The sequence below is a fragment of the Triticum aestivum genome, chromosome 4D (assembly GCF_018294505.1).
Source record: "Triticum aestivum cultivar Chinese Spring chromosome 4D, IWGSC CS RefSeq v2.1, whole genome shotgun sequence".
In the NCBI taxonomy this organism is placed as follows: Eukaryota; Viridiplantae; Streptophyta; class Magnoliopsida; order Poales; family Poaceae; genus Triticum; species Triticum aestivum.
In genome coordinates, this window is record NC_057805.1 from 334,229,443 (window position 1) to 334,301,531 (window position 72,089).

Consider the following 72,089-nt stretch of genomic DNA (forward strand, 5'->3'; position numbering starts at 1 on the left):
CTGATCGATCTATTCAAGAGTCCGTAGTAAAATAACACAAAGCTATTCTTTCCGTTCGATCTATCCTAGAGTTCGTACTAGAATAACACCTTAAGATACAAATCAACCAAAACCTTAATGTCACCTAGATACTCCAATGTCACCTCAAGTATCCGCGGGTATGATTATACGATATGCATCACACAATCTCAGATTCATCTATTCAACCAACACAAAGAACTTCAAAGAGTGCCCCAAAGTTTCTACCGGAGAGTCAAGACGAAAACATGTGCCAACCCCTATGCATAGATTCCCAAGGTCACGGAACCCGCAAGTTGATCACCAAAACATACATCAAGTGAGTCAATAGAATACCCCATTGTCACCACGGGTATCCCACGCAAGACATACATCAAGTGTTCTCAAATCCTTAAAGACTCAATCCGATAAGATAACTTCGAAGGGAAAACTCAATCCATTACATGAGAGTAGAGGGGGAGAAACATCATAAGATCCAACTATAATAGCAAAGCTCGCGATACATCAAGATCGTGCCGAATCAAGAGCACGAGAGAGAGAGAGAGAGAGAGGGATCAAACACATAGCTACTGGTACATACCCTCAGCCCCGAGGGTGAACTACTCCCTCCTCGTCATGGAGAGCGCCGGGATGATGAAGATGGCCACCGGTGAGGGATCCCCCCTCCGTCAGGGTGCCGGAACAAGGTCCCGATTGGTTTTTGGTGGCTACAGAGACTTGCGGCGGCGGAACTCCCGATCTAGGTTATGTTCTGGAGGTTTCTGTATTTATAGGAATTTTTGGCGTCGGTCTCACGTCAGGGGGGTCTCCGAGTCGTCCACGAGATAGGGCCCACGCCCAGGGGGTAGGGCGCGCCCTCCACCCTCGTGGACGGCTCGGGACTCTTCTGACCCAACTCTTTTACTCCGGGGCTTCTTTTGGTCCATAAAAAATCCACGAAAATTGGCAGGTCAATTGGACTCCGTTTGGTATTCCTTTTCTGTAAAACACAAAAACAAGGAAAAAACAGAAACTGGCACTGGGCTCTAGGTTAATAGGTTAGTCCCAAAAATCATATAAAATAGCATATAAATGCATATAAAACATCTTAGATGGATAATATAATAGCATGGAACAATCAAAAATTATAGATACGTTGGAGACGTATCATGTTAAACCTCCTGACTTTGCATGCCTCCTTGACGTCGGAGTGCTTGATGTATGCCTCCCCTTTCTTTGTCAAGATGTCCTTGAACCTCTCCGTCATCTTGGCCGCTGCCCCTTCTCGATTCACCTTCTCCTCCTCCCACTTCTGTCCCCGGAACCCTCTTCTAACCTTCTTGGATAGTTCTTTTGTTGGATCGGTTGGATCACTGGTTTCTTCCTCGGCGTCTGTGTCGACGGTCTTGGCAACAAAGAGATTCCACTTGGGTTGTCCATTCAACTTCAACCAACAACGTATGACGGTGAAGTTCTTCTTCTCCAACTTCAAGAACACATTGCACACACAGGAAGGCTACAAAATAAAACATTGCCAAATGATCAACACAACAATGCACATCCGGCCAAATGATCAACACAACAATGCATATCCGGCCAAATGATCAACACAACAATGCATATTCGGCCAATGTACAAGCTACAGCGATGTAGACTCGAAGAAAAGCAGTAGCGCCACGTAGACGTCCACACAGTAAGGCACGTGCTCGGCGACGGATGTCGGGGACTACCTACCGAGCTGCTTGGTGACATAGAAGTAGGACGCCTTGTACTGCTCCGGCCAGGACGACATCTGCACGGACAACGACGGCAGCGGCGCCCCGCATCGCAGGCTCCGCCCTGCACCACGGCCACCACCTGCTCGACCACCACCTCCGCCTCCGCCGACCTTCTGCTTCTTCGGCGCCGCCTTTGCCTTTGCTTTGAGGCAACGGTTTTGTTGTGTCTCTGAGTTGATCTTCCTTGCGAGCGTGATCGCCGGATACTCCACCACCGCCGTCTCCGGCTGCTTTTCGTGCGGGTCCATGCGCCGACGGTGAAAAATGGCAGGAATTGGGTGGAGAGCGGCGGGATGGGAGGAAAGAGTGTTTAGCAAGGGGGATTTTTGCTGCGAAAACAGTGCGGATATCTACAAAAGCACGGGCTCCGTCTCAGTTTTGGGTGGGCGGCAGGTGACGGAGTCCTACGTGTCTTGTGTCCGGTCTCCTGCCAAGCCCCTGGTTTGGTTCCGATTTGTGGAAAACCTTGGTCCGGACTGCTCCGTGAACCGATGGGAACGCCGTTGAATGGCTTGCGGAGTTCGGTTCGTGCGGTACGGACTGCTCCGTGAACCGATGGGGGACGCCATTGAATGGCTTGTGAAGTTCGGGACTGATGCGGACGGTTTGAGGATCCGTATTGGAGATGCCCTAATGTGTTTAGGGCTCCTTTGATTCAAAGGAATTGCATAGGATTTTTGGAGGATTTGAACCCTTAGGAATTTTTCTGTGATGCTCGTTTGATTCGTAGGATTGGCATCCTTAGAAATTTTTCCATAGGATCCATTTGTACTACATTTTGAAGGAAAATTTCCATCCACTTAAACCTCTTTATAGAATTCCTTTGTTTTTCCTGCGCTATCAAACATTATTTCAAATCCTGTAGGATACTATGAGACATGCCATCCTATTCCTGCATTTTTCATATTCCTTCATTTTGACAATCCTGCGAATCAAAGAGGCCCTTAACCGGATTGGTGAGGCCCATGATTGTCAACTTGGTAGTCCTATGAAAGTGTCCTTTCACTAAAGAAAGCCTGCTCTCGATCGAAGGAGTATATTGGTCTCATGGGCGGCCTTATTACTACTCTCTCGGCCCACACACACAAAGGAGTGCTTCCATGGAGTTGGACGCGCTGCCACTGGCACTTCCCTTGCCACTTGGCAGAGTGTTGAAGGGTGGCTTCTCGTGCTCACTCGGGGCTAGAGCCGCTTCACTGTTGTTTAACCTGAGGTACAGCTCATACCACGGGATGTCCGGACGTGACGGAGAAAAAGCTCCCCCTGTTTCATGCCTGCATCGGACAAAAAGCTTTCGTCCCCTTCCATACAACTCGACGCAATTTTGCGACTTGTTTTGACTGATTAGCAGCAAATTCTAGACAAGACCAGTGGAGACCGAGACCCTGCTTGGATTAGATGTATGTTTCGTGTGCTCCGGTATTTAGTTCACGCGGCAGCTAAATCTGAAGAAAATATGGGACAGGGATGAGCCACCCGGAAAAACCAACGGGAACCTGCCGTCCGGCTACTGATTACCGTGCGATGCAGGAAGTTTCTTGAAACCTTACTCCCTCCGTTTCAAAATAGATGACTCCACTTTATACTAACTTTGTACTATAGTTAATACAAAGTTAGTATAAAATGGAGTCATCTATTTTGGAACGGAGGGAGTATATATACAGTTCATTGGAGGATGCATCAGAGATGAACAACGCACGTACTCCTGACAAGATTTGCTCAAAAAAATAAAACGTAATCCTGACAAGATGGACAACAAAATTGAATTTTCTGCTGAACTTTACTGGCTTCTTGTCATTACATCCGTAAAAAAAAAAAAGCTTTTGCAGACTTGTTTTCTGCTTCTCCTGTTCTCTCTGCCATCGAGGGCAACCAAAACCCAACTACTCTCACTGCCTTCAAAGCAGCCCGATCTGGCCGGTAGTGAAGAGAGCGGGAAAAACACCGAGAGACTGAGAAAAACTACAAGGGAGAAGCAGCCGGCGGCGATCGCCGGCCTCTCACCTAAAACTGGACGACCCAACGGCCATCACCGCCCACCACGTCACGCATGGCTACGCGGCGCCGTTCGGTCGTCCTTGTACGTGCACGGTACACCATGCACAACCAGACCCGTATGTACAACAGGGACCAAGCTAACACAGCAGATTTCACTCGAGAGCTTCTTCCGGGATGATCTGAAGATGCGGCCGCCACACCGTCGCGCGGACGCTCCGGCTGCGCTTGCACCTGGCCTTGCCCTCCGACAGCACCTCCGCCAGGTAGCTGTCGCCGGCGCCGCGGTCTTTCGTCACCTTATTGGCGCCGGCGCCGGCACTGCTCGGCACGCTCGTCGGCTTCAACGTGGGCGATGACCGCACCTTCTTCTGTTGTGGCTGCGACGACGGCTTCCTCTTCTTCTCCGGCACCGACGAGGTCGGCACCAGGAAGTAGAAGCAGCCCCGCTCTAGCTCCGAATCGGGGTCGACAATGAGGATCCGCCGCGCGCCGCCCTGGGAGCACGGCCGGCTCACCACGTGGCTGGGATGCGCCGCCATGACCTCGCCGGCGGTGACCGGGCGGGAGTACTCCTCGATGTGGCCGTTGAGGTGGACGATGCGGATCAAGTCGAAAGACCCGCAGGGGAGGACGCAGGCCAGGCAGCACCGCAGGCTGTTGCCCATGCTTTCTTGGCTTCTTGCCGCCCGGCTAAACGTTGCTTGATTAGCAATGGAAAAACTCTCCCTGCTGGCTGGTCTTGTGCCTTACTTTGGCTCTTGGGCATGTCTGTGTGCCACTGCCTTTATATAGGGGAGAGGTTCTAGTTGTTGCACAAGTGGAAGTGTTCTATTGTGCAGGAAAAAAATGTAGTAACAAAGTAGCAAATTTATTTCCCTAAAAACAGTACTGTATTAATTCCTCTAAAAATAGTTGCATATCAATTCCCCTAAAGATTAGTACTACTCCCTCCTTTCCAAATTAGATGACGCGCTTTAGTACAACTTTATAGTACAAAAGTTATACTACTGTATTAGTTCTCTAAAACTAGTACTGTATTAATTCCTCTAAAAATAGTTGCATATTAATTCTCCTAAAAATTAGCACTACTCTCTGCGATCCAAATTAGTTGACGCGGCTTTCTCTAAGAATAGTACCATGTTAATTCCTCTAAAAATAGTTGCATATCAATTCCACACAAAAATGGTACTACTCCCTACGGTCCAAATTAATTGACGCGGCTTGAGTACAAGTAACATTTCTTTTCAAGAGTGCATAATTTGTGCCTCATAACAGCCTCTACTCCCTCGGTTCAAATTATGGAGTAGCGTGCTAGGTTTCGTTGGGACAAGCCTTTTCCGGACAATTGTGATGTTATGATGTAACTTTCGTGTTAACAAATCATAACCACAAATGAGTACTTTAAAATACAAATGATATCAACTTTATGTCACATTTTTTTCAAAAAGAGAACTTTATATCACATATATGGCGTTTGTATTAATATAGTAATTGTTGGTCAGATGCTTGTCCTAATGAACTCTTATACACTAGGTAATTTGGAATGGAGGGAGTAGTATAAACATAAACTCATAGATCCATTATCATAGGTGCGTGATTATTTTGAAACTCCTGCTATAGCTTAGGGGCGTATATATACCCTAGAATATTTCTACTAAGATATCAATACGGTTAATATATAGTTCCCTTTTCCAGAAATTATAAACATAAATACTTCAATGTATCACTTTGGTTGTAATCTTTTGCATGTGATATGCCTAAAAATAGTTAAGAGGGACATAATATAAAATTACCCTGCAAGATAAATACAATAATATTATTCTTACATGCTCAATCCATGCTTTTACACGTAGGACAAGGTTTGATGGGTGCAGCAAAATTATGCACTATATTGAGGAGTATACACTATATTACTTTGGGTATTGGACATACATTGTTGAAGGAAAACATAGCACCAACATATTTTGGACAACTTCAAGACTCTCCGAAGTTAGTACTCCCTCTATTTCTGTATACATGATCAATTTGTTTTTCATGTCAAACTTTGACTTCTAATTTTGATCAACAAAATATGGGTTATATGTCATAAAAATATATATCATCGGAAATTTCTTTGAAATGTGCATCCAATGACATACTTTTTGTGGCATATAACTCGCTTTTTGGTTGTAAAATTAACATAGTTTCAAATAGCCGGCTATAGGCCTGCTATAGCCTTTTCAGCAGGGTGCCGCTAAATGGTTTCATGTACAAAATAGCCCGCTATAGTCCGCTATAGCTGATTTGGATGTCCGCCGCTATTTAGCATAACCCGCTATTTAAAACACTGAAAAGTAACGGTTAAAGTTAGAAATAAAAATATGAAGTGACCTTGTGTATAGAAATGGAGGGAGTATTAGACTTAATTATGTGGCTGATACTACCTCCGTTTCAGTTTACAAGTCCTACGCGTATACCTAGGTTGCCAATTTTATCACCCTAATATAAACTATATAACATAAAAACTATACCTTTTGAAAGTAGAAACTCCGAAGTTTATGTTGGTATATTTTTTGTAATATATGACTTGTATTAGGTTGGTCAAATTGACGACCTAGGGATACGTGCACGCCCTGTAAACTGAGAGAGAGGTAGTATAATATTACATCTTGGTTGGTAAGAAACTATTAATGCCCTAATTTCTATGATCAGTATGGACTTTGCACTTCTTGCAAATAAGGAAGTAATACTGATGCCATTAACCTCGATGGGATGTAAGGAAACATATAAAAGCACTAACAAAATGCTTTTTATCTTCTGTTTTTGGCTTCATGGCATCCAGTAACTTTCTTTTTCTTCACCAAGATTGATTAAGTAATTGGTCTCAAAACTTAGCTGAATACAGTAAAACATGAACCAATAACTGTTTTGAGATACACATGCAAAAAAAGTAAAGTTATAACTAGACTAAAAATGCCTGTTTGCCTCTTTGGAGGTAATTAACTTGGAGTTTTTATTTCGAGGTAATTAACTTGGAGTTCCTTGAAGAACTTGTTTTGTTTCGTACATGCAAAATTGGCTAGTTATTATCGAGTGATCCGAGAGAAGTGGCATTTTGCATGCCCTTCCGAAATGATTAGCGGGTATGTGATCGAAGTGTACGTTGTTCATGAATCCGTACAAAGAGAGCTCTTGTGCCCATGGCCATGAATCGGAGTATGTGCGTGTACATAGAGATCTTATAATCTGTGTGAAAAGGAGAGCTTAGTAGCTTCAAACCCCAACCTTATCATCGGATTAATTTTTCTGGGTTCTGGGGACTACTTCTTTTTTACTCCCTTTAACTTGAACTCTACTCTCTCAAGGCATTCATTCTTTGAACTTGGATGCTAAAAGAACTGCATTCTTTTCAATAAATAATATTGTGGTGCATCCAAGTTGCCCTAAATTGTGGGGTTCACATTGCTTGTTTTTCGTTTATTTCCCAATATATTACTGCATCTCTCACTAATACACTTTCTTTGGCAAGCTTTTTTAAGTTCTCGATGAGTTTTGTAGTACGTACTACAGTACACTGCACGCAAAATTGGACGTGCTTTCAGTCCGGGAAGGCTTCTTGCTGGCAAGACCTTGTTTGCCAAAAGAAAAAGGAAAAAAGGACAAGACTGGACAGAGAGTACGTACAGGACAGTGTTGACTGGATGTTCATGCACGAAACGTACGTAGAAGACATTCACATTGTCTCCCTGTCTTTACTTAAACTCACAAGAAGAAGGTATTTGCACCTTGCCGGTTTATCACAAATATCGCAACAAAGATGATGGCTTCTTTTTTCTGAAAAAGAGGATAACTCGGACTCAACTACAAATCTGACGTCAGATTTTAGGCCATGACAAATCGAACAATTTTCATAGCAAATTATGTTCATTAAGGACGACAAATTTAGTTGGCGAGCATAACAAATCCGTCTAGGTTTGTATTTCTGTCAGAAATTTGTCATGCTTGCAAACTTAATTTGCATCATCATGCCAATATAAATTTTCATGAAAAACGTCAGATTTGCCATGCCTAAAAATCTGAAGCCAGATTTTTAGTGTTTCCGTAACTCTAGGTCTCTGCATCAAAAGATGTATACAGCCATATATTATTGAAGAAACAAAATCCTTCATTAGAAGATGACGGCTTCTTAGCACAAGGTAAGGCTAAGCAACCGAGACCTCATCACGAACAGCAGGAAAATCATAAACGCAACGCCTCCTCGAGGTGGCTAACCGCCGGCGCATTAGCGGAGGGCCTGAGAAGAAGGATCGCCGCCCTAAGATGTCGATCGGGCGGTCTGCAAGCCGGGGACATGCTCGTGACAGCCCTCCACCCTTTGGGGCTTTCTTTCTCCCCCGGTATGGAACGCAGCAACGCCAGTCCCATGTGTGCGATTAGAATACCTGATCGCCGGTGTCAAACTTGCGTGTACTTTGCCACTGTTGGCCGACTGGCAACTGCATTGCTTGCCACCAGGTGACGATGCCTTGTACAGTATATGCACCGCTAGTATTAGAAGTGCAATGATGTGAAAACTGTGCTAGACATGCATGTTGATCTTTTAAAAGTTGTGCAAGTTTGGTCCAGCTTTTGTGAATGGGGTGAACTTTATGTTAGTTTGTGTGGTGATGAAGTTCTACGTCTTGGTTTCGCTTTTCCCTAATCAGATCGGATTGTTCAATGATTAGGTGGTCCGAAGAGTGCGTGGGTCCGTGCATTGCCGGTTTATAGGTGTGATTGAAGGGAGCATACTTGATGAACAGGATGAACTAATTAAATTAAAATTATGGTAAGGGTCTCCACACTGCATGCTGCTCCTGCCTTCTTATTTCTGTTTCTTTTAGACAGTACATTAAATCCATTTATCATTTTATCTTTTTTCCTATTACTAAATGTTTATAATGTTGCAAATTAAAGATGCCCATATTCTTTTAGAGATGTATCTTTTGGTGAATGATCCTATTTTATGGATTAACTAAAAAAATACATATGACTAAAGATACTAAAACGAAATTGAACTATAAAGATCCTAATAAAACCAAATTTAAGACATACCAAGATAATTTGAAGTCTCCTGGCAAAAATAGATAATTTAAAGTCCGTTTCGCCACAATACAGTTACATAAGAAAAATGAGAGCATAGAAAACAAAATGGGAGGACCACCGACCAACACAAACTCGACATTGGCATATCACCGCCACCACAGTCGTCAAGTCGAACTGAAGCACCGGACAGTAAACCATCAAATCAAAACTCGTCATCCATGGGATCAAAACATCATGGACTCGTAGATATCAGTTACGACGATCACATCATTGCGAGGATGGGGCTATGGAGATTCTACTCCAATCTATGTTGTCTTCACATTCGAAACGTTGTCACTGAGTACACATAAAACCTAACAATAGAAGCAACTTAATCTGATTTCCAAGGGTTGAACCAGAAAGAAAGGTCACCATTGCTTCCCTGCCAAAAAAAGGGTCTCCTTGGCTGGGAGAACCTTGAACATGCTTTGTTGTTGCTGCACAATCCCTCGTTGCACTGGCAAGTGATGTCGGCAGCTAAAGAAAGAGCTTCACTGCATACGATAACCAGGCTCGGCCCTGAGCATGTGCATCAGGCGCAGCCAAACAGGGTCCCCAGACGAGGTTTATAAGTAGTGCATAGGCCCATCACCATAGGAGAAATAAACCTGAATGGCTAGACTAATTCAGCCACTAGGCTCTGTACAATGCAAGTGCTTACACAGGCACATGTGCTTAGAAGTGGGGCAAAAGCAAACGTTGGCTTCCGATGCCAGTCGATGTTTAGGGGAGATAACTGATCTCCTTCCCTCACGGGTTCTACATGTTTAAAGCAACTAAGCACCGATCTGAAGCACTCTCCGTTCGCGTGACAAAATTTCTTTGAGATGAAACAATACTCTCTTTTTTTAAGCACCCATCACTGTACAAGGCCTTAGAGGCTTACTAATACAACATGTAGGCGACCGAACTGCCAGCAGCTAGGCATTGTATTGCCTAGAAAAAAAGGCTAGGCAGCACATCAGAACGATCGGAAATTTGGAGCGACGCATCATCTACGGTCTCCAGGCGTCTTCTCTTCGCTCAAGCTCGTTCCCCTTCTTACTCAGTCACCTAACGATGGTGTGCCACCATGCTATTTCGATTTTTAGCCGTTTGGCTGGGATTAATGGAGATGAAGATCACAATTTTTTTATTCCTAACACCTTAATTTGCAATTGTCCACCTACATATTTCTTGGTTTATTAATTTCTCTCCATGCTCAATTTGATTTCATCCACGAAGCAAACAACGAAGCCGCGGGTCATTTTTTTTTCAACTTCGTGGTATAGTTCACGTAATGTTTGTTTTCCATGTTTGTGTGCTAAGATGTCAATAAACAGATATGTGTTGTTTTGAAGTAGAAAGTTATGTGTTATTTTTGGTATTGTACAGTGAATATACGTGCTATTTATAAGTTAAGCAATAAGATTGAAAGTTCACCTTACCGTCTCCCAAAATTCACTTTTGAAATCTTTGTCTAATACTCGTTGGGAGAGTAGAACTAAAAGTCATCATAAAGCTATTAGCCATTGAAATATATAAGCAAGCGCTTCTACAATTTTTTTTAGAGAATTCTACAAATATTTGTGTGTCTTTTTAGTCAATACAAATATTTTTGTGTCCCCGCAAAAAAAATATTGTGAAGGCCCGGGTTTATCAACTAGAACTAGGGCCCCTGACTTGTCAGGGCCGGCCCTGGCCATAACTGACATCCATTGAGTTAGTTTTTTTTTAGGGTAAAATCCATTGAGTTAGTTGTAAGGAGGCCGCTTCGTAAAGCCCGTTACTAGTTAATGAGGCCCACTGTGTAAACTCTTATATTCATATATAAATAAAAAGGAGGCCCGTAACGAAAACCTTGCCTTTTCTTTACAATTTCAAATCGAAAATCCAAATTACAATACCAAATTGGAATGGCAAACAGATAGCATCACAATTCACAACACGTAAGACGCACACAGACTCACGTTCCCCGCCATGTACAGAAAGTCACCAGGAAACCTCTACAGGCCACAGAGCGGCAGGTCGAGCGGCGGCGGCATCGTGGTCTGGAGCTCGGTCTTGCCGTCCTCCACCACCAACGCCATGGCGAGCCCGCCGGTGAGATGCGCGTCGATGTGGCAGTGCACCAGCCACACGCCCGGGTTGTCTGCCAGGAAGCGCACCACGGCCCACCCGCCGACAGGCACGCCGATGGTGTTCCGGCTGGGCGGGTCGACCATGTTGAACTTGGCCTCGTCCCGCCTGGGGTTGTAGTTGCCGAAGCCGGTGGCGAGCACGTAGAAGTGGTAGCCGTGGATGTGCATGGGGTGCTCCTCCGCGGCGAAGATGCCCGTGTCCTGGAACACCATCTGCACCACGGCGCCGTACTTGACGCGGTACAGCCGCGTGCCCTTCACGGGCTGCCACAGCGCTCGGGGGACGTTCTGCGAGGTGTAGTCGAAGACCACCGGCGGGCGAGCGGGGAAGTCCTCGGTGAAGACGCCGGGGATGCGGTGGTAGTGCGCCTGCAGCAGGGAGACGGTGTTGGGGAGCTGGAACGACACGTTGTTCATGCTCGCGCCGAACCGGGTGTTGTTGGGGCCCTGGCAGAACGGGCCCGGCTGGCAGTTGAACAGACCGAAGCCAATGGTGGTGAACACCTCCTGTGTCACCGGTCCCGGCACCTTCACCGGCCCCGGGCTCCGGATGAGGTTCGAGAACCCGGTCGCCGTGTTCGTGTCGTTGTTCGCTGGCAGCATTGGGAACATCGGCGCCGGCCCTGCGCGGCCGGGATTGCCAGAGGATCGGGGACGGCCTAGGCCGGTGTGGCCTCCAACGCCAGCGCCTGCCCCTGTGGGCGGGCAGCCGGCCGCGTTCTTGTACTGGAAGATGGCGGTGGCGGTGGTGTTGTCGAAGGGGACGTTCTGCGCTGAGGCGTAGACGCGGGCGCCGAGGTAGTAGCGGCCAGGGGCGGCGTGGGCGGTGACGAGGACGTCGGTGGTCTGTCCGGGGCCAAGAAGCACGACGGTTGTCTCGAAGGGCTTGGTGTACACGGCGTCGGCGGCGACCACCGTCATCTTGTGGCCGGCGAGGGAGACGAAGAGCTCGGAGTTCATGGCCGCGTTGATGATGCGTACCAGGTTCGTCTCGCCAGCGACCACCGGAATGATACTTGTCTCTGTGTGGTGATGTACATGCACACCGCGCAAATGATTAGTTTACTATATATTGTAATTGTACATGCACAGCGCCATTTTCCCCATTTCAATGTTGTATTGTGCTCCGGTCGTAGTGTTAGACAAGACCTATGCAAAGCTTCTCTGTACAAAAGAAGACCTATGCCAAGCTATGAGTTTTTTCCAAACCACTTTCACGTGCTGAGATGCTTTTTTTCAAACAAAAATTAAGTTCCTTTAGTCGGTTTAGCCATATCTGGAAATTTGTACTGCAAGGGAATGGCTCAAAAGAACACTGTTTGAAAACGTTTTAGTTTACTCAACAACCGCAATAATGAATCGATCTCCCGCACAACACAACCGAAGCGACTCTCACCTTGGCTGGAGCACGGGAGGAAATCCCCGGGCTGGCCGTTGATGAGGATGGTGTCAGAGACGTTGGGCGGCGCACCGGTGACCATGGACTGCCTGAGCACCGCGATCGGGTCCCTCCTCCACCACTCCGCTGCACATCCGTCGATGATCCAATCATCAGAAACCAAACAAACCAACTGATCGATCTCTCTCAGCAACAGCATTAGACTTAGACAGACAGTATGAATCGACATGCGTAGTATGTACCCAGGACGACGGGGAACTCCTTGTCGGGCTTGGGGAAGGGGTAGGGCATGCCGCGCTTGGGAAGGATGATGAGCGCGCCGTGCACGGTGGCGCGGAGCCAGGAGCTGTGCGCGTGCCACCACAGGGTGCCCTCCTGCTCCTGGATGGTGTAGCGGTACGTGTAGCTGGACCCCCGCCGGATGGGGCACTGCGTCACGAACTCCGGCCCGTCCGCCCACCCGTTCCGCAGCTGCCGGAGGCCGTGCCAGTGGAGGGTCACGTTGTACTGCGCCAAGTTCACCGCCCTGATCGCCAGCGTGTCGCCGTTGTGCACCTCGATGGTCGGCCCCGGGAACTGCCCGTTCACCGTGATGATCCTGTTGGTCTGGCACAGCCGCTTCACCACCGTCTCCTGGACCTGCATGCCATATATTCATTGCCAACAACGTACAAGCAGATTGATTAAGCATTACTATTACGAACTAAGAAAGTATATACGAGAAGAAAGAGAGAGAGAGACGGGCACGTACAACGAACTCGTAGAATCGCTCCTCCGCCAGTGCGCCGGGGAGCAGGAAGGAGAGCAGAAGAACACCAGAGAGGCAGCAGCAGAGCCCCATGAGGCGTTTCGTCGCCGTGGTCGCCTCCATTGCTCCTGCTAGCTAGCTCCTTCCAATGGGCTGGCTAGCTGGCTGCTCACTTAATTCTGCCAGGTGATGTTGTTGTTGCCTTGATGACAGATCCAGGTGCGAGACTGGCTATATATGGAGGGAGGTCAGTGCGGTTGTTTGAGGTTTGGAAGATTAGGTTACGATTCCGTGCGATTCGATTGCTCCTGCTCTTTTAATTCTTTCCCTTTAAGGACGGTCTGCCCATGGTTCAGAAACGGTGACGGGGAGTTGTTGCACCCACTGGCGCCATGCGTTGCGTTTAACTTTGCTCATGGAATTCTTCCTGCTCCCTGTGCAGAATGGTAGATCGGCTGGTGCTTTCCTGACCGCATTAACTCGGTGAATCGACAAGGTAGATAGATAGATCATCGAGCAAACGTTGAAAAGCAGTGATCTGCCTTAGAGCATCTCTTGCCGGTCCTTTAAAAGATTTTAACTCTTTTATTTTTTGTTTTGAGGAGTTAAATGTCCAACCCTTTTTTTCGCGAATACGCAAGCTGCGTATCTTTGTATTGATAGAAGGAGAGTACAAGCATGGGATTACAACGCTTACAATGCCATGTGCGCACTAGGCATGGTGAACAAGCGAAGGAGCACAACAGATAGGGGTGTGCTCAGCCCCACGGCTAGAAACTAGAGACTACGCGCCGGGGATAATGTTTTGCAGTCCGGTAGCGCCCGCCTTGGCCCATAGACGCGCCTCGTCCTTGATGGTGTCGGATGTGAAGGTAATCGATGCTTATCTTAACTCCTTCAAGTTTTAAGCGCGGGCTCGGCCGGCCCTCAAATATACTTGACCGACGTCAATTCTCGGGATAATTTTGGTCCTCTCATCCGCTCCCACTGCATCGACGCCGTGTTGCCTCCAGCGTCCACACGTAGCCTCAGCCACCGGCCTGCCGACACCCAGCAGCCTCCGCCACCCCTCCTGCCCCACTTCGCCGGTCACCTTCTGCCGCCGTCGTGGAAATTGACATATATCTCCGCTGCTGCAACCTCGATCCCATGGCCGAAAAAACCATCGGACGAGCTTCGTTTGTTCCAAAACAAAGCCGACGGACGACGGAGATGACGAGCACCCACTGAGGAGCTTGGCGGTGCCGTTATCGCGGCAAGACCGATGAGCTTTGTTAGTGGTCAGGGAGTTCAGTTTGAGGCTCGCCGTCTACTGCCTTGCCATTCACTGTCGGTCGTCTCACGCTGTTTTCATTATGTTTTGTTGTTTGTTAAAAAACAAATTCAACGTGGAATATTGCATATTGTAGATGAAGAGGTTGAGGGAGATGTTCTTTGATGACACTTCGTCGGACGAGGAGGAAGAAGATGATGATGATTTCAAAATGGCCATTGTCGTGATCGTCAATGAGGACTTTTGGTGGCCAACACTAGGATCGCAGTTCGACCGCTTGTACATCAATCGAGATAGAACAGAAGGCCACGAGAAGCTTATGAAGGATTGCTTCAAACCCAATGCAACCTATCTGGAGAAGTATTTTCGTCGGCGATCTCGGATGCACCAAAGTCTCTTCCTCACCATTGAAACAGTTGTGCAGAAGCATGATGAATAGTTTAAACCGAGGACGGATGCATCGGGTAGATAAAGGGCGAGCACATTGATGAAGTGTGGCATGGTTGTTCGAGTGCTTGCCTATGGATGTTTGGCCGTCGCCATTGATGACTATGTCACATTGGGGATGACTCAATCCTGGAGGCCGCTCGAAGATACACAGAAGTCGTACATTATTGAGATCTATGGGGCAGAGTACTTGAGGGAAACCAAAGATGAAACACCGAGAGACTCTTGGGGTTTGAGTGGAAAACGAGGCCGGCATGGAATGCTTGTATCAATTGATTGCATGCATTAAACATGGAAGAATTGTCCAGCGTTGAAAATCGGTACATAGGACACTCCAAAGATCCAACAATCGTTCTTGAGCATATTGCATAGGGTGGGTGGATTTGGCAATCATACTTTGGATTGCCTGGCTCCCGTAGTGACCTGAATGTGTTGTTGAGATCACCACTCTTTCGAAAGGTTTGTTGCAATCCTTGCAACTACATTGTCAATGGTCGTCAATATACGATGGGTTACTACCTCACAGATGCCATCTATCCTTCATGAGCCACATTTTTTAAGACAATCATGTGTCCTCAAGGCAACCAGAGATCCCACTTTGCAATGCATCAAGAGTCGGCAAGGAAGGGTGTTGAGAGAGCTTTCAGTGTGCTTCAAAAGCGCTTTGCCATTATTCGTGGCCATGCAGAGTATTGAAACCGACAAGTCTTATCGCTAATAATGACATGCTGCATCATTTTGTATTATATGATCACTGAAGATGAGAGAGGCATCGCAGGGAACTTTCGTACATCACCAATCAGGATCCTATTGAGCCGGAACATGATACAGAGATTCCTCGCAGTGCATCGAAGCATCGAGAACCGAGAAATTCATACTCGCCTCCAAGGTGATCTTGTTGAAACTTGATTGTTGTGCTTCTGTCATGTTCTTTACTTCATTGGACCCTTCCGTGTGTTTGAGTTTGAAATTTTTGATTTATAGACTTTAAATTTGTAATTCATGAATTGTGTGAACTTTCATTATTAAGTTTGAATTTAATATGTGTGCAAATCTGTAATTGAAAGTAGCACGTAAACAAAAACATAGAAGAATTGACGAAGAAATGTTTTTTAGAGAGTTAAGTTTTAGGAGTTTGGCTAGGAGTCTTTTTTATTCAACTCCTCAAATATAAGGAGTTAAGATATAACAGCCGTTTGAGGGGCTAATTATGGAGTGTATTATAAGAGATCGGCTAGAGATGCTCTAAGTCAACTGTAGTAGTTATCTAGTGTCAATTTCACCTGACTCATCTAGCAACCGTTGGACATATTAGCACATCTTCGACTAATCTAATCCACGAGTAAATAGTAAACATGGCAAATACGATATGCATCTCATACCGATACCTAACCATGTGAGCACGTATAGTACATATAACCGAAACATCTATGAACATCATATATACGGCCAACACATGAACGAGCAAACAAGGGATGAACAAGTCATACCCTCCGGTTGGCCAGGCCAAAGCGGGGGCGGCAGCAGCAGCCTCGGCGTCGGCCAAAACCTTCTTCTTGGCGGCTTCGTCAGCCATGAAGTCGATGCAGAGGAAGTAGTGGAAGTAGAGGCGGTCGGTGACGGGGACGGAGGGATCGAGATTAATTAACCATTCCTGACCGGTAAAAATAAGCTTCGGCTCGGTACATTCCGTGATCGCGCGACGTTGCGAGGCGGGTGGAGGAGGAGCGCGCGTGTACAGTTCCCAAGCTCCCAATAGCAAATGGTGGAGCAGCCCTTATAAAAAGGTCTCACTTTTTTACTGACTAAACTTCCCACACTGCCCATCACTTATCGTACACATGCATGGGCCTTAGAGATTAACCAGAGATTATTGTCTTATATGGGCCTAAGCCCATCCATAATCCATCAACATCCATAAACATGGATGGAAACACATTTTCAGTGAAAGAATCAAAAACATGTTCGGTGCATCACAAAGCCGATTGGACTGGGCTTGAATTCAAGATTTCAGAATCTGAAAGAGACTGAAAAACGAAACCAAAGAAAGTGCGTCGCTTCGGACACCAGTTCAGCTGGAAAGCGCACAACAACTTGACACTAGTAGTACAGACCTGCAAAGTAGATGGATCACTTTGAGTTTGAGGTGGCGAATCTCTCAACGCCGGAGTCATGCTGCAGCCTGCGGGAGCTAGTATAGGCTGTTTGACAAAGCGAGGTCAAACGGGATGGCCCTCTTTTCCCCACTCCAACCCAGCGATTCCTCAAGTTTCAGCGATTAGGTGGGCAGGAGGCGACGCAGGTGCGATGTGATTAGTTAGGGTCATTCAGCAGCTTGCGTACTATTTTCTCGCTGGTGACCATTAACTAATCGCGCGCCTTTTCGGAAACTGTTAACTAATCCATCGCCTGTCCAATCGTCGCACCTGGAGAAGAAAAACGTACTGTGTTCGTTAGAGCAAGTCCAGCTAAAAGTGTCCCAGGCGATCCTATCAGTGAGATCCTTAATTTCCTCTGCACTATGAAGGACTCGAATGCTTATTTACTCTGTCTGGTTTTTACTGTAAACAAACTGCAAATTGACCAGGAGTGTGATATTTTTTTTACTTCTGACTTTCAGTAGGCAAGCTCTACACTTCAACTTCAGATAGGTTCTGCTTTTTGGACAAAAGATTATGGTAGCAAGCGATCTGTAAAGCATTGAACACGTGACAATGATATGGCTCGCCTTGACTAGCAGTTGAGACAGAAGAACAGAGCAAATCAACAGATATGCAGGTATGATTCAGACCTAATCCAAGGAGTAAAAGGTGACAGGGACTGCACGCTTGGGGGTTTGATTCACGTTACCGACTAACCAAAATTGGTTAACGCCGTCTTGCGACTTCCTTGCCAAACCCTGCAGCAGCAGGGAACTTCAAAAGTGGATGGGAGAAGAGTCCAACTGTCCAAGAGATTGGCGACAAAGGTTCGTACATCACTGCCCATACCAGCAAGAAACCTACAGTTCAAAGTAGCAGAAAGTAGGAAACTATCTGCCGCAATCCCGTGAAAGAATACAATCTGCCACTTACCAAACACGTTTTGCCGCCTTAGATTTTACTCCCTCCGTTACAAAATGTAAGACGTTTTTTATGCGCTATGCAAAACCGAAAAGCATCTTAACTTTTGGTACGAAGGTAATACCTCTAACGCCCCATTTGCGATTGCGCATCAGGCAGATGATAAACATTGTGTAACTTGGGTAGAAAGTGATGCAGAATCTTTTACCTGTCGTGCGTTCAGATTTGCATATGTAAGCTAACAACAAAGTGTGTCTATCACCAGGGCTTATTTTCTGATCATGTAATGGAAAAAAGTATACTCAAGAAGTTAGAAAGGCGGTTTTCCTAATGAAGCATGACAAAGCCTCGGCTCCGGATGATTTTCCCGCCGAGTTCTATCAAAACTTCTCAGAGGTCACCAAACCGGATCTCCTACTTTTATTTAGCGACCTACATGCTGGTCAACTAAAATTATTTCGCTTAAACTTCGGTGAGATTATTTTATTACCTAAGGTTAATGAGGCTGAAAGGATACAACAATATAGACATATTTGCCTTTTTTTAGGGCGATGCATGCAGCCACTTTATTAATTATTCACAAAGACCTTACAAAGAAAAACAACAGTAAATCTGAAGCCATCATCTAGGCAACAACTGTCGCTACTCCTATCCAGTTGATGCACGAATGCTGATAGTTTGGGCCTAATACCAAACAGACCTCGCAGCCAAACCTAACATTTAAGACCTGAGGCCCCAACCAAGCCACTTGTCGGGTATGGGACACACACTGGTCCGGCGCGCTCTCAGAGGCCGCTGCCGCCAACTGCCATCATTCCATCTTTAGAGCTGTACTGACGCATCAACCTTGCCAGGTCTAGCTACCGTCGACGCTACCACGGCGCCAAACGGCACCACCTCCCTGCGCGCGAACTGCTGAGCACGTCGCAGTCGCCGCCAGTACACCTCAGCACCATGCCGCCAAGTACCACCAGCCGACACAGCTTGAAGTCTTTGGAAGATCTGTCGTGCGTAGCACCTGCCGAACAGGCATGACAAAGCGTAGCACCTGTCGGCCAGGCATGACTTGACATTTCCACCGAAGCTCCGTGCAAGACGAAGTCGCTCCACCTCCTGCCTCTAACTTCCAGCGCTGCTCCACAAACGATGCTCCCAAGAGAGAAACGACACCGCAATGCCGCCATCGTCCGATCTGAAAGACCAGATCCTAGGGTTTCCCCCGGAGCAGTACGAGTGGGTCGACAGTAGTCACATGACGATGCCTTCATCAAGGTAACGACGCGGAACGCTGCCATCGCCCGCCCATCGGCTCGGTTTTCACCGGCAACTACGTCTCCCCGACTCGCAGCAGGTACTAGATGACGGATCCCGAGATCCGAACACCCAGCTTCAGGCCGACCACCTCTGACGGAAGAGATGACCACCACCGCCGGCTGCACCGGTCAGAACAGATCTGATCGGAGGTGCCGTCGACGAGGCCACCAGGCCTCCACGCCGCCGTCGCCGATCTGAAGGCAGCATTCATGCCACCGCAGCCAAGCTGCCGCCGCCGACTGCAACCGTCGTCGCCCGAAGGGCCAGCCGCTGCGCCCGCAGCCCTGGCCGCCGCCCGTGACTGGATCGCCCGCCACGCCAAGCCATCACCGTCCGAAGACGAGCCGGCCTCCGGCCGCCTGCCGCAGATCCCAGATCGGCCGCGCCAACACACGCCTTGGGGTCCGCCCCACCACGGAGACGCGAGAGAAAGGAGATCCCCCGCCACCGCCATCGACCCCCGGGCTTAGCCCGGCGGCGTCCTCCGGCGGCGGCGGAGCGAGAGGAGGAGGGAGTTCGAGGTGGCGGCGGCTAGGTATCTGGGCTCCGCCCGAGTCGCCCTAGGGGGAGGGGGACGCGGGCACTAGCAAATCTTCGAGATATAAGATTGCCTCCTTAATGTTAGTTTTAGAATATTCACGAAGATTGCGACCATTAGGCTAAATTCGGTTGCTGAACATGTCATTCGGCCTTCACACACAACTTTTATGCAAGGCAGGCACTTTTGGGGAACATAGCATGCAATTTCAAAAAATATCCTACGATCACGCAAGGTCTACCTAGGAGATGCATAGCAACGAGACGGGGAGAGTGTGCCCACGTACCCTCGTAGACCGAAAGCGGAAGCGTTATATTATAGCAACGAGACGGGGAGAGTGTCCTTTCTCCACCGGAGGGAAAAGGAAGGAGAGGGAGAGGGAAAGGGAAGGGGGGCGCCACCCCCTCCTCCTTGTCCTATTCGGACTCCCTAGGAGGGGGGCGCGCGGCCACCCCCCCGCGGGCTTCCCTCTCTCTCCCTTAGGCCCATGTTGGCCCAACACTTCCCCGGGGGGTTCCGGTAACCCCTCGGTACTCCGGAAAAATACCCAAATCACTCGAAACCATTCCGATGTCCGAATACAACCTTCCAAAATATGAATCTTTACCTCTCAACCATTTCGAGACTCCTCGTCATGTCCGTGATCTCATCCGGGACTCCGAACGAACTTCGGTCACCAAAACACACAACTCATAATACTAATCGTCATCGAACGTTAAGCGTGCGGACCCTACGGGTTCGAGAACTATGTAGACATGACCGAGACACATCTCCGGTCAATAACCAATAGCGGAACCTAGATGCTCATATTGGCTCCTACATATTCTACGAAGATCTTTATCGGTCAAACCGCATAACAACATACGTCATTCCCTTTGTCATCGGTATGTTACTTGCCCGAGATTCGATCGTCGGTATCCTCATACCTAGTTCAATCTCGTTACCGGCAAGTCTCTTTACTCGTTCCGTAAAGCATCATCCAGCAACTAACTCATTAGTCACATTGTTTGCAAGGCTTATAGTGATGTGCATTACCGAGAGGGCACAGAGATACCTCTCGGATACACGGAGTGACAAATCCTAATCTTGATCTATGCCAACTCAACAAACACCTTCGGAGACGCCTGTAGAGCATCTTTATAATGACCCAGTTACGTTGTGACGTTTGATAGCACACAAGGTGTTCCTCCGGTATTCGAGAGTTGCACAATCTCATAGTTAGAGGAATATGTATAAGTCATGAAGAAAGCAATAGCAATAAAACTAAACGATCATAATGCTAAGCTAACAGATGGGTCTTGTCCATCACATCATTCTCTAATGATGTGATCCCGTTCATCAAATGACAACACATGTCTATGGTCAGGAAACTTAACCATCTTTGATTAACGAGCTAGTCAAGTAGAGACATACTAGGGACACTCTGTTTTGTCTATGTATTCACACATGTACTAAGTTTCCAATTAATACAATTCTAGCATGAATAATAAACATTTATCATGATATAAGGAAATATAAATAACAACTTTATTATTGCCTCTAGGGCATATTTCCTTCAGTCTCCCACTTGCACTAGAGTCAATAATCTAGATTACACAGTAATGATTCTAACACCCATGGAGCCTTGGTGCTGATCATGTTTTGCTCGTGGAAGAGGCTTAGTCAACGGGTCTGCAACATTCAGATCCGTATGTATCTTGCAAATTTCTATGTCTCCCACCTGGACTAGATCCCGGATGGAGTTGAAGCGTCTCTTGATGTGCTTGGTTCTCTTGTGAAATCTGGATTCCTTTGCCAGGGCAATTGCACCAGTATTGTCACAAAAGATTTTCATTGGACCCGATGCACTAAGTATTACGCCTAGATCGGATATGAACTCCTTCATCCAGACTGCTTCATTTGCTGCTTCCGAAGCAGCTATGTACTCCGCTTCACACGTAGATCCCTCCACGACGCTCTACTTGGAACTGCACCAACTGACAGCTCCAGCAGTCAATATAAATACGTATCCGGTTTGTGACTTAGAGTCATCCGGATCAGTGTCAAAGCTTGCATCGATGTAACCATTTACGACAAGCTCTTTGTCACCTCCATAAACGAGAAACATATCCTTAGTCCTTTTCAGGTATTTCAGGATGTTCTTGACTGTTGTCCAGTGATCAACTCCTGGATTACTTTGGTACCTCCCTGCTAAACTTATAGCAAGGCACACATCATGTCTGGTACACAACATTGCATACATGATAGAACCTATGGCTGAGGCATAGGGAATGACTTTCATTTTCTCTCTATCTTCTGAAGTGGTCGGGCATTGAGTCTGACTCAACTTCACACCTTGTAACACAGGCAAGAACCCTTTCTTTGACTGATCCATTTTGAACTTTTTCAAAACTTTATCAAGGTATGTGCTTTGTGAAAGTCCAATTAAGCGTCTTGATCTATCTTTATAGATCTTGATGCCCAATATATAAGCAGCTTCACCGAGGTCTTTCATTGAAAAATTCTTATTCAAGTATCCTTTTATGCTATCCAGAAATTCTATATCATTTCCAATCAACAATATGTCATCCACATATAATATCAGAAATGCTACAGAGCTCCCACTCACTTTCTTGTAAATACAGGCTTCTCCAAAAGTCTGTATAAAACCATATGCTTTGATCACACTATCAAAGCGTATATCCCAACTCCGAGATGCTTGCACCAGTCCATAAATGGATCGCTGGAGCTTGCACACTTTGTTAGCACCTTTAGGATCCACAAAACCTTCTGGTTGCATCATATACAACTCTTTTTTAAGATATCCATTAAGGAATGCAGTTTTGACACCCATTTGCCAAATTTCATAATCATAAAATGTGGCAATTGCTAACATGATTCGGACAGACTTAAGCATCGCTATGGGTGAGAAGGTCTCATCGTAGTCAACTCCTTGAACTTGTCGAAAACCTTTCGCAACAAGTCGAGCTTTGTAGACAGTAATATTACCGTCAGCGTCACTCTTCTTCTTGAAGATCCATTTATTCTCTATGGCTTGCCGATCATCGGGAAAGTCAACCAAAGTCCACACTTTGTTCTCATACATCGATCCCATCTCAGATTTCATGGCCTCAAGCCATTTCGGGGAATCTGGGCTCATCATCATTTCCTCATAGTTCGTAGGTTCGTCATGGTCTAGTAACATGACTTCCAGAACAGGATTACCGTACCACTCTGGTGCGGAACGTACTCTGGTTGACCTACGAGGTTCGGTAGTAACTTGATCTGAAGTTTCATGATCATCATCATTAGCTTCCTCACTAATTGGTGTAGGAATCACTGGAACTGATTTCTGTGATGAACTACTTTCCAATTCAGGAGAAGGTACAATTACCTCATCAAGTTCTACTTTCCTCCCACTCACTTCTTTCGAGAGAAACTCCTTCTCTAGAAAGGATCCATTCTTAGCAACGAATATCTTGCCTTCAGATCTGTGATAGAAGGTGTACCCAACAGTCTCCTTTGGGTATCCTATGAAGACGTATTTCTCTGATTTGGGTTTGAGCTTATCAGGTTGAAGCTTTTTCACATAAGCATCGCAGCCCCAAACTTTAAGAAACGACAGCTTAGGTTTCTTGCCAAACCACAGTTCATATGGTGTCGTCTGAACGGATTTAGATGGTGCCCTATTTAACGTGAATGCAGCCATCTAAAGCATCAACCCAAAACGATAGTGGTAAATCGATAAGAGACATCATAGATCGCACCAATCTAATAAAGTACGGTTACGATGTTCGGACTATTGGGGATCGTAGCAGAAATTAAAAAAACTTCTACGCATCACCAAGATCAATCTATGGAGTAACTAGCAACGAGAGAGAGGAGAGTGCATCTTCATACCATTGAAGATCGTGAGACGGAAGTGTTGCAAGAACGCGGATGAGGGAGTCGTACACGTAGCGATTCAGATCAAAGCAGAGTCGCGATCCAAGCACCGAACAACGGTGCCTCCGCGTTCAACACACGTGCAGCCCGATGACGTCTCCCACGCCTTGATCCAGCAAGGAGGAGGGAGATGTTGAGGAAGAAGGCTCCAACAGCAGCACGCCGGCGTGGTGGTGGTGGAGTGACAGTTCTTCGGCAGGGCTTCGCCAAGCACACGCGGAGGAGGAGAGGTGTTGGGGAGGGGAGGGGCTGCGCCTTGGATGTGGTGCTGCAGCCCTCCCCATACCCCTCTATTTATAGGGAGAAGGGGGAAGGGGGCCGGCCCCTCTAGATGAGATCTAGAGGGGGGCGGGGGCCAAGGGGGAGGGAGCTTGCCCCCCAAGCAAGGGGGGCGCCCCCCTTTAGGGTTCCCCCCAAACCCTAGGCGCATGGGCCCTAGGGGGGTTGGCGCCCAGCCCACTTAGGGCTGGTTCCCTTCCACCTACAGCCCATAAGGCCCTCCGGGGCAGGTGGACCCTCCCGGTGGACCCCCGGAACCCCTCCGGTGGTCCCGGTACAATACCGGTATACCCCCGAATATTTCCGGTGACCGTATGATGACTTCCCATATATAAATCTTCACCTCCGGACCATTCCGGAACTCCTCGTGACGTCCGGGATCTCATCCGGGACTCCGAACAACATTCGGTAATCACATACAAACCTTCCTTATAACCCTAGCGTCATCGAACCTTAAGTGTGTAGACCCTACGGGTTCGGGAATCATGCAGACATGACCGAGACACCTCTCTAGCCAATAACCAACAGCGGGATCTGGATACCCATGTTGGCTCCCACATGTTCCACGATGATCTCATCGGATGAACCACGATGTCGAGGATTCAAGCAATCCCGTATACAATTCCCTTTGTCAATCGGTACGTTACTTGCCCGAGATTCGATCGTCGGTATCCCAATACCTCGTTCAATCTCGTTACCGGCAAGTCACTTTACTCGTTCCGTAATGCATGATCCCGTGACTAACTACTTAGTCACATTGAGCTCATTATGATGATGCATTACCGAGTGGGCCCAGAGATACCTCTCCGTCATACGGAGTGACAAATCCCAGTCTCGATCCGTGCCAACCCAACAGACACTTTCGGAGATACCTGTAGTGCACCTTTATAGCCACCCAGTTACGTTGTGACGTTTGGTACACCCAAAGCATTCCTACGGTATCCGGGAGTTGCACGATCTCATGGTCTAAGGAAATGATACTTGACATTAGAAAAGCTTTAGCAAACGAACTACACGATCTAGTGCTATGCTTAGGATTGGGTCTTGTCCATCACATCATTCTCCTAATGATGTGATCCCGTTATCAATGACATCCAATGTCCATGGTCAGGAAACCGTAACCATCTATTGATCAACGAGCTAGTCAACTAGAGGCTCACTAGGGACATGTTATGGTCTATGTGTTCACACATGTATTACGATTTCCGGATAACACAATTATAGCATGAACAATAGACAATTATCATGAACAAGGAAATATAATAATAACCATTTTATTATTGCCTCTAGGGCATATTTCCAACAGTCTCCCACTTGCACTAGAGTCAATAATCTAGTTACATTGTGATGAATCGTACACCCATAGAGTTCTGGTGTTGATCATGTTTCGCTCGTGGAAGAGGTTTAGTCAACGGATCTGCGACATTCAAATCCGTATGCACTTTACAAATATCTATGTCTCCATTTTGAACATTTTCACGAATGGAGTTGAAGCGACGCTTGATGTGCCTGGTCTTCTTGTGAAACCTGGGCTCCTTGGCAAGGGCAATAGCTCCAGTGTTGTCACAGAAGAGAGTCATCGGCCCCGATGCATTGGGAATAACTCCTAGGTCGGCAATGAACTCCTTCATCCAGATTGCTTCATGTGCTGCCTCCGAGGCTGCCATGTACTCTGCTTCACATGTAGATCCCGCCACGACGCTTTGCTTGCAACTGCACCAGCTGACTGCCCCACCATTCAAAATATACACGTATCCGGTTTGTGACTTAGAGTCATCCAGATCTGTGTCGAAGCTAGCATCGACGTAACCCTTTACGACGAGCTCTTCGTCACCTCCATAAACGAGAAACATATCCTTAGTCCTTTTCAGGTACTTCAGGATGTTCTTGACCGCTGTCCAGTGTTCCATGCCGGGATTACTTTGGTACCTTCCTACCAAACTTACGGCAAGGTTTACATCAGGTCTGGTACACAGCATGGCATACATAATAGACCCTATGGCCGAGGCATAGGGGACGACACTCATCTTTTCTCTATCTTCTGCCGTGGTCGGGCATTGAGCCGTGCTCAATCTCACACCTTGCAATACAGGCAAGAACCCCTTCTTGGACTGATCCATATTGAACTTCTTCAATATCTTGTCAAGGTATGTGCTTTGTGAAAGACCTATGAGGCGTCTCGATCTATCTCTATAGATCTTGATGCCTAATATGTAAGCAGCTTCTCCAAGGTCCTTCATTGAAAAACACTTATTCAAGTAGGCCTTTATACTTTCCAAGAATTCTATATCATTTCCCATCAATAGTATGTCATCCACATATAATATGAGAAATGCTACAGAGCTCCCACTCACTTTCTTGTAAACACAGGCTTCTCCATAAGTCTGTGTAAACCCAAACGCTTTGATCATCTCATCAAAGCGAATGTTCCAACTCCGAGATGCCTGCACCAGCCCATAGATTGAGCGCTGGAGCTTGCATACTTTGTCAGCATTCTTAGGATCGACAAAACCTTCCGGCTGCATCATATACAATTCTTCCTTAAGGAAGCCGTTAAGGAATGCCGTTTTGACGTCCATTTGCCATATTTCATAATCGTAGAATGCGGCAATTGCTAACATGATTCGGACGGACTTCAGCTTCGCTACGGGTGAGAAGGTCTCATCGTAGTCAACTCCTTGAACTTGTCGATAACCCTTAGCGACAAGTCGAGCTTTATAGATGGTAACATTTCCATCCGCGTCCGTCTTCTTCTTAAAGATCCATTTATTTTCTATCGCTCGCCGATCATCGGGCAAGTCTGTCAAAGTCCATACTTTGTTTTCATACATGGATCCTATCTCGGATTGCATGGCTTCAAGCCATTTGTTGGAATCTGGGCCCGCCATTGCTTCTTCATAGTTCGAAGGTTCACCGTTGTCCAACAACATGATTTCCAGGACAGGGTTGCCGTACCACTCTGGTGCGGAACGTGTCCTTGTGGACCTACGAAGTTCAGTGGTAACTTGATCATGATCGTCATCATTAACTTCCTCTCTAGTCGGTGCAGGCACCACAGAAACATTTTCTTGTGCTGCGCTACTTTCTGGTTCGAGAGGGGTCATCTCATCAAGTTCCACTTTCCTCCCACTTACTTCTTTCGAGAGAAACTCTTTCTCCAGAAAGGACCCGTTCTTGGCAACGAAGATCTTGCCTTCGGATCTGAGGTAGAAGGTATACCCAATGGTTTCCTTAGGGTATCCTATGAAGACGCATTTTTTCCGACTTGGGTTCGAGCTTTTCAGGTTGAAGTTTCTTGACATAAGCATCGCATCCCCAAACTTTAAGAAACGACAGCTTAGGTTTCTTTCCAAACCATAATTCATACGGTGTCGTCTCAACGGATTTCGACGGAGCCCTATTTAAAGTGAATGCGGCAGTCTCTAAAGCATAACCCCAGAATGATAGCGGTAGATCGGTAAGAGACATCATAGATCGCACCATATCCAATAGAGTGCGATTACGACGTTCGGACACACCATTACGCTGAGGTGTTCCAGGCGGCGTGAGTTGTGAAACAATTCCACATTTCCTTAAGTGTGTGCCAAATTCGTGACTCAAATATTCCCCTCCACGATCTGATCGTAAGAACTTTATTTTCCTGTCACGTTGATTCTCAACCTCACTCTGAAATTCCTTGAACTTTTCAAAGGTCTCAGACTTGTGTTTCATTAAGTAGACATACCCATATCTACTCAAGTCATCAGTGAGGGTGAGAACATAACGATAGCCACCGCGAGCCTCAACGCTCATTGGACCGCACACATCAGTATGTATGATTTCCAATAAGTTGGTTGCTCGCTCCATTGTTCCGGAGAACGGAGTCTTGGTCATTTTGCCCATGAGGCATGGTTCGCACGTGTCAAATGATTCATAATCAAGAGACTCCAAAAGTCCATCTGCATGGAGTTTCTTCATGCGTTTGACACCAATGTGACCAAGGCGGCAGTGCCACAAGTATGTGGGACTATCATTATCAACCTTACATTTCTTGGCATTCACACTATGAATATGTGTAACATCACGTTCGAGATTCATTAAGAATAAACCATTGACCAGCGGGGCATGACCATAAAACATATCTCTCATATAAATAGAACAACCATTATTCTCGGATTTAAATGAGTAGCCATCTCGCATCAAACGAGATCCAGATACAATGTTCATGCTCAAAGCTGGCACTAAATAACAATTATTGAGGTTTAAAACTAATCCCGTAGGTAAATGTAGAGGTAGCGTGCCGACGGCGATCACATCGACCTTGGAACCATTCCCGACGCGCATCGTCACCTCGTCCTTCGCCAGTCTCCGCTTATTCCGCAGCTCCTGCTTTGAGTTACAAATATGAGCAACCGCACCGGTATCAAATACCCAGGAGCTACTACGAGCGCTGGTTAGGTACACATCAATAACATGTATATCACATATACCTTTGGTATTGCCGGCCTTCTTATCCGCTAAGTACTTGGGGCAGTTCCGCTTCCAGTGACCGTTTCCCTTGCAATAAAAGCACTCAGTCTCAGGCTTGGGTCCATTCTTTGTCTTCTTCCCGGCAGCTTGCTTACCGGGCGCGGCAACTCCCTTGCCGTCTTTCTTGAAGTTCTTCTTACCCTTGCCTTTCTTGAACTTAGTGGTTTTATTCACCATCAACACTTGATGTTCCTTTTTGATCTCCACCTCCGCTGATTTCAGCATCGAATATACCTCAGGAATGGTCTTTTCCATCCCCTGCATATTGAAGTTCATCACAAAGCTCTTGTAGCTAGGTGGGAGCGACTGAAGGATTCTGTCAACGACCGCGTCATCCGGGAGATTAACTCCCAGCTGAGACAAGCGGTTGTGCAACCCAGACATTTTGAGTATGTGTTCGCTGACGGAACTATTCTCCTCCATCTTACAACTGTAGAACTTGTCGGAGACTTCATATCTCTCGACCCGGGCATGAGCTTGGAAAACCATTTTCAGCTCTTGGAACATCTCATATGCTCCGTGCTGCTCGAAACGCTTTTGGAGCCCCGGTTCTAAGCTGTAAAGCATGCCGCACTGAACCAGGGAGTAATCATCAACACGTGTTTGCCAGGCGTTCATAACGTCTTGGTTTGCTGGGACGGGTGCTTCACCTAGCGGTGCTTCAAGGACATATGCTTTCTTGGCAGCTATGAGGATGATCCTCAAGTTCCGGACCCAGTCCGTATAGTTGCTACCATCGTCTTTCAGCTTGGTTTTCTCTAGGAACGCGTTGAAGTTGAGGTTGACATTAGCGTGGGCCATTTGATCTACAAGACATATTGTAAAGATTTTAGACTAAGTTCATGATAATTAAGTTCATCTAATCAAATTATTAATGAACTCCCACTCAGACAGACATCCCTCTAGTCATCTAAGTGATACATGATCCGAGTCAACTAGGCCGTGTCCGATCATCACGTGAGACGGACTAGTCATCATCGGTGAACATCTTCATGTTGATCGTATCTGCTATACGACTCATGCTCGACCTTTCGGTCTCTTGTGTTCCGAGGCCATGTCTGTACATGCTAGGCTCGTCAAGTCAACCTAAGTGTATTGCGTGTGTAAATCTGGCTTACACCCGTTGTATGCGAACGTTAGAACCTATCACACCCGATCATCACGTGGTGCTTCGGAACAACGAACCTTCGCAACGGTGCACAGTTAGGGGGAACACTTTCTTGAAATTTTAGCGAGGGATCATCTTATTTATGCTACCGTCGTTCTAAGCAAATAAGATGTAAAACATGATAAACATCACACGCAATCAAATAGTGACATGATATGGCCAATATCATTTTTGCTCCTTTTGATCTCCATCTTCGGGGCGCCATGTTCATCATCGTCACCGGCATGACACCATGATCTCCATCATCATGATCTCCATCATCGTGTCTTCATGAAGTTGTCTCGCCAACTATTACTTCTACTACTATGGCTAACGGTTAGCAATAAAGTAAAGTAATTACATGACGTTTCAGTTGACACGCAGGTCATAAATAAATTAAGACAACTCCTATGGCTCCTGCCGGTTGTCATACTCATCGACATGCAAGTCGTGATTCCTATTACAAGAACATGATCAATCTCATACATCACATATATCATTCATCACATCCTTCTGGCCATATCACATCACATGACACTTGCTGCAAAAACAAGTTAGACGTCCTCTAATTGTTGTTGCAATTTTTACGTGGCTGCTATAGGTTTCTAGCAAGAACGTTTCTTACCTACGCCAAAACCACAACGTGATATGCCAATTTCTATTTACCCTTCATAAGGACCCTTTTCATCGAATCCGATCCGACTAAAGTGGGAGAGACAGACACCCGCTAGCCACCTTATGCAACTAGTGCATGTCAGTCGGTGGAACCTGTCTCACGTAAGCGTACGTGTAAGGTCGGTCCGGGCCGCTTCGTCCCACGATGCCGCCGAATCAAGATAAGACTAGTAACGGCAAGTAAATTGACAAAATCGACGCCCACAACAACTTGTGTTCTACTCGTGCATAGAAACTACGCATAGACCTAGCTCATGATGCCACTGTTGGGGATCGTAGCAGAAATTAAAAAATTCTACGCATCACCAAGATCAATCTATGGAGTAACTAGCAACGAGAGAGAGGAGAGTGCATCTTCATACAGTTGAAGATCGCGAGACGGAAGCGTTGCAAGAACGCGGATGAGGGAGTCGTACACGTAGCGATTCAGATCGCGGTAGAATCCGATCCAAGCACCGAACAACGGTGCCTCCGCGTTCAACACACGTGCAGCCCGGTGACGTCTCCCGCGCCTTGATCCAGAAAGGAGGATGGAGAGGTTGAGGAAGAAGGCTCCAACAGCAGCACGACGGCGTGGTGGTGGTGGAGTGATACCTCTCCGGCAGGGCTTCCCCAAGCACACGCGGAGGAGGAGAGGTGTTGGGGAGGGGAGGGGCTGCGCCTTGGATGTGGTGCTGCAGCCCTCCCCTCACCCCTCTATTTATAGGGAGAAGGGGGAAGGGGGCCGGCCCCTCTAGATGAGATCTAGAGGGGGGCGGCGGCCAAGGGGGAGGGAGCTTGCCCCCCAAGCAAGGGGGCGCCCCCCTTTAGGGTCCCCCCCAAACCCTAGGCGCATGGGCCCTGGGGGGGTTGGCGCCCAGCCCACTTAGGGCTGGTTCCCTTCCACCTACAGCCCATAAGTCCCTCCGGGGCAGGTGGACCCTCCCGGTGGACCCCCGGAACCCCTCCGGTGGTCCCGGTACAATACCGGTATACCCCCGAATATTTCCGGTGACCGTATGATGACTTCCCATATATAAATCTTCACCTCCGGACCATTCCGGAACTCCTCGTGACGTCCGGGATCTCATCCGGGACTCCGAACAACATTCGGTAATCACATACAAACCTTCCTTATAACCCTAGCGTCATCGAACCTTAAGTGTGTAGACCCTACGGGTTCGGGAATCATGCAGACATGACCGAGACACCTCTCTAGCCAATAACCAACAGCGGGATCTGGATACCCATGTTGGCTCCCACATGTTCCACGATGATCTCATCGGATGAACCACGATGTCGAGGATTCAAGCAATCCCGTATACAATTCCCTTTGTCAATCGGTACGTTACTTGCCCGAGATTCGATCGTCGGTATCCCAATACCTCGTTCAATCTCGTTACCGGCAAGTCACTTTACTCGTTCCGTAATGCATGATCCCGTGACTAACTACTTAGTCACATTGAGCTCATTATGATGATGCATTACCGAGTGGGCCCAGAGATACCTCTCCGTCATACGGAGTGACAAATCCCAGTCTCGATCCGTGCCAACCCAACAGACACTTTCGGAGATACCTGTAGTGCACCTTTATAGCCACCCAGTTACGTTGTGACGTTTGGTACACCCAAAGCATTCCTACGGTATCCGGGAGTTGCACGATCTCATGGTCTAAGGAAATGATACTTGACATTAGAAAAGCTTTAGCAAACGAACTACACGATCTAGTGCTATGCTTAGGATTGGGTCTTGTCCATCACATCATTCTCCTAATGATGTGATCCCGTTATCAATGACATCCAATGTCCATGGTCAGGAAACCGTAACCATCTATTGATCAACGAGCTAGTCAACTAGAGGCTCACTAGGGACATGTTATGGTCTATGTGTTCACACATGTATTACGATTTCCGGATAACACAATTATAGCATGAACAATAGACAATTATCATGAACAAGGAAATATAATAATAACCATTTTATTATTGCCTCTAGGGCATATTTCCAACACGGACACACCATTATGTTGTGGTGTTCCAGGTGGCGTGAGCTGCGAAACTATTCCACATTGTTTCAAATGAAGACCAAACTCATAACTCAAATATTCACCTCCACGATTGGATCATAGAAACTTTATTTTCTTGTTACTATGATTTTCCACTTCACTATGAAATTCTTTGAACTTTTCAAATGTTTCAGACTTATGTTTTTTTAAGTAGATATACCCATATCTGCTCAAATCATCTGGGAAGGTTAGAAAATAACGATACCCGCCACGAGCCTCAACACTCATCGGACCGCATACATCAGTATGTATTATTTCCAATAAGTCAGTTGCTCGCTCCATTGTTCCGGAGAACGGGTCATATTGCCCATGAGGCATGGTTCGCAAGCATCAAGTGATTCATAATCAAGTGATTCCAAAAGCCCATCAGCATGGAGTTTCTCCATGCGCTTTACACCAATATGATCTAAACGGCAGTGCCACAAATAAGTTGCACTATCATTATTAATTTTCCATCTTTTGGCTTCAATATTATGAATATGTGTATCACTACAATCGAGATTCAACAAAAATAGACCACTCATCAAGGGTGCATGACCATAAAAGATATTACTCATATAAATAGAGCAACCATTATTCTCTGATTTAAATGAGTAACCGTCTCCCATCAAACAAGATCCAGATATAATGTTCATGCTCAACGCTGGCACCAAATAATAATTATTCAGGTCTCAAACTAATCCCGACGGTAGATGTAGAGGTAGTGTGCCAACGGCGATCACACATCAACCTTGGAACCATTTCCGACGCGCATCGTCACCTCGTCCTTAGCCAATCTTCGTTTAATCCGTAGCCCCTATTTCGAGTTGCAAATATGAGCAACAGAACCAGTATCAAATACCCAGGCGCTATTACGAGCATTAGTAAGGTACACATCAATAACATGTATATCAAATATACCTTTCACTTTGCCATCCTTCTTATTCGCCAGATACTTGGGGCAGTTCCGCTTCCAGTGACCAGTCCCTTTGAAGTAGAAGCACTCAGTTTCAGGCTTAGGTCCAGACTTGGATTTCTTCCCTTGAGTAGCAACTTGCTTGTTGTTCTTCTTGAAGTTCCCCTTCTTCCCTTTGCCCTTTTTCTTGAAACTAGTGGTCTTGTTAACCATCGACACTTGATGCTCCTTCTTGATTTCTACCTCCGCAACCTTTAGCATCGTGAAGAGCTCGGGAATTGTCTTTTCCATCCCTTGCATATTATAGTTCATCACGAAGCCTTTATAGCTTGGTGGCAGTGATTGAAGAACTCTGTCAATGACACTATCATCAGGAAGATTAACTCTCTAGTCAAGTGGTTATGATACCCAGACATTTTAAGTATATGTTCACTGACAGAACTATTCTCCTCTATTTTGCAGCTATAGAACTTGTTGGAGACTTCATATCTCTCAACTCGGGCATTTGCTTGAAATATTAACTTCAACTCCTGGAACAGCTCATATGCTCCATGACATTCGAAACGTCTTTGAAGTCCCGATTCTAAGCCGTAAAGCATGGCACACTGAACTATCGAGCAGTCATGAGCTTTGCTCTGCCAGACGTTCATAACGTCCGGAGTTGCTCCTGCAGCGGGTCTTGCACCTAGCGGTGCTTCCAGGACGTAATTCTTTTGTGCAGCAATGAGGATAATCCTCAAGTTACGGACCCAGTCTGTATAGTTGCTACCATCATCTTTCAACTTAGCTTTTTCTAGGAACGCATTAAAATTCAAGGAAACGGTAGCACGAGCCATTGATCTACAACAACATAGATATGCAAAAACTATCAGGTACTAAGTTCATGATAAATTAAAGTTCAATTAATCATATTACTAAAGAACTCCCACTTAGATAGACATCCTTCTAGTCATCTAAATGACCACGTGATCCATATCAACTAAACCATGTCCGATCATCACGTGAGATGGAGTAGTTTTCAATGGTGAACATCTCTATGTTGATCATATCTACTATATGATTCACATTCGACCTTTCGGTCTCAGTGTTCCGAGGCCATATCTGCATATGCTAGGATCGTCAAGTTTAACCCGAGTATTCTGCACGTGCAAAACTGGCTTGCACCCGTTGTATGTGAACGTAGAGCTTATCACACCCGATCATCACGTGGTGTCTCGCCACGACGAACTGTAGCAACGGTGCATACTCTGGGAGAACAGTTATACCTTGAAATTTAGTGAGGGATCATCTTATAATGCTACCGTCGTACTAAGCAAAATAAGATGTATAAAAGATAAACATCACATGCAATCAAAATATGTGACATGATATGGCAATCATCGTCTTGTGCCTTTGATCTCCATCTCCAAAGCACCGTCATGATCTCCATCATCACCGGCTTGACACCTTGATCTCCATCGCAGCATCGTTGTCGTTTCGCCAACTATTGCTTCTACGACTATCGCTACCGCTTAGTGATAAAGTAAAACAATTACATGACGATTGCATTTCATACAATAAAGCGACAACCATAAGGCTCCTGCCAGTTGCTGATAACTTTTACAAAACATGATCATCTCATACAACAATTTATATCTCATCACGTCTTGACCATATCACATCACAAACATGCCCTGCAAAAACAAGTTAGACGTCCTCTACTTTGTTTTTGCAAGTTTTACGTGGCTGCTACGGGCTTCTAGCAAGAACCGTTCTTACCTACGCATTAAAACCACAACGATTTTTCGTCAAGTGTGCTGTTTTAACCTTCAACAAGGACCGGCCGTAGTCAAACTCGATTCAACTAAAGTTGGAGAAACAGACACCCGCGAGCCACCTGTGTGCGAAGCACGTCGGTAGAACCAGTCTCATGAACGCGGTCATGTAATGTCGGTCCGGGCCGCTTCATCCAACAATACCGTCGAATCAAAGTAAGACGTTGGTGGTAAGCAGTATGACTATTATCGCCCACAACTTCTACTCATGCATATCATCTACGCATAGACCTGGCTCTGATACCACTGTTGGGGAACGTAGCATGCAATTTCAAAAAAATTCTTACGATCACACAAGATCTATTTAGGAGATGCATAGCAACGAAACGGGGAGAACGTGTCCACGTACCCTCGTAGACCGAAAGCGGAAGCGTTATATTAACGTAGTTGATGTAGTCGAACGTCTTCATGATCCAACCGATCCAAGTACCGAACGTACGGCACCTCCATGTTCAGCACACGTTCAGCTCGATGACATCCCTCGAACTCTTGATCCAGTAGAGGGTCGAGGGAGAGTTCCGTCAGGACGATGGCATGGTGACGGTGATGGTGATGTGATCCGCACAGGGCTTCGCCTAAGTACTACGACGCTATGACCGGAGGAGTAAACTGTGGAGGGGGGCACCGCACACGGCTAAAAGAATTCTTGGTGTGCCTTTGGGGTGCCCCATGCCCACGTATATAAAGGGGGAGAGAGGTCGGCGGCCAGGAGGGGCGCACCATGGGGGTAGTCCTACTTGGACTCCTAGTCCAAGTAGGATTCGCCCCCCCTTTTCCTTTCTCCACCGAAGGGAAAAGGAAGGAGAGGGAGAGGGAAAGGGAAGGGGGGCGCCGCCCCCTCCTCCTTGTCCTATTCGGATTCCCTGGGAGGGGGGTACGCGGCCACCCCCCGCGGGCTTCCCTCTCTCTCCCTTAGGCCCATGTTGGCCCAACACTTCCCGGGGGGTTCCGGTAACCCCTCGATACTCCGGAAAAATACCCGAATCACTCGGAACCATTCCGATGTCTGAATATAACCTTTCAATATATCAATCTTTACCTCTCGACCATTTCAAGACTCCTTGTCATGTCCGTGATCTCATCCGGGACTCCGAACAAACTTCGGTCACCAAAACACACAACGCATAATACAAATCGTCATCGAATGTTAAGCGTGCGGACCCTACGGGTTCGAGAACTATGTAGACATGACCGAGACACATCTTCGGTCAATAGCGGAACCTAGATGCTCATATTGGCTCCTACATATTCTATGAAGATCTTTATCGGTCAAACCACATAACCAATAGCGGAACCTAGATGCTCATATTGGCTCCTACATATTCTATGAAGATCTTTATCGGTCAAACCACATAACAACATACATCATTCTCGTTGTCATCGGTATGTTACTTGCCCGAGATTCGATCGTGGTATCCTCATACCTAGTTCAATCTCGTTACCGGCAAGTCTCTTTAGTCGTTACGTAAAGCATCATCCCGCAACTAACTCATTAGTCACATTTCTTGCAAGGCTTATAGTGATGTGCATTACCGAGAGGGCCTAGAGATACCTCTCTGATACACGGAGTGACAAATCCTAATCTTGATCTATGCCAACTCAACAAACACCTTCGGACACACCTGTAGAGCATCTTTATAATCACCCAATTACGTTGTGACGTTTGATAGCACACAAGGTGTTCCTCCGGTATCCGGGAGTTGCACAATCTCATAGTCAGAGGAATATGTATAAGTCATGAAGAAAGCAATAGCAATAAAATGAAACGATCATAATGCTAAGCTAACGGATGGTTCTTGTCCATCACATCATTCTCTAATGATGTGATCCCGTTCATCAAATGACAACACTTGTCTATGGTCAGGAAACTTAACCATCTTTGATTAACGAGTTAGTCAAGTAAAGACATACTAGGGACACTCTGTTTTGTCTATGTATTCACACATGTACTAAGTTTCTGGTTAATACAATTCTAGCATGAATAATAAACATTTATCATGATATAAGGAAATATAAATGACAACTTTATTATTGCCTCTAGAGCATATTTCCTTCAAGCACATCCTAGATGGAGTTGTTGTCCTGCATGAAACAGTCCATGAATTACACCGGAAAAAGTTGAACGGGGTAGTACTCAAACTAGACTTTGAAAAGGCTTATGACAAAGTCAAGTAGCCCTTTATTCAATAGACTCTCAAAATGAAAGGATTTTCTGCAGAGTGGCGCGCTATGATCTATACCTTCATTTCTGGAGGTAGTGTTGCCATTAGGGTCAATGATGACGTTGGACACTATTTCCAAATGAAGAAGGGATTGCGACAAGGTGACTCGATATCGCCCATGCTATTCAATATAGTGGCGGATATACTAGCGGCCATGATTGAGCGTGCCAAGGTTGATGGCCAAATTGATGGGATAGTTAATCATCTAGTTGATGGTGGTCTCTCTATACTTCAATATGCCGATGATACGATTCTCTTCATAGATCATGACCTCAAGAAAGCGAGAAATCTGAAACTGGTTTTATCAGCATTCGAGCAACTCTCGGGTCTTAAGATCAATTTTCATAAAAAATGAATTGTTTTGCTTTGGCGAGACTCAAGACGAGGCCCGCCTGTATGCTGATATGTTTGGATGCGGGTTGGGACAGTTTCCGATCACATATTTGGGGATACTGATACATTATCGGAGACTCACAAATGCTGAATGGAAACACGTCGAGGAGAGACTACAAAAACGACTTGACAGTTGGAAAGGTAAATTGTTGTCTCTGGGTGGAATATTGGTCCTCATAAATTCAGTACTGAGTAATATGGTACTATATATGATTTCCTTCTTCCAGTTGCCGAAAGGAGTTTTACATAGATTGGATTACTTCCGATCAAGATTCTTTTGGCAAGGAGATAGCGAGAGAAAGAAATATCGACTGGCTAAATGGAGTGTGGTTTGCCGTCCCAACGACCAAGGCGGGTTGGGCATTCATGACCTTCAGGTTAAGAATAGGGCCCTTCTCGGCAAATGGTTGTTTAAATTATTGACGGGAGATGGTGTATGGAAAACCCTCCTAAGCAGGAAATATGTGGGTTCCAAGGAGGTATCCCAAGTATACTGGAAGCTTAGGGATTCCCACTTTTGGGTGGGTCTAATGGCTACGAAGAAATATTTCTTCTGCTTTGGTCCTTCTCTATTAAGTATGGTTCGGAAATTAGATTCTGGGAGGACAAGTGGCTAGGAAATGCCACACTCCGGGAACAATATCCAGCTCTATACAACATTGTGCGTCACAAGGGTGATACTATGGCCATGGTAATAGAATCATTTCCGCCGAATGTGTCGTTCAGAAGAGATTTAATTGGACCCAGACTCCAATCATGGAATATCCTGCTACAACGCTTGTCCATGGTGCGATTGTCACCTGGGTCTGATGTATTTCGATGGATTATCCATGGGAATGGACAATTCTCAGTGGAGTCTATGTATAGAGTGCTAATCCAATCTGATGTGCCAGTTGATAATAATAAGAAGATCTAGAAGATGAAGATACCTCTTAAGAATAAAATCTTTGCATGGTATCTTCGTCGCGGAGTCATTCTTACTAAAGATTGTTGGAAATATGCCCTAGAGGAAATAATAAAATGGTTATTATTATATTTCCTTGTTCATGATAATTGTCTATTGTTCATGCTTTAATTGTGTTATCCGGAAATCGTAATACATGTGTGAATACATAGACCATAACATGTCCCTAGTGAGCCTCTAGTTGACTAGCTCGTTGATCAATAGATGGTTACGGTTTCCTGACCATGGACATTGGATGTCATTGATAACGGGATCACATCATTAGGAGAATGATGTGATGGACAAGACCCAATCCTAAGCATAGCACTAGATCGTGTAGTTCGTTTGCTAAAGCTTTTCTAATGTCAAGTATCATTTCCTTAGACCATGAGATCGTGCAACTCCCGGATACCGTAGGAATTCTTTGGGTGTAACAAACGTCACAACGTAACTGGGTGGCTATAAAGGTGCACTACAGGTATCTCCGAAAGTGTCTGTTGGGTTGGCTCGGATCGAGACTGGGATTTGTCACTCCGTATGACGGAGAGGTATCTCTGGGCCCACTCGGTATTGCATCATCATAATGAGCTCAATGTGACTAAGTAGTTAGTCACGGGATCATGCATTACGGAACGAGTAAAGTGACTTGCCGGTAACGAGATTGAACGAGGTATTGGGATACCGACGATCGAATCTCGGGCAAGTAAAGTACCGATTGACAAAGGGAATTGTATACGGGATTGCTTGAATCCTCGACATTGTGGTTCATCCGATGAGATCATCGTGGAACATGTGGGAGCCAACATGGGTATCCAGATCCCGCTGTTGGTTATTGGCTAGAGAGGTGTCTCGGTCATGTCTGCATGATTCCCGAACCCGTAGGGTCTACACACTTAAGGTTCGATGACGCTAGGGTTATAAGGAAGGTTTGTATGTGATTACCGAATGTTGTTCGGAGTCCCGGATGAGATCCTGGACGTCACGAGGTGTTCCGGAATGGTCCGGAGGTAAAGATTTATATATGGGAAGTCACCATACGGTCACCGGAAATATTCGGGGGTATACCAGTATTGTACCGGGACCACCGGAGGGGTTCCGGGGGTCCACCAGGAGGGTCCACCTGCCCCGGAGGGCCTTATGGGCTGTAGGTGGAAGGGAACCAGCCCTTAGTGGGCTGGGCGCCAACCCCCCTAGGGCCCATGCGCCTAGGGTTTGGGGGGAACCCTAAAGGGGGGCCCCCTTGCTTGGGGGGCAAGCTCCCTCCCCCCTTGGCCGCCACCCCCCCTCTAGATCTCATCTAGAGGGTCCGGCCCCCTTCCCCCTTCTCCCTATAAATAGAGGGGTGAGGGGAGGGCTGCAGAACCACATCCAAAGCGCAGCCCCTCCCCTCCCCAACACCTCTCCTCCTCCGTGTGTGCTTGGCGAAGCCCTGCCGGAGAACTGTCACTCCACCACCACCACGCCGTCGTGCTGCTGTTGGAGCCTTCTTCCTCAACCTCTTCCTCCTCCTTGTTGGATCAAGGCGTGGGAGACGTCACCACTCCGTACGTGTGTTGAACGCGGAGGTGCTGTCCGTTCGGCGCTTGGATCATCGGTGATTTGGATCACGACGAGTACGACTCCATCAACCCCGTTCTCTTGAACGCTTCCGCTCGCGATCTACAAGGGTATGTAGATGCACTCCTCCCCTCTCGTTGCTAGTAAACTCCATAGATTGATCTTGGTGATGCGTAGAAAATTTTAATTTCTGCTACGATCCCCAACAGTGGCATCATGAGCTAGGTCTATGCGTAATTTCTATGCACGAGTAGAACACAAGTTGTTGTGGGCGTCGATTTTGTCAATTTACTTGTCATTACTAGTCTTATCTTAATTCGGCGGCATCATGGGATGAAGCGGCCCGAACCGACCTTACACGTACGCTTACGTGAGACAGGTTCCACCGACTGACATGCACTAGTTGCATAAGGTGGCTAGCGGGTGTCTGTCTCTCCCACTTTAGTCAAATCGGATTCGATGAAAAGGGTCCTTATGAAGGGTAAATAGAAATTGGCATATCACGTTGTGGTTTTGGCGTAGGTAAGAATCGTTCTTGCTAGAAACCTATAGCAGCCACGTAAAAGTTTGCAACAACAATTAGAGGACGTCTAATTTGTTTTTGCAGCAAGTGTCATGTGATGTGATATGGCCAGAAGGATGTGATGAATGATATATGTGATGTATGAGATTGATCATGTTCTTGTAATAGGAATCACGACTTGTATGTCGATGAGTATGACAACCGGCAGGAGCCATAGGAGTTGTCTTAATTTATTTATGACCTGCGTGTCAACTGGAACGTCATGTAATTACTTTACTTTATTGCTAACCGTTAGCCATAGTAGTAGAAGTAATAGTTGGCGAGACAACTTCATGAAGACACGATGATGGAGATCATGATGATGGAGATCATGGTGTCATGCCGGTGATGATGATGAACATGGCGCCCCGAAGATGGAGATCAAAAGGAGCAAAATGATATTGGCCATATCATGTCACTATTTGATTGCATGTGATGTTTATCATGTCTTACATCTTATTTGCTTAGAACGACGGTAGCATAAATAAGATGATCCCTCGCTAAAATTTCAAGAAAGTGTTCCCCCTAACTGTCCACCGTTGCGAAGGTTCGTTGTTCCGAAGCACCACGTGATGATCGGGTGTGATAGGTTCTAACGTTCGCATACAACGGGTGTAAGCCAGATTTACACACGCAATACACTTAGGTTGACTTGACGAGCCTAGCATGTACAGACATGGCCTCGGAACACAAGAGACCGAAAGGTCGAACATGAGTCGTATAGCAGATACGATCAACATGAAGATGTTCACCGATGATGACTAGTCCGTCTCACGTGATGATCGGACACGGCCTAGTTGACTCGGATCATGTATCACTTAGATGACTAGAGGGATGTCTGTCTGAGTGGGAGTTCGTTAATAATTTGATTTGATGAACTTAATTATCATGAACTTAGTCTAGAAAACCTTTACAATATGTCTTGTAGATCAAATGGCCCACGCTAATGTTGCCCGCAACTTCAACGCGTTCCTAGAGAAAACCAAGCTGAAAGACGATGGTAGCAATTACACGGACTGGGTCCGTAACCTGAGGATTATCCTCATAGCTACCAAGAAAGCATATGTCCTTGAAGCACCGCTAGTTGATGCACCTGTTTTCCCAGCAACTCAAGACGTTCTGAACGCCTGGCAGTCACGTAGTGATGATTACTCCCTGGTTCAGTGCGGCATGCTTTACATCTTAGAACCGGGGCTCCAACAGCGTTTTGAGCAGCACGGAGCATATGAGATGTTCCAAGGGCTGAAAATGGTTTTCCAAGCTCATGCCCGGGTCGAGAGATATGAAGTCTCCGACAAGTTCTACAGTTGTAAGATGGAGGAGAATAGTTCCGTCAGCCAACACATACTCAAAATGTCTGGGTTGCACAACCACTTGTCTCAGCTGGGAGTTAATCTCCCGGATGACGCGGTCGTTGACAGAATCCTTCAGTCGCTCCCACCTAGCTACAAGAGCTTTGTGATGAACTTCAATATGCAGGGGATGGAAAAGACCATTTATGAGGTATATTCAATGCTGAAATCAGCGGAGGTGGAGATCAAAAAGGAACATCAAGTGTTGATGGTGAATAAAACCACTAAGTTCAAGAAAGGCAAGGGTAAGAAGAACTTCAAGAAAGACGGCAAGGGAGTTGCCGCGCCCAGTAAGCAAGCTGCCGGGAAGAAGACAAAGAATGGACCCAAGCCTGAGACTGAGTGCTTTCATTGCAAGGGAAACGGTCACTGGAAGCGGAACTGCCCCAAGTACTTAGCGGATAAGAAGGCCGGCAATACCAAAGGTATATGTGATATACATGTTATAGATGTGTACCTAACCAGCGCTCGTAGTAGCTCCTGGGTATTTGATACCGGTGCGGTTGCTCATATTTGTAACTCAAAGCAGGAGCTGCGGAATAAGCGGAGACTGGCGAAGGACGAGGTGACGATGCGCGTCGGGAATGGTTCCAAGGTCGATGTGATCGCCGTCGGCACGCTACCTCTACATTTACCTACGGGACTAGTTTTAAACCTCAATAATTGTTATTTAGTGCCAGCTTTGAGCATGAACATTGTATCTGGATCTCGTTTAATGCGAGATGGCTACTCATTTAAATCCGAGAATAATGGTTGTTCTATTTATATGAGAGATATGTTTTATGGTCATGCCCCGCTGGTCAATGGTTTATTCTTAATGAATCTCGAATGTGATGTTACACATATTCATAGTGTGAATGCCAAGAAATGTAAGGTTGATAATGATAGTCCCACATACTTGTGGCACTGCCGCCTTGGTCACATTGGTGTCAAACGCATGAAGAAACTCCATGCAGATGGACTTTTGGAGTCTCTTGATTATGAATCATTTGACACGTGCGAACCATGCCTCATGGGCAAAATGACCAAGACTCCGTTCTCCGGAACAGTGGTGCGAGCAACCAACTTATTGGAAATCATACATACTGATGTGTGCGGTCCAATGAGCGTTCAGGCTCGCGGTGGCTATCGTTATGTTCTCACCCTCACTGGTGACTTGAGTAGATATGGGTATGTCTACTTAATGAAACACAAGTCTGAGACCTTTGAAAAGTTCAAGGAATTTCAGAGTGAGGTTGAGAATCAACGTGACAGGAAAATAAAGTTCTTACGATCAGATCGTGGAGGGGAATATTTGAGTCACGAATTTGGCACACACTTAAGGAAATGTGGAATTGTTTCACAACTCACGCCGCCTGGAACACCTAAGCGTAATGGTGTGTCCGAACGTCGTAATCGCGCTCTGTTGGATATGGTGCGATCTATGATGTCTCTTACTGATCTACCGCTATCATTCTGGGGTTATGCTTTAGAGACTGCCGCATTCACTTTAAATAGGGCTCCGTCGAAATCCATTGAGACGACACCGTATGAATTATGGTTTGGAAAGAAACCTAAGCTGACGTTTCTTAAAGTTTGGGGATGCGATGCTTATGTCAAGAAACTTCAACCTGAAAAGCTCGAACCCAAGTCGGAAAAATGCGTCTTCATAGGATACCCTAAGGAAACCATTGGGTATACCTTCTACCTCAGATCCGAAGACAAGATCTTCGTTGCCAAGAACGGGTCCTTTCTGGAGAAAGAGTTTCTCTCGAAAGAAGTAAGTGGGAGGAAAGTGGAACTTGATGAGATGACCCCTCTCGAACCAGAAAGTAGCGCAGCACAAGAAAATGTTTCTGTGGTGCCTGCACCGACTAGAAAGGAAGTTAATGATGACGATCATGATCAAGTTACCACTGAACTTCGTAGGTCCACAAGGACACGTTCCGCACCAGAGTGCTACGGCAACCCTGTCCTGGAAATCATGTTGTTGGACAAGGGTGAACCTTCGAACTATGAAGAAGCAATGGCGAGTCTAGATTCCAACAAATGGCTTGAAGCCATGCAATCCGAGATAGGATCCATGTATGAAAACAAAGTATGGACTTTGACAGACTTGCCCGATGATCGGCGAGCGATAGAAAATAAATGGATCTTTAAGAAGAAGACAGACGCGGATGGAAATGTTACCATCTATAAAGCTCGACTTGTCGCTAAGGGTTATCGACAAGTTCAAGGAGTTGACTACGATGAGACCTTCTCACCCGTAGCGAAGCTGAAGTCCGCCCGAATCATGTTAGCAATTGCCGCATTCTACGATTATGAAATATGGCAAATGGATGTCAAAACGGCATTCCTTAACGGCTTCCTTAAGGAAGAATTGTATATGATACAGCCGGAAGGTTTTGTCGATCCTAAGAATGCTGACAAAGTATGCAAGCTCCAGCTCTCAATCTATGGGCTGGTGCAGGCATCTCGGAGTTGGAACATTCGCTTTGATGAGATGATCAAAGCGTTTGGGTTTACGCAGACTTATGGAGAAGCCTGTGTTTACAAGAAAGTGAGTGGGAGCTCTGTAGCATTTCTCTTATTATATGTGGATGACATACTATTGATGGGAAATGATATAGAATTCTTGGAAAGTATAAAGGCCTACTTGAATAAGTGTTTTTCAATGAAGGACCTTGGAGAAGCTACTTACATATTAGGCATCAAGATCTATAGAGATAGATCGAGACGCCTCATAGGTCTTTCACAAAGCACATACCTTGACAAGATATTGAAGAAGTTCAATATGGATTAGTCCAAGAAGGGGTTCTTGCCTGTATTGCAAGGTGTGAGATTGAGCACGGCTCAATGCCCGACCACGGCAGAAGATAGAGAAAAGATGAGTGTCGTCCCCTATGCCTCGGCCATAGGGTCTATTATGTATGCCATGATGTGTACCAGACCTGATGTAAGCCTTGCCGTAAGTTTGGTAGGAAGGTACCAAAGTAATCCCGGCATGGAACACTGGACAGCGGTCAAGAACATCCTGAAGTACCTGAAAAGGACAAAGGATATGTTTCTCGTTTATGGAGGTGACGAAGAGCTCGTCGTAAAGGGTTACATCGATGCTAGCTTCGACACAGATCTGGATGACTCTAAGTCACAAACCGGATACGTGTATATTTTGAATGGTGGGGCAGTCAGCTGGTGCAGTTGCAAGCAAAGCGTCGTGGCGGGATCTACATGTGAAGCGGAGTACATGGCAGCCTCGGAGGCAGCACATGAAGCAATCTGGATGAAGGAGTTCATTGCCGACCTAGGAGTTATTCCCAATGCATCGGGGCCGATGACTCTCTTCTGTGACAACACTGGAGCTATTGCCCTTGCCAAGGAGCCCAGGTTTCACAAGAAGACTAGGCACATCAAGCGTCGCTTCAACTCCATTCGTGAAAATGTTCAAAATGGAGACATAGATATTTGTAAAGTGCATACGGATTTGAATGTCGCGGATCCGTTGACTAAACCTCTTCCACGAGCGAAACATGATCAACACCAGAACTCTATGGGTGTACGATGCATCACAATGTAACTAGATTATTGACTCTAGTGCAAGTGGGAGACTGTTGGAAATATGCCCTAGAGGCAATAATAAAATGGTTATTATTATATTTCCTTGTTCATGATAATTGTCTATTGTTCATGCTTTAATTGTGTTATCCGGAAATCGTAATACATGTGTGAATACATAGACCATAACATGTCCCTAGTGAGCCTCTAGTTGACTAGCTCGTTGATCAATAGATGGTTACGGTTTCCTGACCATGGACATTGGATGTCATTGATAACGGGATCACATCATTAAGAGAATGATGTGATGGACAAGACCCAATACTAAGCATAGCACTAGATCGTGTAGTTCGTTTGCTAAAGCTTTTCTAATGTCAAGTATCATTTCCTTAGACCATGAGATCGTGCAACTCCCGGATACCGTAGGAATGCTTTGGGTGTACCAAACGTCACAACGTAACTGGGTGGCTATAAAGGTGCACTACAGGTATCTCCGAAAGTGTCTGTTGGGTTGGCTCGGATCGAGACTGGGATTTGTCACTCCGTATGACGGAGAGGTATCTCTGGGCCCACTCGGTATTGCATCATCATAATGAGCTCAATGTGACTAAGTAGTTAGTCACGGGATCATGCATTACGGAACGAGTAAAGTGACTTGTCGGTACCGAGATTGAACGAGGTATTGGGATACCGACGATCGAATCTCGGGCAAGTAAAGTACCGATTGACAAAGGGAATTGTATACGGGATTGCTTGAATCCTCGACATCGTGGTTCATCCGATGAGATCATCGTGGAACATGTGGGAGCCAACATGGGTATCCAGATCCCGCTGTTGGTTATTGGCTAGAGAGGTGTCTCGGTCATGTCTGCATGATTCCCGAACCCGTAGGGTCTACACACTTAAGGTTCGATGACGCTAGGGTTATAAGGAAGGTTTGTATGTGATTACCGAATGTTGTTCGGAGTCCCGGATGAGATCCTGGACGTCACGAGGAGTTCCGGAATGGTCCGGAGGTAAAGATTTATATATGGGAAGTCACCATACGGTCACCGAAAATATTCGGGGGTATACCGGTATTGTACCAGGACCACCGGAGGGGTTCCGGGGGTCCACCGGGAGGGTCCACCTGCCCCGGAGGGCCTTATGGGCTGTAGGTGGAAGGGAACCAGCCCTTAGTGGGCTGGGCGCCAACCCCCCTAGGGCCCATGCGCCTAGGGTTTGGGGGGCGCCCCCCTTGCTTGGGGGGCAAGCTCCCTCCCCCCTTGGCCGCCGCCCCCCCTCTAGATCTCATCTAGAGGGGCCGGCCCCCTTCCCCCTTCTCCCTATAAATAGAGGGGTGAGGGGAGGGCTGCAGAACCACATCCAAGGCGCAGCCCCTCCCCTCCCCAATACCTCTCCTCCTCCGCGTGTGCTTGGCGAAGCCCTGCCGGAGAACTGTCACTCCACCACCACCACGCCGTCGTGCTGCTGTTGGAGCCTTCTTCCTCAACCTCTCCCTCCTCCTTGCTGGATCAAGGCGTGGGAGACGTCACCGCTCCGTACGTGTGTTGAACGCGGAGGTGCCGTCCGTTCGGCGCTTGGATCATCGGTGATTTGGATCACGACGAGTACGACTCCATCAACCCCGTTCTCTTGAACGCTTCCGCTCGCGATCTACAAGGGTATGTAGATGCACTCCTCCCCTCTCGTTGCTAGTAAACTCCATAGATTGATCTTGGTGATGCGTAGGAAATTTGAATTTCTGCTACGATCCCCAACAAAGATAACCTTATTAAGAGGAATTGGCATGGAAGTTCACAATGTGTCTTTTGTCACCATGATGAGACAATAAAACATTTATTCTTTCAATGCAAATTGGCTCGTTCTATATGGTCAGTCATCCAAATAGCTTCCGGCTTCTATCCTCCCTGTAGTGTTGCTAATGTATTTGGCAACTGGTTACATGGGATTGATCACATGTTTAGAACTCTTCTCAGGGTGGGAGCGCTTGCCATTATTTGATCGCTTTGGCTATGTAGAAATGATAAGGTTTTTAATGATAAAAGTACTTCTCTGTTGCAGGTTATCTACAGATGTACCGGGACTCTTCGTTTATGGTCCTTTCTACAAAGCGTGGAGAATCGAGACCTGTTTACGAAGGTGTGTACACGATTGGAGGCTACAGCGAGTGATACTTTTACCCAACATGGGTGGCAGCATGATCTTAGGATTGCCCCCCTCCACTTTAGGCGTTATATGGACTCTACATGTTTCTTTGTATTTCGTCTTTTTATTTTTCATTTTTGTAAGAGAACCTTGTTTGGCTTTGTACATCTTAGTTATGCAGAGGCCCGGTGTAATACTTTTATAAGTAATAAAGCGCACCTTTTCAAAAATGGAAAAAAGTACCAAGGCATGCCATGTTACCTTGCTCTTCATGACTAAAGCGCAACTGTTAAAAGGATCCATAGTAAATCAAACGATGTATTGCTTTCAAGGAGTCGAATGGCATCCCTTTGAGGGTTCAGACAAGTACTGAAGCACTAAGGTTCATTGAAAGTGTAAAAAAGGCCAGCACTCCCGAATCATCTTCTGATAACAAGGAGTGCTTCTGCCAGATACAAATGAATTTAGGAATGAAAGAATGACACGGGTACCAAAATTCTGCTGCCCTCTAAGAACTCTATATACAGACTGAAAAATAGACTCTGGAGTCTACTTATTAATAGTCTGAAGTAACTAAGAGCTGGAATTTTCTTTCAGTCTGCAAGAGGCTGACTACTCTGTGGTGGTGGATCTTGTGTCATCGGTGATGGTAGTGGCGGTCGCAGTAGTATTGCTTGGCTCGCCGGTGAAGGACGAGGTAGCGGAGATCGCGATCGAGGGCCTGATCTGCTCGAGCTGCCGCAGTACCTGCTGCGCCTCGGGCCGTGCCACGGGCGAAGGATCGACACAATGCAATGCGAGCTTTAGCGTCTTCACGAGCTCCTCGCCAGTCTCCGAGCCCGTGGCCGCGTCCTTCATGAGCTCAAGGTCGAACACCTCGTTGGTCCACTCCTCCTCGACGACGGAGGCCACCCACTGCGGCAGGTCGAGCCCGTTGGTCGTGTCCCCTGGCGACTTGCCGGTGAGGAGCTCGAGCATGATCATGCCCAGGCTGTAGATGTCGGTCTTGGTGTTGGCCTTCTTCAGCTTGGAGAGCTCGGGCGCGCGGTAGCCGAGCGCGCCCGCCGCGGCGACCACGTTGTTGTTGGCCGCGGCGCTCATGAGGCGCGGCAGGCCGCAGTCGGCGATCTTGGCGTTGTTGTCCTCGTCCAGGAGGATGTTGCTGCTCGTCAGGTTGCCGTGCACCATGCTTGCATCGGTGTGCAGGTGGTGCAGCCCCCGCGCCACGCCCACGGCGATGTTCATCCTCGTCGGCCAGCTCACTGGTGGGCTGTCCGGCGCGCGAGCTGCAGTGCAAGAACAGTGGGCATTGCAGAGTTGTGGTCAGCACACAGAATGAAACAAGCCAAAGCTAATGGAGTAGTAAGAGAGCACCGAAGAAATGTGGTTACCATGGAGGAAAGAGGCGAGGTTGCCTTTGGTCATGAAGTCGAACACAAGGAGCTTCTCGCCCTTAGGCCCATGGTAGTAGGCCCTGAGGGAGAGGAGGTTGGGGTGCCGGAGCTTGCCGAGCGCGTTCACCTCCACCTCGAACTCCTTGCTGCTCTTGGCGATCTTCTCCCGGAGCCGCTTCACCGCCACGTAGCTGCCGTCCTCCATGGTCGCCTTGTACACCGTCCCGTACGTGCTCTTCCCCAGGATCTCCGCGGTGGCGCAAAGCAGGTCATCCGCCGTGAACGAGAGGGGGCCGTCGAAGTGGACTAGCTTGCCACCGCCGTCCCCGCCGGCGTCACTTCCCTTGCCAGCGACCGTGCCAGGCTTCCCGGCATCCTTGGTTGCCGTGCCCTTGGTGCCCTTCTGGGAAGGCGCGCTGTCCTTCTTATCTTTCCTCCAGAAGATGAAGACGCAGCAGAAGAGGAGACCGAAGAGCAAGCAGATGCCTCCGACTGCAATGATGAGCTCCTTTCTGTTGAGCCGCCGGGTCGGCCGCTGCGACAAAGGGAGCGGTGGAGACGCCATGGTCGCCGGAGAAGAAGCGGAGGTGCAAATGTCCGAGCCATTGAACCCACAGAGCTGAAGGTTTCCTACGAAGGAGCTGGAATTGAACCTGTTGGAAAGAACCATAGGCACAGGGCCTGAGAGGTTGTTGTAAGACACGTTGAAAGAGTTGAGGTTGGCAAGGCTGCTCAGGGACTCTGGAATCCCTCCTGTGAGGTTGTTCTCGGAGACGTCGAGCAACGACAGCCTTGAGAGGTTCCCGGTCGCCGCCGGAATTTCCCCGACGAGGGCATTACTCCTCAGGGACAGATTGGTTAGGTTCTTGAGCCCGTCAATGGCTTCAGGAATGTGACCACCAATGCTATTGCCATCGAGCTTGATCTCTACCAACGAGGTAACGTTGCAGAGTGAGGCAGGGAGGGTACCACCTAACAGATTGTCAGAAAGGTCCAGAAATTGGAGCCTTGAGAGGTTCCCAATCCCATCAGGGATGCTGCCACTGATCAGATTGCTGCTTAGAGACAGATCACGGAGCATCCGGAGATTACCAATGGTGGATGGCATCTCTCCGCTGAGATTGTTATTGTTGAGGCTAAGGGACTCGAGGAAACGGAGAGAGGTGAGACTGGCCGGCACAGCACCGGAGAGGTTGTTGTGCGCGAGGTCGAGCCTGTAGAGCCTGGTTGCATTGGCGAGAGAGGAAGGGATGGTCCCGGAGAGCGAGTTGCCGCTGAGGTCGAGCGTCTGGAGGAAGGCGCACCCGCCGAGCGCCGGCGGCACGGCGCCGGCGAAGCGGTTGTTGAAGAGGTAGAGGCCGCGGAGGTCGCGGAGGAAGCCGATGGCGGCCGGCACCTGGCCGCCGAGCGCGTTGTCGTGCATGCTGAGCTTGCGCAGCGCGGTGAGCTGGCCGACCTTGTCGGAGAGCGCGCCGGCGAGGGCCTTGAAGGGCAGCTGCAGCGCGACGACCTTGCCGCGCGCGCACTTGACGCCGGCCCACTCCCCGGAGCAGGCGCCGAGGCCCGTGCCGTTCCAGCCGCGCAGGAACCCCCGCGGGTCGACCAGCGCCTGCCGGATGGCCTGCAGCCCCTGCAGGTCCGCCTGCGCGATCACCACGCCGTCCCACGACGACGACGCCTGCCCGCGCGCCGGCAACGCCGCGTGCAGCAGGAGGACCAGCAGCGACAGCGCGAGCATGTCGCCTCTTGACCCAACACTGCACCGGTTGCTCCTCCACACACCCATTGGGACTAACAGCTAGCTACGCAAGCTCTAGCACTACTAGCTCTAGGATCTAATCCAAAAGAAACGCAATGCAATGCAATGCAATGCAGCTGCACTATCTGTATCCTCGTACCTAGTAGCTCGCTAGCTAGGCGCTGTTTTTGACGAGTTGATGCTGCGGTAGGAAAAGCAATAGTGCTGGACTCTATATATGCAAAGCGGCCGGTGAGAGGAGGGAATATAATTAACAGAAGGGATTCAAGCATCCAGATGCGATGCGCTAACCAACGGCTAGCTCGTCGTGCTCCTGCCGCTGCCACGGCAGCGACCAAGACTAATTTAAATCAGCTCGTACTCCTCCTAGTCCTACGGCTACGGTGCAGCCTGAGGGGCAGACCGGCGCTACGGTGCGTGCGGGCCAGGGGCAGGGCCGGAAAGAATCCAATCTCTATGCCATTCAGTGCAGCAGCAGGGCCGTACCCTGCCTGCCTGCGACGCCAACGGCTATCTCTCCCCTCCCTCCCCGGCGGCAGCAGCGATCACGTGCGCCGGGGGTTTTAATACATCGAGAGCAGCGAGTGAATTTATTGGCAGTAAAGAGGGATTTGGGAGCGGCAGACAGCAAACGGGTGCATGGGGAAGGGGCACTGGGGGTGTCGGCCGGCGACGTGCCGCTGGACGTGGATCCCCACTGCCGCCATGGCCCGCCGCGTCAGCGGCCGCGCGGCACGGCGGGTTTGGCGAGACCGGGACGAGACACCATCATTTTATTCATTTCGTGCCCGGAGAGATTTTGCTGGATCTTTGCGCCCAGGCTTTTGTCAACGTACCAAGCCACTCGATGGACCATCATGTGGTGCACCACTGGAGGAATGTGCACAGCACGAGCACGGCTCAGGAGGAGGCCATGGCCGTGGGGTTGGTGCCCGCTGTCCCCATGGCCATCCTTCACTTCACTCTGCGCCTTCGACCCTGCCGGTGCTTCCCAACGGCCAGGTGCTGATACCTATGCATGCAGCATCCAACGGGTTCAAAAGATGACTAGAAAGGGTAACTGAAAGCGGCGCCTCACTGCACCGCAGAGGGTGTGGATCTGGCTCTGGCTCTGGGCAGAAACGGAAAAGCAAGAATGATAGGACAAGCAAGTCACATCCCCCGGTTTCGATGGGAACGCCGGAGCTGGATGAGATTCCTTCTAATTCTAGTAGTACCACTAGGATGTTGAAATGGCCATGGCCGTTAGCCACTATCACAAGTTTACATCTCGAAACAATATCACAGCTTCGTTCGTGTCAGTGCCAAGGGTACCATGACTAACCAATGGCTTCTTAGGTTCTTATTGCGCTCCGTAGCTTCACAGCTCTTGGATCAAATGAGGAACTAACAGGATTCACGAATGGTACGATCCATCATAAGGCAAGAGAGATGAAGGTAGCTCAGCAGGTGAGCATTCCAGTAGATCTTTCATAGTAGCTTCAAGCATAAAAGTATGCAAATATTTATACTGGATCAAAATCTGAATTCGTCGTCTATATCGGACAAGCTATCCGGGGGATCATACACAATCATATCAGGGAAAAGTTCCAGAAAATCTTGTTTTATCTTCTCCCTCAGCTCCGGATATGGGATCAGGCCTTTCAGTATAACCCGGAATGGCAACGAGAGAGGTGGCTCCGGGGAGCTCCTCATGTCTTCATAGAACTCCATTGCCAGGTCAATCAAGCCGGCATCGCAGAAGACTCGCACGATATCACCGTAAGTGTGCTGATCAAACAGCACTCCTTCAGACTTCAGATCTGCCCAGACCTGCCTTGTCTCGTCAACCTTCTTGTTCCTAGCTAGCATATGTAGCATGTCTCGGTACAAGTACATATCTGGCCGATACCAGATCTCTCTCCTCACAACGCCATATATCTGCAAAACACAAAAATGTTTAATCTTACACGAGCCTACGCAAGTTCAAATATAATTTTTTTTCTTCTACACTAATCTGCTCTAGGTTGCAGGTACATCCACCTACTAACCAAGGTAATAATGAGACGAGACCGTGTCCAATAAATGCACGCCGCCCTTCTCGCAACAGAAATGCACACTGCGCAACTAAAATAGCTCAGCCTGTCCCCGGAAATGGGATGGAAATAAAGGGGCTAAGCTTCTCTATGATTGAGGAATTAGGATCTGAATAGATAATATAATAATTCTATTGGCAAGGCATCAAATATGCATTTTAACATCTATCAGTAAATGATTTGGTCGCTTATGCCTTACTTTGGTCGCTTTGGCTATGTAGAAATGATTTGGTTTTTAATGACAAAAATGCTTCCTGACGCTCAATGACTCTGGAGACGTGGAGTCCCACAAACATACCAAGGGCAACATCTTGTGCCTCCTGAGGTTCTTCAGCAATAGCTTGGTTGACTCGGCCACGCCTTGTTTGTCCTGGTGTGCAATCTGCATTCCTTGGTGTCTGGAGTATGCCGCGTCCTAGTCCTGCCTGTGGCCTTCTGCTTGCAGGCCCAAATTGAACTTCACCGGCGTGAGCCCTGCGTTTCTCTTGTTGTGGTCGGCACTAGCAAAGTGCCTCTCTAGCACACCTTCCCTGTAGTGTTGGAGTGATGACCTCCCGCTTTAGCTCTAGGAGACTGCGCATTGTTGTTGGGCCTCGGTTGTCTAATGTTCCGAACTTAGAAGCTTGGATGTTATTTGGTCTTCTGTTGGGAGCTACCCACCCCATGGTGACCCTTCTGTGGTGCTCCTCCAGCTTAATAACTCCCTTGAGGATGACCTTGTTAACGAGGTGCTGGAAGGTAGGGAAATCACAGGAGACCAATCGTTCCTTTAGTCTGGGATCCACCCCTTCAAGAACCTTGTTGTCTTATCCCTCTCAGTTGTGATGGGAGCTCCCTCATAGCGCACCAGTTGAGCTCACATACTCCGATACAGACATCTTTTCCCCGGGTTACAGCCTGAAACTCATCCCTCTTCAGATCCAGCATGCACGCAGGGAACTGCGTGGTATGCAAGGCACTGGCGAACTCATTCCACAGGATGCCTTTTGCGTCAGTATGTGAAATTCGGCAAGTTCCCCACTAGTCTTAGGCCACACCTTTGAGCTGGTGTGCCGCTAATTTGAGTTTGAACACAGCCTGGCCCATTGCAGTTGGCTACATTAAGCTTCCTTTGCATGTCCTTTGGCCAACTATCAGCATCCAAAGGGGCTTTCAATCCTTCAAAGGTTGAAGGCTAGGTCCTCCTGAACTCAGCCAATCTAGACAAGGAATCGGAGAGGGATGAGTTCCAGGCTCTGACCCAGAGTAAGATGTTACTCCGGAGTACTTGAGCCACTAGCCCACTACTAAAGTGGCGGCCATGGGAGAGCTGACACCCCAACTGAGGCAGACAATAACGGAAGATTCTTGAAGGGACTGAATCCCGGACTTACGGACACACAGGCGTCCAACTATTTCACCACCTTCCAGCACCTCGTCAACAAGGCCAGTCCAAGAGAGATTCTAGGAGATGGCTTGAGTACCGCAAGCGCAGAGCACCGTGGCAGGGTCACCATGGGTGGGTAGCTCCTGATAGAATACCAACCAGTGTCCAGACTACCAAGTGTAGAATACTAGATTGCCGAGGCACAATAACAACCCTCCGCACAATTAATATAGGCTCCAAGAACTGAAGGCATGCTACAGCTGCGGGGTAGAGGGGGGAAATACACTTGTGTTCCTGGTTGTATATGCACCCTATAAGGGGATTTTTTTTTAATATTTTAATAAAAAGTCAAAATAGGTACGAACTATTTTGACAAAAAACTTGACTTACTTTTACACTAGTATATAAATTTTCACGAAAAAAAAACAAAAGTTGACTTCACAGCAAAAAAGACAAAATTTATTTGCTATTATAGGTCACTATTCACACTATTTTAGCCAAAAATTTGTCTTTTTTGAAAAGAAGTCAAAGGGAGATTTTCTTTTTGTGGATTTTTTCTCACGAGTACAATAAAAGGTCAAGTTTATTTCAAAAATATTTTCAGGAATTTTTTACTTTTTGTTGAATTACTAATTTTTTTCCCATATAGGGTGTAGATGTCCCCATAGACCACAAATCCACCTCCGGGTAGAGGGACACTAACTAATGCTTGCTCTCAACAAGTGAAACAACGAGCCCACACCGGCAAAGTTAAATTTAGGGTCTGCAACCAAGACGCCATAGGTGGGAAAGGGACAGACAGCAGTGAATGCATGTCGTGCACCAGGAAAAAGAGAACATGGCCGAGTCAGCCACATCATTGCCGAACAACCTTAGGAGGCACCAAATCTTTCATTCGTATGTTTCCAGGACTTTACAGAAGTTGTATCACAGTGGACACTCACGGTTACACAGGCACGTGCACATCTAGGGCACCAGCATATGGCACATGGATGCATGATTGTGTACCAAGAGGGAAAGAAGATGGCCATTTTCCCAGGGTGGGTATGTTGGTGGTGCACCGGGCATCGGTTCTTTTGAAGGTGCGTGGGTGTGATAACCCGGCCCTTTTAAATAAGGCATGTGTAGGACAATAATCTCATATTGCTTAGGGAAATAGAACACCACCAACATATAAGGGCAAGAGTTCCACGGAAACTAACCATGGGTTAACCATTTGTTGAATTGACAAAAAAAGGTTACTTCCATAGTATGTCGCCAACCCTAGTAGGGTTAGGTCTACGCTAGTTTGGAACCTGGGCTATTACAAAAACTAGTTTGCCAAAATAAACCACCAAATCCTTGAATTATGTGAGATGTAAATATACAATCAAAAGTCATAACCCCAATAAATTCAAAGTTTGGGATGTCAAAAGCCAATACAATTTATTGTGAAGGAATGGTGAATATGTTTTCATTAGATGTACAATATATGAAAACCCAAAGTTCAAGTGAGAGGTGAGATCGCCACACCAAGACATGCTTGATATAAATGGTAAATAGCTCCCCATTGGGTTAATAAGAAGATACTGAACAATATCGCTTGAAGCTGACGAGACCCCCACCCTCCACCCCCCGGCGATCGTCTCCCTGAGGCGGCTCGGGCAGAAATCCCATCTCTAACCGCCGTGGCCGCCCCATCGTCGCCGTCGGCACACGGCCGCGGGGCAAAGCCCAATGGCGGCTGGCGGGACTCATTTTCCTCGTGAAGCACTGCTCATAGAGATTCCACCGCTCCCCTCAGATCCAAACCTCGCCCATGTCCTTCAACCCCCATCCTAGGATTTGGCGCCTGCTGGCTCCCTATCAGGGGCGAGCCCTACGACCTCGTACCTCGCTGCTACAGCTCCCTGGCCCAACAGTGCCCCTGCTCACCTGCACCGTCGCTAGCAAGCAGATCTTTGCAAGGTGCCTCGCCGCATCTTGCATCCTCAGCGACCTACTGGTGCCCGTTGCTTCCATCAACGCGCGGCGAGCTCTATCGCCTCCGAATCCCGTGTTGATTGCGTCAGTCCCTTCGTCTCCTATCCACGTTCGCCGCGGACCGCTGGTTCTGCCGGTCGTCCCCGTGTGACATCTCAGCCGGCAGCGAATCCCCTTGCTTTGGCAGTTCCCATGCCGGATGTGCTGATTTGCCTCATGTCCCCGTGCATAGCACCGCGCTTCCCGCATCCACACCCTCCCCCAACACCTGACCACCCTCAATTGTGTGGTCACCATCGATGGTGCGGCTCTACCTCCCCTCCCCGCTCAAGACCTCCTCCACCTCTGCGCGCCCCCGTATGGCCACGTTGACGCTCCAGATGCTTCTGCTTCGCCAGCTTCACCACCCCAACATCTGGTCGACGTCGTGCCTCTTCATGGCACGCCAACAAAGGTGGCGTCGTGGCCCCCGCCTCCCAGTTCTCCCGTTGGGATACCGCCGTTCATGGCCCTACCTGCCAGCCAAGGACGCTTTGCCGATGGTCCTCGTCGGCGCCCTCAACGCCAAGACGCTTGTCGGCTTCGTTCTGCCGGTAGGAATAGCTTGGATCTGGGGGCGACCATTCTAGCATTGCCTGATGCAATTGGCAGCTGAGCTGGATTGGGAGAAATCGATGGTTGGTTAGCTGTTGCGGGCCGAGATGGCGGCGAAACTTCGTGCCATTTTCCACCTGATGGCACTTTATTGATCCCGATCTGGTAGAGTTTAGGTGTACTCTGGGAGAAATCCCTGGTCGGATCTTGTATTTGAGCGACCACAGGGTCGCTCCCCTGTGTCGTAACCTCCCTGGAGGTGTGATCTAGAGTGCACCTTTACTCGTCTTGCCTCCGCTTGTACGACGATGACTGCTCCCCTTGCCCACTTCTCTTTGTGGTGCCTCGGCGTCGACTCCATGTTGATGTGCTTGTGCAGTTCCCTCCAATGGCGACTGTTGTGTTCCGGCGAGCTTCGTGCTCTTGGTGTACTATCGGTTAATCTTTGTTGAAAGTTGGCGCAAGGTGCCTCTCCAACTTGCTAATCATTCTGATTTCCTGTGGCAGAGCTCCCAGTCAAGGTTCATGTTCGCCGGCGCTCTCTCGGCTTGCATTACTCCAATTCTTGCCCTTTGTGGCAGAGCCTGCGGCCATGCTATGGCACTCACTGATTGTGGATGCTCATTTATCGCGGCGTGTGGATAACGCACGCGAGTGCTCTCGGCAACTCACAAAGTCTTGGTATTGTGCTACCCTAGACGACACCCCATATCTCTTGTGTCTTTTGGTGATATCTGTTGGCTGGGTTGTGCCTAGTCATGAACTCCATTTTTCTCTCTCGTCTTTCTTTTTTCCCTTCTTACTTGTATGGTTTTGAACCCGGTTTCCCTCATAAATGGGGTTAACTTGTTCAAAAAAAAGTATCCGGTTTTCCTTATAAGCTAGATCACTCTCTTGGCATAATGGACACTTTGAGTAATATATTCAGGTGGTACCCCCCCCCCCCCCCGCGCACACGTTTTGATTTCTCAAAAAAAACACTAAATGTGAAATCTAAATAAACAGTATCAATCACTTTGTAACTGCATTGTTGCATGCCTCAAAGGATGTAGGGAAGAAAAGGAAGGAACAAGGCATTTTGTGCGTCTCAATTTTAGCCCCGGTCCACAAAACACCCTTTTCAACTCTAAACCATTCACATCACATCCTCAACTATCAAAATGGGTGCAAATCATCATCCTTAATGAACTTGGTTTGGCTTAGGATGTGTGTATACTCTTTCATGGCATATCTTTTCACTGAACAACAAATACTACTGTAGCAAATTAGCTAAGTTTTTCTTTAGCAAAAGGGGTCTCCTCCGATTTCCATTAGCAGAAACCATGAGCAGTGCATACAAAGTCTCCTTACATCACCTGCTAAACTAGATAGATCATAACGCTAGAACAAACAGCTCTAGCTAAGAGATCAGCTACCAAAAGGAGCTACCTCCAGCACCACAACCACAAACTCAATTACTCCCTCCGTTCCTAAATATAAGTCTTTTTAGAGATTCCAATATGGACTACATACGGAGCAAAATGAGTGAATCTACACTCTAAACTATGTCTATATACATCCGTATGTAGTTCATATTGGAATCTCTAAAAATACTTATATTTAGGAACGGAGGGAGTACAATGTTCTTAAGCCCCGAAATTAGCTAAGTACTACATTAGTTTATATGTTTATCCAGGGTGGTAAATTTGACCATGCAGACCGCCTCTTTCAGAGCATTGAAAGCAAATATAGGAACTGCCTATCAAATACAAGTGACGTCAAGGAGCTTACACCTCAATTCTTGTACATGGAGTTTCTTGTAAATTTAAATTCATAGCACTTTGGGGTAAAGCGGGACGGTGAACCTTTAGGCATGTTGGTCTCCCTCCATGGGCAAAGGTAATGATTGATAATTTCTACATTCTTTTATATTAACTTTCTGCGAATCTACTAATATAACCAATCTAAATATTTGGAAGAGTTACCAAACTAAATATTTGAAGCGTTATTATTGGTCAGAAGAAAAAAAAATCTGGGCCCGGGCTTTGTTTCAATCCTGGCTCTGCCACTGACAGGACGTACTCAGCTGTATATGCCATTTAAGACCACATGGCCTGAATATGCTGTTTACTTCAAATTGTCTTGTTATCGATAGGATACCCCATGAATCCAAACTTCCATATACACGCCACATTAGGCATCTCAAGACTGATGTGAACCTCCCACTCATGCAAATTGTTCTGCTATTGACTAGGATATCATCTCAATGTGAACTTCCATGTAGGCGTTACATTAGGCAGAAGCAAGGGGAGAGGGGGAGGGGTAGTGGTAAGAGTTTAAGTGTTCAGGTACAGACAAGCACAAAGAACCTAAAAATCATCAATGCTACAGAAGCATGTTCAAATGAAGACCACACTTCAGAGGTCCAATTCACTACATTGGATAGCATATATCACAAATAGCACCTGGCGACAGGCAAGAGTACCAAAAGCTTATGAAGTGAATCACAGGCACAGCTATTGAATTTCAGCACTTACTAACTCCAACAGCAAAAATAATCCTACATAAAACATATGCATGATATATTTCTGCATACAACAGCTTTATGAATCATGGTCCGTGATAAAAAAACCGCATATTCCCATTCATGCAACCCAAGAACTGTAGACTGAAAGCTATTTCGGTGTTGATAACATATCTGAAGTTCTGAACCACTAATTTCCTACATCGATATGCACATAACTTGACAATCAACACCACTGCAACCCCATATAGGACCCATTTGCCCCAAACAGCAGCATAATCATCTGTTTAACTCTCAATTAGGGCGAGAGTACTAGAGAAAAAGCAATAGCAAGCTAGATGTATTCACAAAAGAAACAGAAACGCGAGCAGACTCGTCGGGGGTGGAAGCAGTACCTTCATGGAGAGGATGACGTGGTCCTGGCGGAGCAGTTCAGCGAGGACGGCGAGGAGGTCGGTGCGGAGGAGCCGAGACACATGCAATTTCATGTACTCCACCAGCCTCTGGTGGCCTCCGGCAGGGGGTAGCGCCGCGAGCCGCTTGAGCTGCGCGACCGCCATGAGGCCTTCCTTCCCCATCTCCTTCTTCCGCCGCCATATCGAAAGGCTTGGGCTCGATGCCGCCGCAGTAGAGCACAACCTCTGGTGGAGTTCACCCGCGGCGGCGGCTGCCGGTTGTAGGGTTTGGAGGAGGCGACGGTGGTGGCGGCGTGGGAGGAGAAGGGAAAGCATTTGGGTGGGACCTGTGAGACAGAGTAGTTTTTTTTAGGCGAGTGAGACTCAAAATGGCAATTTTCCTCGTGAGGGCGGGTATCCGTGGGCATTACCCGCTAAGAAGCGGTGATGGGGTCAAAATCTCCCCATGGGTATAACGGGGTGGGTACCCGAGAAGCGGACGGGGGGGGGCAAACTGGAGCCTCCATGGATACCCGGGACCCCACCTGTCAATCAAACTAGCCACCTAGTATATATACAAGAAAACCCTAAATCGACTCGTCTGCTCACCTTTCCACTCTGTTTCTCATACCCCGCAGCCGCCTCTCCCTCTCGCTCTCCCCAATCCCCACCCCTCCCGATCCATCCATCCATCCATCCCTAGATCGACAACCACCGGCGGCGCCCTGCACCGACCGAGTCTCATCCGGCCGCCCCTCCATCTGGTCCCGCGGCTCGTCGCCCTCTCCTACTCCTCGCCTCCTCCTCGTTCACCTCCTCGCCTCCTCGCGAGTCCACGACGGCGATTATGGCGAGCGACTGCCGGGCCAAAAGCTAACCGCGACGGTGATAGTGGCGACGACAACGAACGCCGGCGCCGCCCTGCACCGACCGCCCCTCCCATCTGGTCCCACGGCCCGTCACCCTCTCCTGCTCCTCGGCTCCTTGCGAGTCCACGACGGCGATTGCTACCTCTTGAGCACTGCGTTTGTTTTCCCTTGAAGAGAAGGGTGGTGCAGTAAAGTAGCGTAAGTATTTCCCTCAGTTTTTGAGAACCAAGGTATCAATCCAGTAGGAGACCACGCTCAAGTCCCACGCTCCTACACAAACAAATAAGAACCTTGCAACCAACGCGATAAAGGGGTTGTCAATCCCTTCACGGCCACTTGCAAAAGTGAGATCTGATAGAGATGATAAGATAATATTTTTGGTATTTTTTATGATAAAGAGGAAAAAGTAAAGAAAGCAAAATAAACAGTAATAGAAATAGCTTGTTGACGGGAGATTAATATGATGGAGAATAAACCCGGGGACCATAGGTTTCACTAGTGGCTTCTCTCAAGATAGCATGAGTATTACGGTGGGTAAACAAATTACTGTCGAGCAATTGATAGAATTGAGCATAGTTATGAGAATATCAAGGTATGATCATGTATATATGCATCACGTCCGTGACAAGTAGAGCGACTCCTGCCTGCATCTACTACTATTACTCCACACATCGACCGCTATCCAGCATGCATCTAGAGTATTAAGTTCATAAGAACGGAGTAACGCTTTAAGCAAGATAACATGATGTAGAGAGATAAACTCATGCAATATGATATAAACCCCATCTTTTTATCCTCGATGGCAACAATACAATACGTGTCGTTTCCCCTACTGTCACTGGGATCGAGCACCGCAAGATTGAACCCAAAGCTAAGCACTTCTCCCATTGCAAGAAAGATCAATCTAGTAGGCCAAACCAAACTGATAATTCGAAGAGACTTGCAAAGATAACCAATCATACATAAAAGAATTCAGAGGAGATTCAAATATTGTTCATAGATAATCTTGATCATAAACCCACAATTCATCGGATCTCGACAAACACACCGCAAAAAGAGATTACATCGAATAGATCTCCATGAGAATCGAGGAGAACTTTGTATTGAGATCCAAAGAGAGAGAAGAAGCCATCTACCTAATAACTATGGACCCGAAGGTTTGAGGTAAACTACTCACACATCATCGGAGAGGCTATGGTGTTGATGTAGAAGCCCTCCGTGATCAATGGCCCCTCCGTCGGCGCGCCGGAAAAGGCCCCAAGATGGGATCTCACGGGTACAGAAGGTTGTGGTGATGGAAATAGGGTTTTTTCTCCTCTTCTAATGTTTTCGGGGTATGTAGGTATATATAGGAGGAAGAAGTAGGTCGGTGGAGCCACGAGGGGGCCACGAGGGTGGAGGGCATGCCCCCTGCCTCGTGGGCTCCTCGTTGATTGCTTGACGTCCACTCCAAGTCCTCTGGATCACGTTTGTTCAGAAAATCACGTTCCCGAAGGTTTCATTCCGTTTGGACTCCGTTTGATATTCCTTTCCTTTGAAACACTGAAATAGGCAAAAAAACAGCAATTTGGGATGGGCCTCCGGTTAATAGGTTAGTCCCAAAAATAATATAAAAGTGTATAATAAAGCCCATTGAACATCCAAAACAGATAATATAATAGCATGGAACAATCAAAAATTATAGATACGTTGGAGACGTATCAAGCATCCCTAAGCTTAATTCCTGCTCGTCCTCGAGTAGGTAAATGATAAAAACAAAAATTTTGATGTGGAATGCTTCTTAGCATAATTTTCAATGTAATTATTTTTATTGTGGCATGAATATTTAGATCCGAAAGATTCAAGATAAAAGTTTAGTGTTGACATAAAAACAATAATACTTCAAACATGCTAACCAAGCAATTATGTCTTATCAAAATAACATAGCCAAAGAAAGCTTATCCCTACAAAATCATATAGTCAGGCCATGCTTCAATTTTGTCACACAAAACGTTCTCATCATGCATAACCCCGATGACAAGCCGAGCAATTGGTTCATACTTTTTAACACGCTTCAGCCTTTTCAACCCTTACGCAATACATGAGCGCAAGCCATGGATATAGCACTATGGGTGGAATAGAGTATAATGATGGGGGTTATGTGAGAAGACAAAAAAGGTAGAAGGTCTCACATTGACGCGGCTAATCAATAGGCTATGGAGATGCCCATCAATTGATGTCAATGAGAGGAGTAGGGATTGCCATGCAACGGATGCACTAGAGCTACAAATATATGAAAGCTCAACAAAAGAAACTAAGTGGGTGTGCATCCAACTTGCTTGCTCATGAAGGCCTAGGGCATTTTGAGGAAGCCCATCATTGAAATATATAAGCCAAGTTCTATAATGAAAAATTCCCACTAGTATATGAAAGTGACAACATAGGAGACTCTCTATCATGAAGATCACGGTGCTACTTTGAAGCACAAGTGTGGAAAAAGGATAGTAACATTGTCCCTTCTCTCTTTTTCTCTCATTTTTTTTCTTTTTTTTGTTGGGCCTTCTCTTTTTTTTTGCCTCTTTTTTTTATTTAGTCCGGAATCTCATCCTGACTTGTGGGGGAATCATAATCTCCATCATCCTTTCCTCACATGGGACAATGCTCTAATAATGATGATCATCACACTTTTATTACTTACAACTCAAGAATTACAACTCGATACTTAGAACAAAATATGACTCTATGTGAATGCCTCCGGCGGTGTACCGGGATATGCAATGAATAAAGAGTGACATGTATAAAAAAATTATGAAAGGTGGCTTTGCCACAAATACAATGTCCACTACATGATCATGCAAAGCAATATGACAATGATGAAGCGTGTCATAATAAACGAAACGGTGGAAAGTTGCATGGCAATATATCTCGGAATGGCTATGGAAATGCCATGATAGGTAGGTATGGTGGCTGTTTTGAGGAAGATATAAGGAGGTTTATGTGTGATAGAGCGTATCATATCACGGGGTCTGGATGCACCGGCGAAGTTTGCATCAACTCTCAAGGCGAGAAAGGGCAATGCACGGTACCGTAGATGCTAGAAAATTGTGGAAGGTTGAGAGTGCGTATAATCCATGGACTCACATTAGTCATAAAGAACTCATATACTTATTGCGAAAGTTTATTAGCCCTCGAATTAAAGTACTACTATGCATGCCCCTAGAGGGATAGATTGGTAGGAAAAGACCATCGCTCGTCCCCGACCGCCACTCATAATGATAGCAATAAAAGAACACCTTATGTGTCAAAATCATCACACAACTTTTACCATACGTGCATGCTACGGGACTCGCCAACCTTAACACAAGTATTTCTCAATTTCACAATTATTCAACTAGCACACTCTAATATTACCACCTTTATATCTCAAAACACTTATCAAGTATCAAACTTCTCATGATATTCAATGAACTCAATATGAAGTTTTTATTATGCTCATCTTGGATGCCTATCACATTCGGATTAATTTCACAGTTAAAGCAAATTACCATGCTGTTTAAGACTCTCAAAATAATATAAGTGAAGCATGAGAGATCAATAATTTCTATAAAATAAAACCACCGTCGTGCTCTAAAAGATATAAGTGAAGCACTAGAGCAAAAACTATATAGCTCAAAAGATATAAGTGAAGCACATAGAGTATTCTAACAAATTCCGAATCATGTGTGTCTCTCTCAAAAGGTGTGTACAGCAAGGATGATTGTGGTAAACTTAAAAGCAAAGACTCAAATCATACAAGACGCTCCAAGCAAAACACATATCATGTGGTGAATAAAAATATAGCCCCAAGTAAAGTTATCGATAGACGAAGACGAAAGAGGGGATGCCTTCCGGGGCATCCCCAAGCTTAGGCTTTTGATTGTCCTTGAATTTTACCTTGGGGTGCCTTGGGCATACCCAAGCTTAGGCTCTTGCCACTCCTTGTTCCATAATCCATCAAATCTTTACCCAAAACTTGAAAACTTCACAACACAAAACTTAACAGAAAATCTCGTGAGCTCCGTTAGCGAAAGAAAACAAAACACCACTTCAAGTTACTGTAATGAACTCATTCTTTATTTATATTGATGTTAAACCTACTGTATTCCAACTTATCTATCGTTTTATAAACTCTTTTACTAGCCAGATTCATCAAAATAAGCAAACAACACACAAAAAACAGAATCTGTTAAAAACAGAACAGTCTGTAGTAATCTGAATCAAACGCAAACTTCTGGAACTCAGAAAAATCTACCAAAATAGGACGACCTAGATAATTTGTTTATTGATCTACTGCAACTGGAATTAGTATTTTATCACGTTCTGGTGATTTTTAACAATGTTTTCGTGAACCGAAAGTTTCTGGAATTTTCAGCAAGATCAAATAACTATCATCCAAGAAGATTCTATAGGCTTCACTTGGCACAAACACTAATTAAAACATAAATACACATCTAACCAGAGGCTAGATCAAAGATTTATTGAATAACAGCAAGTAAAAATATCGGGTTGTTTCCCAACAAGCGCTTTTCTTTAAAGCCTTTTAGCTAGGCATTGATAATTTTAATGATGCTCACATGAAAGACAAGAATTCAAGCGCAAAGAGAGCATCATAAAACACGTGACAAACACATCTAAGTCTAACATACTTCCTATGCATAGGCATATTATAATCAAACAAATTTGCAAGGCAAGCAAAAACTAGCATATGCAAGGAAGAAGAAAGTGACGATAGCAATCTCAACATGAAGAGAGGTAATTTAGTAACATGAAAACTTCTACAACCATATTTTCCTCTCTCATAATAATTACATGTAAGATCATATTCAAATTCAATAGTATAGCTATCATAAAACATATTCTTAACACGATCCACATGTATGCAAAGTTGACACTCTTCCAAACCCACTTTCAATATTATTGCAAACACTATTATCAATCTCATATTCATCATGAGGCCTAAATAAAATTTCAAGATCATAAGAAGAATCACCCCAATCATGATCATTGCAACAAGTAGTAGACATATCAAAACTAGCATCCCCAAGCTTAGGGTTTTGCATATTATTAGCACAATTGACATCAAGAGAATTTATAGTACAATCATTGCAATCATGCTTTTATCGAAGGAACTATCAAGTATGGGTGCAATAGCAACGATCTCATGTTTAACATAAGGAACTATAGCAAATTCATCTTCATAAATATTGGCATCATGGCCACGAGAATAGCAAGCATCATGTTCATCAAGGGATATTTCAATCAAATCATCGGAATCATAATTATCTATAGATTCATGCATATCATTATTTTCTTCCTCCATAGACTCCTGCGAAATATTAGCCTCTTCTTGGACAGCGGAGGAGTCCTCAGTATATGGTTTAACATAGGCATTGGAAGCATAATTATCATAACAATATTTAAGTATGGCAAAATTTTCATATTTGTAAAGAGTAGCATCATATGTTTCAATCAAAGAAGCAATTTCATAAGCACCCTTAAAAGCAACAAATTCTTCAATTTGTTGAACATTATAGTAACTATAAACACCCTTAGCATATGAAGATACGATTCCATTATCACTAAACTCACATTGGTAGGGAAGGTGTTTCTTAAGGTTTTCAGAGCAACAAGTAAAATCATAAATTTCACAAAGATTCCAAGCATAACACATCAATCTGTTTATTTGATCCCATAAGAGTCTCCCCTTTTCAGACAAACGGTGACGCACAAAATGAGCATTCTCATCTAAAGATTTCCCATCAACTAGACTAGTTGGGGTTTCAGCACGAGCGCATAAGGATCGAAGATGATCCAAGTAGAACACTTTAAGTGGATCCATATCAATAGATTTCTAGCAAGCAAAGATGCAAGCAAAAAGAAGGCACATGGTAACACAAGATCGAACGGAAGGAGGGTGAATAAAACGACAAGGGTGAAGTGGGGGAGAGGAAAACGAGAGGCAAATGGCAAACAGTGTAATGCGAGGGATAAAAGTTTGTGATGGGTACTTGGTATGTCTTGACTTATGCATAGACTCCCCAGCAACGGCGCCAGAAATGGCTTGTTGTCGGGCAATCAAATCTTGACTTGACTTCGCGTAAGCCTCCCCGGCAACGGCGCCAGAAATCCTTCTTGCTACCTCCTGAGCACTGCGTTGGTTTTCCCTTGAAGAGGAAAGGGTGATGCAGTAAAGTAGCGTAAGTATTTCCCTCAGTTTTTGAGAACCAAGGTATCAATCCAGTAGGAGACCACGCTCAAGTCCCATGCTCCTACACAAACAAATAAGAACCTTGCAACCAACGCGATAAAGGGGTTGCCAATCCCTTCACGACCACTTGCAAAAGTGAGATCTGATAGAGATGATAAGATAATATTTTTGGTATTTTTTATGATAAAGAGTAAAAGTAAAGAAAGCAAAATAAATGGTAATAGAAATAGCTTGTTGACGGGAGATTAATATGATGGAGAATAGACCCGGGGGCCATAGGTTTCACTACTGGCTTCTCTCAAGATAGCATGAGTATTACGGTGGGTAAACAAATTACTGTCGAGCAATTGATAGAATTGAGCATAGTTATGAGAATATCTAGGTATGATCATGTATATAGGCATCACGTCTGTGACAAGTAGACCGACTCCTGCCTGCATCTACTACTATTACTCCACACATCGACCGCTATCCAACATGCATCTAGAGTATTAAGTTCATAAGAACGGAGTAACGCTTTAAGCAAGATGACATGATGTAGAGGGATAAACTCATGCAATATGATATAAACCCCATCTTTTTATCCTCGATGGCAACAATACAATACGTGTCGTTTCCCCTACTGTCACTGGGATCGAGCACCGCAAGATTGAACCCAAAGCTAAGCACTTCTCCCATTGCAAGAAAGATCAATCTAGTAGGCCAAAACAAACTGATAATTCGAAGAAACTTGCAAAGATAACCAATCATACATAAAAGAATTCAAAGGAGATTCAAATATTGTTCATGGATAATCTTGATCATAAACCCACAATTCATCGGATCTCGACAAACACACCGCAAAAAGAGATTACATCGAATAGATCTCCAAGAGAATCGAGGAGAACTTTGTATTGAGATCCAAAGAGAGAGAAGAAGCCATCTAGCTAATAACTATGGACTCGAAGGTCTGAGGTAAACTACTCACACATCATCGGAGAGGCTATGGTGTTGATGTAGAAGCCCTCCATGATCAATGCCCCCTCCGGCGGAGCGCCGGAAAAGGCCCCAAGATGGGATCTCACGGGTACAGAAGGTTGCGGCGGTGGAAATAGGGTTTTTTCTCCTCTTCTGATGTTTTCGGGGTACGTAGGTATATATAGGAGGAAGAAGTAGGTCGGTGGAGCTACGAGGGGCCCACGAAGGTGGAGGGCGCGCCCAGGGGGTAGGCGTGCCCCCTGCCTCATGGCCTCCTCGTTGATTGCTTGACGTCCACTCCAAGTCCTCTGGATCACTTTTGTTCAGAAAATCACGTTCCCGAAGGTTTCATTCCATTTGGACTCCGTTTGATATTCCTTTCCTTCGAAACACTGAAATAGGCAAAAAAACAGCAATTTGGGCTGGGCCTCCGGTTAATAGGTTAGTCCCAAAAATAATATAAAAGTGTATAATAAAGCCCATTGAACATCCAAAACAGATAATATAATAGCATGGAACAATAAAAAATTATAGATACGTTGGAGACGTATCAGCGATGACGGCGAGTGACGGCCGGGCCAAAAGCTAACCGCGACCGGCGGTGATAGTGGCGACGACGATGCCGACAACTCCCCTCCTCTTCTTCCACCTGAAGCACAAGATGTTGGGGAACGTAGTATTTCAAAAAAAATCCTACGATCACGCAAGATCTATCTAGGAGAAGCATAGCAACGAGCAGGGAGAGTGTGTCCACGTACCCTCGTAGACCGAAAGCAGAAGCGTTAAGTAACGCGGTTGATGTAGTCGAACGTCCCTACCGATCAAGTACCGAACGTACGGCACCTCCGCGATCTGCACACGTTCAGCTCGGTGACGTCCCTCGAACTCTAGATCCAGCTGAGGCCGAGGGAGAGTTTCGTCAGCACGACGGCGTGGTGACGGTGATGATTAAGTTACCGGCGCAGGGCTGCGCCTAAGCACTGCAACGATATGACCGAGGTGTGTTTCTATGGAGGGGGGCACCGCACACGACTAAGAGAAACTTTGGTGTGCCTTTGGGTGCCCCCTCCCACGTATATAAAGGGGGGAGGGAGGAGGAGGCCGGCCAAGAGGAGGAGGCGCGCCATGGGGGGGCAATCCTACTCCAAGTAGGATTCGGCCCCCCTTTCCTATTCCAACAAGGAGAAGGGGGAAGGAGAGGGAGGAGAGAAGGAAAGGGGGCCCGGCCCCCTAGTCCAATTCGGTTTGGGCTAGGGGGGTGCGTGCCCCACCTTGGCCTGCCTCCTCTCTTCCACCAATAGGCCCATGAGGCCCAATAACCTCCCGGGGGTTCCAGTAACCCCGGGTACTCCGGAAAATACCTGATACACCTCAGAACTATTCCGGTGTCCGAATATAGTCTTCCAATATATCAATCTTCATGTCTCGACCATTTCGAGACTCCTCGTCATGTCCGTGATCTCATTCGGTACTCCAAACTACCTTCGGTACATCAAAACACATAAACTCATAATACCGATTGTCATCGAACGTTAAGCGTGTGGACCCTACGGGTTCGAGAACTATGTAGACATGGCCGAGACTCATCTCCGGTCAATAACCAATAGCGGAACCTGGATGCTCATATTGGCTCCCACATATTCTACGAAGATCTTTATCGGTCAAACAGCATAACAACATACGTTGTTCCCTTTGTCATCGGTATGTTACTTGCCCGAGATCCGATCGTCGGTATCACTATAACTAGTTCAATCTCGTTACCGGCAAGTCTCTTTAATCGTTCCGTAATGCATCATCCCGCAACTAACTCATTAGTCACATTGCTTGCAAGGCTTATTGTGATGTGCATTACCGAGAGGGCCCAGAGATACCTCTCCGACAATCGGAGTGACAAATCCTACTCTCGATATATGCCAACTCAACAAACACAATCGGAGACACCTGTAGAGCATCTTTATAATCACCCAGTTACGTTGTGACGTTTGATAGCACACTAAGTGTTCCTCCGGTATTCGGGAGTTGCATAATCTCATAGTCAGATGAACATGTATAAGTCATGATGAAAGCAATAGCAACAAACTAAACAATCATAGTGCTAAGCTAACGGATGGGTCTTGTCCAACACATCATTCTCTAATGATGTGATCCCGTTTATCAAATGAAAACACATGTCTATGGCTAGGAAACATAACCATCTTTGATAAACAAGCTAGTCAAGTAGAGGCATACTAGTGACACTCTGTTTGTCTATGTATTCACACATGTACTAAGTTTTTGGTTAATACAATTCTAGCATGAATAATAAACATTTAATATGATATAAGGAAATATAAATAACAACTTTATTATTGCCTCTAGGGCACATTTCCTTCAGTCTCCCACTTGCACTAGAGTCAATAATCTAGATTACATAGTAATGATTCTAACACCCATGGAGTTTTGGTGCTGATCATGTTTTGCTCGTTAGAGAGGCTTAGTCAACGGGTCTGCAACATTTAGATCTGTATGTATCTTGCAAATCTATATGTCCCCTTCCGACACTTGATGACGGATGGAATTGAAGCGTCTCTTGATGTGCTTGATCTTCTTGTGAAATCTGGATTCCTTTGCCAAGGCAATTGCACCAGTATTGTCACAAAAGATTTTCATTGGACACGATGCACTAGGTATGACACCTAGATCGGATATGAACTCCTTCATCCAGACTCCTTCATTTGCTGCTTCCGAAGCAACTATGTACTCTGCTCCACACGTAGATCCCGCCACGACGCTCTGTTTGGAACTGCACCAACTGACGGCTCCACCATTCAATATAAATAAGTATCCGGTTTGTGACTTAGAGTCATCCGGATCAGTGTCAAAGCCTGCATCGACGTAACCATTTACAATGAGCTCTTTGTCACCTCCATAAACGAGAAACATATGCTTAGTCCTTTTCAGGTATTTCAGGATGTTCTTGATCGCTGTCCAGTGATCCACTCCTGGATTACTTTGGTACCTTCCTACTATACTTATAGCAAGGCACACATCAGGTCTGGTACACAACATTGCATACATGATAGAACCTATGGCTAAGGCATAGGAAATGACTTTCATTTTCTCTCTATCTTCTGTAGTGGTCGGTCATTGTGTCTCACTCAACTTCACACCTTGTAATACAGGCAAGAACCCTTTCTTTGACTGATCCATTTTGAACTTCTTCAAAATCTTATCAAGATATGTGCTTTGTGAAAGTCCAGTTAAGCGTCTTGATCTATCTCTATAGATCTTCATGCCCAATATGTAAGCAGCTTCACCGAGGTCTTTCATTAAAAAAACTCTTATTCAAGTATCATTTTATGCTATCCAGAAATTCTATATCATTTCCAATCAGCAATATGTTATCCACATATAATCTACTACGCCTATAAAAGGAAGAGAAGGCAGATCTAACTCAGCATATTAGCCGTTTAATCTATGATCTAAAGGCCTAAAAGCATCGTTAACGAAATCCTCCCTCGCTCGATCCCCCCCGCTAACGAAACTCTCTCAAAAAGAAAAACCGCACGCACCCGCAGTCCCGCACGCCCCTTTCCCCAACCGCTCGACCCCGTCGCCGCCCCTTCACGCTCCGCGCCTGCCCCCGCGCCTGCCCTCCGCCCCGCCGCCGCGCCTGCCGCCGCCGCCAATCGCTCGATCCCGCCGCTCGGCCCCGCTGCCACTTCTCGCTGCCAAGCACAGCCGCCGCTCGGCCCGCTTAGCCTCGCCGAACCACACTCCGCCGACGCCGGCGGACAGGGGTTGGCGACCTCCAATTTGCCGCTCACCAGGGGACAAGGGCGACACCGACGAGGCGCATAGCGACTGCAACAGAAGCAGGCACCACCGTGCCCCCCGCCTCGTGCGCCCGCCTTCCGCTGCCCCCATCCTCGCGCTCCTCCGCTCCGCTCCCTCGCCCTCCACCGCTGGTCCTCTTCTCGGACACTGCCCCCCAGTCCTCTTCTCTGCCGCCGCCCGCCAGTCCTCCTCTTCTCGGACACCGCCCGCCGGTCCTCTTCTCCGCCGCCGTGCCCCCGGCCTCGTGCGCCCGCCGTCCGCCGCCCCCATCCTCGCCCTCCTCCGCTCCCGCTCCGCTCGCCCTCCACCGCCGGTCCTCTTATTGGACGCTGCCCCTAGTCCTCTTCTCCGCCGCCGCCCGCCGGTCCTCCTCTTCTCGGATGCCGCCCGCCGGTCCT

The 72,089-nt window shown here is 46.8% G+C and overlaps 4 protein-coding genes across 4 annotated transcripts; all 4 read right to left on the reverse strand.

The window, feature by feature from the left end:
* Nucleotides 1-3,433: 3,433 nt before the first annotated feature.
* LOC123099987 (uncharacterized) lies at nt 3,434-4,519 on the reverse strand. Its single transcript, XM_044521992.1, has one exon. It carries the CDS (start codon nt 4,436-4,438, stop codon nt 3,926-3,928), a length of 513 nt encoding a protein of 170 aa, XP_044377927.1. The 5' UTR covers nt 4,439-4,519; the 3' UTR covers nt 3,434-3,925.
* A 6,145-nt stretch (nt 4,520-10,664) lies between these two features.
* On the reverse strand, nt 10,665-13,336 carry LOC123097737 (laccase-3). The gene is made up of 4 exons (XM_044519556.1): nt 13,147-13,336; nt 12,638-13,034; nt 12,393-12,521; nt 10,665-12,018 (listed from the first exon to the last, which is right to left on the reverse strand). The coding sequence occupies exons 1-4, from the start codon at nt 13,264-13,266 to the stop codon at nt 10,862-10,864; spliced, it is 1,803 nt and encodes a 600-aa protein (XP_044375491.1). The 5' UTR covers nt 13,267-13,336; the 3' UTR covers nt 10,665-10,861.
* A 34,809-nt stretch (nt 13,337-48,145) lies between these two features.
* On the reverse strand, nt 48,146-52,204 carry LOC123097738 (probable leucine-rich repeat receptor-like protein kinase IMK3). The gene is made up of 2 exons (XM_044519557.1): nt 49,167-52,204; nt 48,146-49,061 (listed from the first exon to the last, which is right to left on the reverse strand). The coding sequence occupies exons 1-2, from the start codon at nt 50,953-50,955 to the stop codon at nt 48,388-48,390; spliced, it is 2,463 nt and encodes an 820-aa protein (XP_044375492.1). The 5' UTR covers nt 50,956-52,204; the 3' UTR covers nt 48,146-48,387.
* A 156-nt stretch (nt 52,205-52,360) lies between these two features.
* Nucleotides 52,361-60,222, reverse strand: LOC123097739 (pentatricopeptide repeat-containing protein At1g62350). The gene is made up of 2 exons (XM_044519559.1): nt 59,824-60,222; nt 52,361-52,848 (listed from the first exon to the last, which is right to left on the reverse strand). The coding sequence occupies exons 1-2, from the start codon at nt 60,157-60,159 to the stop codon at nt 52,444-52,446; spliced, it is 741 nt and encodes a 246-aa protein (XP_044375494.1). The 5' UTR covers nt 60,160-60,222; the 3' UTR covers nt 52,361-52,443.
* Nucleotides 60,223-72,089: the final 11,867 nt, after the last annotated feature.

What these genes read in the sequence shown, in the direction of transcription:
- LOC123099987 (XM_044521992.1), bottom strand. Translation starts at nt 4,438, where the DNA reads ATGGGCAACAGCCTGCGGTGCTGCCTGGCCTGCGTCCTCCCCTGCGGG.
- LOC123097739 (XM_044519559.1), bottom strand. Translation starts at nt 60,159, where the DNA reads ATGCTTTCCCTTCTCCTCCCACGCCGCCACCACCGTCGCCTCCTCCAA. An exon ending in ACGTCATCCTCTCCATGAAG is followed by an intron (nt 52,849 to 59,823) that starts GTACTGCTTCCA and finishes TGTGTTTTGCAG; the next exon opens with ATATATGGCGTTGTGAGGAG.
- LOC123097738 (XM_044519557.1), bottom strand. Translation starts at nt 50,955, where the DNA reads ATGGGTGTGTGGAGGAGCAACCGGTGCAGTGTTGGGTCAAGAGGCGAC. An exon ending in CCTCGCCTCTTTCCTCCATG is followed by an intron (nt 49,062 to 49,166) that starts GTAACCACATTT and finishes CTTGCACTGCAG; the next exon opens with CTCGCGCGCCGGACAGCCCA.
- LOC123097737 (XM_044519556.1), bottom strand. Translation starts at nt 13,266, where the DNA reads ATGGAGGCGACCACGGCGACGAAACGCCTCATGGGGCTCTGCTGCTGC. An exon ending in AGCGATTCTACGAGTTCGTT is followed by an intron (nt 13,035 to 13,146) that starts GTACGTGCCCGT and finishes TATGGCATGCAG; the next exon opens with GTCCAGGAGACGGTGGTGAA. An exon ending in GGAGTTCCCCGTCGTCCTGG is followed by an intron (nt 12,522 to 12,637) that starts GTACATACTACG and finishes ACGGATGTGCAG; the next exon opens with CGGAGTGGTGGAGGAGGGAC.